Here is a 69795-nt window from a genome sequence, read left to right on the forward strand (position 1 = left end):
CCGCCGGGCGAATCGGCATCGAGCGCTCGTTTTTTTTTTCACCATTGTGTGCGTCTCCGTTCTGGGACAGATGTTCTGCATTGATTGCGCTAAGTGATGATATAATGTCGATTATTCAATCGAGCTGGGAAGGGCCACGTTTCCGGCAGGGTTCTCTATTCCCGATGCCTCGCCAGCTGAAAGCTAGGAGTGCGCCATAAACCAAGAGTTTTCCCGTTTCTGCGAGGGCGTTATAAAACCATTCCTAACGCGTCGCAAGGTATGTGTCATTCGCGCTCGCATTACCTAACGCTTTCTCCTGCACACCGGATCCTCCCAAGGCCCTGGGTTAATCCACACGCGGATCCAAACGCGTAACAGGGACCTCAGTGCACCTGCAAAAACGGGCCACCTCGGCTCATTACGGAGGGCCCAGCGAAGGGCGCGAGACAACCGCTGTCTGCGGGGTTTTGAAAAATGAGCCACAACCGGGGTCAGGCACGCCAGGGTTCGCCTCCGTCAGCGGCGTTGCGATCCACCCGGGGACGACCGGTCTTTCGGAACCGCCGGCTCCATTAACCCACAATTATATTCGCATTCATCAGAGCCAGGCCCCCGTGCAAAACGCAATTAAAGCAGCTCGAAAAACCGAACCCGACCGGTCGCGGGCGGCCTGGAAGTGGACTTTTCGGACAGGAAACTTCTTCGCGCCCGGACTGGCGTATTGTTGCGCCTCTTCTTTGGGTTTCTGTTGTGCTTTCTTCGGGGCGTTTGGCAGGCGGTTCTTGGTGAGCAGGTTTTTGCGAACGCCGCTCGTGTCATGTTGACGTTCCGGGTTTGTCAGAGACCGCGCAGGTCAGCTCACCTGTTGGGCCCGGTCTCGGGAGCGAAACTTTCCCTTCGGCGTAGGAAGATCGATCGATCGGTAGCTCCAAACGGCGTGCCGGTTCTCGCAATCAGGGCACGAAAACTGGTGGCTTTTCGCGTGTTTGTGTTGGCGAGGCGAGGAATTTAGGAAAATATGGATCTTTTTTGTGCGAATGCTCTTCGCCACGCTTCGCAAATCGAGCCATACACCGCTCCGAAAGTGCTCCCGGTACGGAGTGATCATTATTAATTGGAAAATTATGCCCAACATTCCTAGCATACCTCAGGAGCGCGTCCCGTAATGCATCCTATTGCACGCCAAACCAGAAACCAGAGACCAGGAAGAGTGCGAGAGAGAGAGCGAGAGAGCGAAAGAGGGAATGGGCAAAAAATGGCATCCGGAATGCAGGGCTTCGGGCTCATCAGCATAATTTCGGTGGCAGGTCCCACCGAGTGATGCATCACTCAAGCCAGCAAGAAAAGAAAAACCCGCCAGCATGAATTAAAGAAAGCCTCCCTGTTCGCGTCCTCCAGAAGGGCATCTCCCCCGGAATCGAAGGCATGGAATTATGCTCCTTGCGTTCGCCAAAGGCCAAATCATATGCCTGCCCCCGGAGGACGAGTGGCTCGTTCCCAACGGAGGCTCCTGAAGGCGGCCGATGCCACACGAAGAAGGAGGGTTGAAAATTCGCCACCCCAAAAAAGAGGGAGACTAGTGAGTCCGAGTGAGACGGTGTGATGGGAAAATGCACAGCCAGGCGCAGGCGACATCGCCCAAAGGAAAGAGACCGTCCCGGGTGTCGCCGGCGGGCAGAAGAGAGCGCACGGAGCGACCAAGCGCGCGAGCGAGATGGCGCGTGTATATGTATTGAGCATAATTTTGTGAGAGCATAATCGCGCGGTGGGGAGAGCGAAGGGAAGCGACAGCAAAAAAAAGGGTCGACTACGAGAAAAGGCGAGGCCAAACAAATCGTCGCTACCGATTTTATGCTCAGTTTGCGTTAGATCCCCCGGCCGTTATGATTGATTGGGACGGGTGACTCGCCGTCTGCGTCAGGATAACCGTTTTCCTTGCAATCGCGATCGCGAGTGGGTGTCGCAAGGATCCGTGCTGGTAGTGAGATTCGTGTACGTTCAGTAACTAGCCTCGGATCACTCGATCGTGTTTTTTTTTTGTTGTGCGTGAGCGATTTCGAGCGTGTTAGTGCGTTTATGCTGCGACCGTCGGTGAAACGATCGCACGTGCAGCCACTTATTGGGGTGCTTTTCAAATGCTGCAAATCCAAACCCTTCGCCAGTGACTTCGAGCGGGCCAGTGCCCTTTTGCCGTCGGTATACCGGGAGTGCACCTTAGCGTATATTATCCACTTAGTGACGAGAGAGCGAATGCGAAGTGCGCCAGGCAATGATTGGGCATAATTGAAAAATAATTAGACCCCGAGTGGACTGGGCGTGTTTTTGGCGGCAAGCCGGAAGATCGAGAGCAATTACGGAATTTAGCATACCGAGTTGGGGAAACAATTTCGGCGTCGAAGCCACAAAATATCCCGAGGATCGATCCCCATATCCCGGTCGAATCGTGTCGAAACGGTTCGTTCGAGCAGCTCTCAAGCTGGGTTTTTCTTCGACCCATCGGTAACGCGCGAGTGGCAGTTAATTGCTTTATTGCAGGCGGTAGCACCAGCGCGTTTTGACACGTTAAACGACCCGCAAAAAGGCTAATACAGATCGCCCTCGAGCCCGGCGGCTTTCTCCGGTTGAATCTCGGCAATTATTGCGCTTAGGTGTGCCGCCGGGCATCGCGGTCGCGCGGTGTGGTTGGTGAAACAAAACCAGCACGGGAACACTCACGCAGTGTGTCCTTACGCAGACCAATCACGCAAATGGAGCCGATTAATTTCATTAAACTCCAATTTGTCTAATTTCGTCTTCGAAATCCGCTCCAGCTCCGTATCTTGTGTGACAAAACGCGTTATGCAAAAAGCAGTATTTTGCATTTCCTAATCCTCGCGGCTTGCGTAACGATCGCAAGAAGGTGTAATTGACCCACCGTGGTGGCTTAAATTTGCTTCTTAAATATCACCCTCCACGTACCTTTTAGTAGACATTCCGCGTCCACGGTTCCAAAGCTTCCGATACCGACCGAAAATGGTGTAGAGTGAGCCTCGCGGCTCCGGCGGTTATCACGCGTAGCGTTAGTGTGCAACCCTTTGCGAGTGAAGTGGTTTTAAATCGTCCATTATGGTTTGCAGTGAAACCGGTCGCCAAAATTCCGGCGCGATGTTAAACGAACGAAATGCAGGCTGCTGAGCGGTGCCAAAGCTCTCACACGTCGCCCTAGCAACCGTCTGGCTAGGGCTTTTGCATGGCCGCTCGAAACCCATAAGTGTCCCCATAAACATCCCGCGGCCAAGGTTCGGTGGGACTTTTTCGGCTCCGTAATCCGTTCGCAGGGAAAGAAAAGGAGCCAGCCGACGGCGGCAGAACCGATCAAGCGATCAAACATTGTACCGCGAACCGGACGAACCGCGATCCAAGATGGCTCTGGCGTACGTGGACATGTCATCCGTTATAGAAGTGCAGGTAATGTTAGTGTGTGTGTGCGTGTGTATTCACGACCCTCCAGAGGGAGCATGAAGAGGGGGGGGGGATTGGTGCGAAAGCTTCCCCTTCTTCCATCTGGATGCATTTTTATCAGCGATAATTGTTTTAATTAAGCGCGCCCATTGCAAAGGCCCAACGTCGTCCGGCTGACCTCTTGATCGAGTTTATTGTGCCTCACGCTGGTCACACATTCCGAATTCGATCTCCGATCGGGGCAGGGATTTGGCAATATGTTTTCCTTCCATTTTTTTTTTTCGTTTGCTTTTTTTCCCCCTTTCACTGCCTCCTTTCGCGAACACTTTCGCCGGCGGTCCAGTCGGCAGGAAGCGTGCTATCGAGCCCCGTCGAGCGATCGCGGAAATGACAATCTACACGCCCGGTGGTGGTGTCGATCTTCGGCAAAACTGTCTCTGAGAGCCTCCCGAAAAGCGGCTCCGTACTCGCGCTGAGGGTGCGCAGAGGCCGAATTTGGGGAGTTTGATTGCAATTTTTATGACCTCACCACGCGGACACTTCCCGTCTCCGGCTCCGTACCACTGGGTCTGAAATCAGGAAAGTCAGAAGAAGAAGAAAAAAATAAACAGAACGCCGACCTATTGGATGCCTAGGTTTGGCCCCGGCGTCCCGCGAATGCCACATGCAGCGTGGGGGAAAGGCTTCCACGGAGGAGCGCACGGCCATAAAACGTACCAGCGTTGGCTCTAGCTTTCTCGATAGATTTGGATCAAGAAACGGGTGTAAAAATTCCCCTCCCAGCTCCGAAACGCTCCCCTCGGCTACGGTGATGCCAGATTTTGGCCCGCGAAGTGATAAAAGTGACGAGGCTCGATGACGGAGCGCCTCGAACGCGTCTCGGTCCAGAGTTCGGCGGTCAATCAAACGCCAAACGCAGCACCTCGACGCATATAAACCTTGTTCAAATAAATAAATAGCGATTTGGGTTAACAGTGGCAATAAGCTGGAGCGCTTGCTCGATCTGTTAAATTGTTTAATGGGTCCTGCCGAACCACTGCTGGGTACAAAAACCTACATTTGAATAATCTGCTCTAACGGGGAGCGTTTTAGATCGAATTTATTACTTTGTTTGAATAAAAAAAGTTCTTTTCTTAAGTACGAAAATGGGGAACCTCCATCTCTTTTCCCAAATTTTTTATACACTATGTGACAATAAAAGTAAAAGCTCAGTGAATTTAAATATTCTATTGGTTATCATTTATTCGCCGTGTGTTGGCTTAAAAATCACGCGCCATCTTTCGTTTATACTCCTAGCTTGCTTGCTTTAACACTTATTTCTCCCGTTACTAGCTGCCCTTCGGAGCTCCTTCACTAAACTCCCATTCTTCTGCTCTTTCATTCCACCCCCATCGCCACCACCCACATCAGGAGCGGCTCACTAGTCATGGAGGCATAGGGCTCTCGAGCGGAAGTCCTGCTTACTCAGCGCACACCGGCGGTCACACGGGGAGGAACGGGCCAGCAAGCGGACACAGCGGTAGCCACGGCGGATCACACGGTCCCGGCCCCACCATGCATCACCAGACGCTTCAGTCCGACTTCCAGCCGCCCTACTTCCCGCCGCCCTTCCATCACACCACCCAAAGCCCACCGCAGCAACAGGTACGTGTCTAACCCTTTCGTGGGTGGGTTCGATCCCAATGAATGCCTGTAATAAATTATCCCTTTTCGTCCTCGTCCTTGCAGAATCACGGTCTCGATTATCTGAGCACGGATCCGTACGGACAGCCGCTGTCCTCGCTGCACCATGCACCCCTGCACCACTACAATCAGCTGGCTGGGCTGAGACCATCGCAGGAGCAGCTCGGGCTGCATCGATCTCACCGTGAATCCGAACTCCAGCAGCACGTGGTAAGTGGTCCCTCGAACTGTCCGTTGACGTGGTGACACGCGCCCTCCAGGAGCCTAACTCGCCCCAAGGGCTCCGTTAAATCAAAGACCTTTCGCGCGGGATGTGGCCCACAAGCAATAAAACAAATCAACGGTGATTTCCTTCTCTCACACACATCGCGATGATCTAACGTCTCCCGTGCCCAAACCATTTCCCCCGATAGGGGGTTCTCCGAATGGCTCCGATGGATAAATGGGAAATAGAAACGAAGTCGACCAAATGAGATCACACATTTTTGTTAATTAATTTTTATAAACTGCGCTCCCGCTGCCGAACTTTGGCATCCTGGCTGGGATTTTAGAGAGAGAGAGAGAGAGACGTAGACCGCGCCCCATTGTTTCCCCTTCTCCCCTCTCACCCCATCGAGTTGGGGTGGGAAGGCCCAGCGGGGGGTTCCGGGCAAGATGATTAACTCGGTGCGGTTCGATTCGATCGGTTGGAATTGAGTCATTTCGGATCGCGAGCGAGCGGATCGTAAGGAGGCGAGTGCACGCGCGCCCCACGTGACCGGGCGGGCCACCTCTCGAGTGATGTTTTGTTTTCTTTTTATTGCTAACATCATTATTTTCCCTGCGTTTGGCTACCAACCGACCGGTAGGGGATGCATCGGGCTTCCGAACGGCCGTTTCGGGAGTTTTGAGTGGGGCCATTCTCAGGCGGCCAGGACTGTCGCTTTCTCCTAGGGCACGGACTCGGACCGTGCAAGAATTATGAAAGTCATGTTGGGCTTGTTAGGTCGAATTAATTTCTTTTCTTCTCCCGAATAACACAACTCACGAAAGGAGTAAGAGTGGGGAGAAGAAACGCGCGAAGGGAAGAAACCGTTGTCCAAAAATATGGCCTAATATCGGCCGCCTTCAGTCTCCTTGTCCAGCTCGTCGAAGGGCGGATTGTGTGAGGACAAACTGGGGAAAGAGAGAGCGAGATGGAAATAAAAACAATCCTCCGATGCCCTTGTGAACCCGTCGTCTTCATCCTTCGGCCGGCCAGAAGCCCGAACATTCCATCCGAGCCCAGAAGGAAGATAAACTTCCAGCGCAACTATTCCAGTTCCTCAAGAAAACTCACTCCCAAGCTCGAGCTTGTGTAGAAAGATCCGTTCCAGATCCTTGCCACGAGCGAGTCGGAGGAGTTTTCTACCCCGAGAGCTCTCCGCACCGATGGCACGCGCTTGGTACGGCCACCGAAAAATCTTCACTCGTTCCCGCTTTCCACGAGGTCGAGATTTTAAGGATAAATAGCTTCGTGTCCTTTTTTATCCTCCACTAGCGCCGGCAACTCCCGCTGCATACCTTTTCCAACTTTTCGCTAACTTCGGCCCGGGAAAACCCTCCCGTGAACGACCCGGTTCGGGAGGGATGTGCGCATACTTCCGCTGTCCTTCCGTCGTCCTTTCGACGTCCCTCGAATGAGGGCTGCTGCCTGCGTACCAACCGGTGCGGCGGCAGAGAGGAAGTATGTCAACAATTTCGTATCATAAACGATGAAATATTTATCAACTACATGCCCGTGTGCCGTGGCTGAGCGTTGTCCTGGGATGCAGCAACAGCAGCATCCGCCGTTCGATTTGACGCCCGACGGTCGATGCCGTTCTTGCGGCTCGGGGAACGATTTAATAAAGTCGATTAGCACGCGCACGCGAGAAGCGGTTGCGTGTTGGCTAACGCGTTGGTGTCTTTTTGCTTCTTCGGCTTGCCGTACTCCCACCACGGCAGTTGCCGGAAGGAATTTTCATAAATTTCCGATCGGTGCTTGAATCGATATCGATCGGTGTGGGGGTTGCTTGAGGTTTAAGAAGCGTGCGTTCGATAAGCTAACAAAAGGTTCGTTTCGGGGAGATTCTGTTGCTTTAGGGAGTAAAAATATGACAATTTTTTTTGTTAGAAATAGCCAAAAGGTAAACGATTACGAGTAACGAGGTACTTTAAGGTTCAGTGGTTAGATTTCACTAAGAAATCTATTTTAGGCCGTGGAAATATCAGTTTTGAATTGATAGGGATTGAATACTTTAATACTTATTCATTCATGTGATCAAAAATAGTCCCAATACACTTTAAACGAATGAAATAATCTTAGGACAACTTTAATAAATCTATGTAAAACTCATGCAAATTACATAACTTCAGGCGCTTAGCATTATATGCCAAACCATACACTGCCAGAACGGAGTAGGTGCGAGAATTTTCCCTTACATCGTTCCAGGTGAAGCCAAACACCCATTCAAAAGTTTACATTTGATCTGAGAGGTCATCTAGGATACTCCACTGGCACCCAAATTAGCAACGCCGTTCAATCCGCCTTATCAGCCGACCTCAATGAATGTGTTCGTTTAGATAGCCATCTCCGCATCTCTAAATGCCCTTTGATTCGCCCATTTCCTATCGTCTAAACACATCTTTTCTCTCTCGGTTCTCTCCCATTCGCAGACGCAACTGTCGCACGGCTTCCCGTACTCCGACCGACGGAGTGACTACAGCGGTTCGATCGGATCCGGTGCCGGTGCAACCCGGCTAGGCGCACACGAACACGACCCTCTAGCGCTGCACCAGGCCCTACAGAGCTCGGTCGATGACGGCCAGAACCCGGTGATAGACGAAAACGCAGGCTTCATGAGCGATCTGCCGCTGTTGAAGAGTAAGTACCGCGATCACTTCAAACGAGTCGGGCGCGGCGTCAAGCGACGAACCCGCGTTACTGCACCCGGTGCAGCTAATAATTAGCCACATCCATCCGTCCATTGCTCGCCCGTTAATAACGCCATTGAACACGATCCCGTCCCTCCTGGGATGCGGCACCACACGGCGTGGTGTAACGTTGCAGATGGGCTGGCCTGGTGGCAAACAAAAACATCCCCGTCGAATCCGACACCTTCGAATCCCTCGTCTCGGCGGCTCTCGATGGCTCAGTGGGAACTACGTCGGGCAGGAAACGTACCCAATACGCCGTCCCAATGTGGAGCCTCATATTACACACTCGCATAATGGTCCCTTTGGCACCGTTGCGTCTCACTTCCCATCCGTGGTTCAGGGTTGACCCTTCGCTCAATCCCGCCTTTGCAGCAATCCCGCCGCAATCGGAAACTTGTCGCTTTTCGAAGGCTTTCGGGGCGAAACATGCCACACACTGAAGCCCTCGCGTTCACCTCGTAATAACACAATTACAATAATAGATCTCACATCGCTAATGTCGGCAATGAGTGCGTTTAGGTGTTGTTTTTTTACATTTTTTTTTCGATTTTTTAGCACCGGGCTTTTGAGTCCGTGCCAAATCGACAACCACGCCGCAGGAGAATCTTCCCCATTGACCCGGCAATCGATGATGTCTAAATTAAGGTCTCGCAAGTAGAGTGCAAGTGGAGTGCCCCAAACGGTCCTTTCGCCTCTTAACGAGCCCGCTCGATGCCTGGCCCAGTTCCGGCTCCGTTCCGGGGGTAATTAATGTTCGATTCGGACTCATTCGGTCCAAGTTCAAAGCCGTGTGGCGTGTTAATGGCCCTACGAGTGCTACAAGCTGTACAACCTGGACGAAAGGTTCGTCTCTACTCGAGCTCCGTAAAACCTATGCATCATTCCGATGCGATTCAGCCGGCTAGAGCAAGCCCCATCGGTCTTATCAGACCGTGATCGGACGTGCGCGCACGTGTGTGTGTGTTTGTTTGCGGCAATATAAGAACTCTTCCATCTCCTGCGACGCGAAGGAGGAAATGTCCACCGATATCGAAGATATCGCGATCGGGAAGGCTCGATGACACCCGGTTGACAATATTAGTATGCTAATGAGTCCAGTCCTCTTCCCGTTCGGCCACAGCGCCGAGATTCCATCGAGATACGGCACCGTGCTCCCAAAACCGGAGCCATATATAATTCCTACCACCCTCAGGGTGTGTGTGTCCACTTGGGGTGGTGTCGTCCGGCCTTCAGCTAGGGTAGCATGTTCCCTGTCAACGGGCCGGCTCGTTGCACATTTTTTTCCTCCCCATTCATGATGCGCCCATGTTTGGGTGTGAAGGCAAGCATTTGTGGCGCAAGGTTTTCCTCGGGCGCATTCCTACACGGTTGGACGCAACGCGGTTTCCCGAAGGTGCAGGGCCTTCGAAGGATGAAATTTCAGAGTACCCAAAGCAGGAGCACCCAACTCCTAGGATTCCAGGGTTTACTGACCGTCGTTCGACGGAATTCCCGCCCGTGACGTACTCATTAGCATTTTCCTTCCCACTGGTGCTGGGCGATCGGGAAATTTATTGCGCCCGGTGGGTTCCCGAAATGGATCCCTGGAACCCAGCCCTCCCAAGGCTGCGATGTGCGTTTTCGGTAGTCAAGGAATGTCACAAGCTACTGTGATTCCAAGCACGAGCCAATATGTCAACCCAGTCAGCTGATTGGTTCGACCGCAAGGGATCGACAGAAAGCATTGCAAACCGCCTTCATCATAAGTTTTGGCTCAAAAGAACGAAAAGAAACATTAACAAACGCACCGCAAAGTACCACAAGTCGCTTGTCTTATCGAAGGCTAGATAGCTTGATAACTCAATTGCCAGCTAGCGCGTTCTGCCGAACGTCAGGTAATGGAGGCTCCGATTTTTTTATGGACAAATATCAGAGTGTCCTTTTTTCGGCTCTCAAACAAACCTCAAACTCGCACCCCGAGCAGCGTCAGATCCCATTCAGAAGTCGGCGATAGACGCCTTCCGAGAATGCATCAACCCTCCCGGGGCTTTCTCCGAGCGTTGCTATCGCAACGAGCATCTTGCCACCCCTCGGCAACGTTGGGGAGAGTCTGCGTGATACCATCTGGAGTCCGTGTATCTCTTCGTGGAACCGGGCCCAGGCGTGCAATGAGCAATGGGAAATACAAATTTGCGTGTATCATGGCGAAGGCTTCGAGAGCGAGGGCCGTCCGGTATGTCGCGAAATCGTATAAATGAACGCACGGCGACCAGAAACAAAGTACGTAACTTTTTACCTTTCTGGCCTAGCCGGGCCCGAAACCGATCGTGGCAGGAATTCCTCCGCTTCCAGCGCGCCCTATTCAGGCATCGTCTGAAATAATCTCGCCGAGAAGCGTTTAAATTAAAAGTGCACGATAAGATCTGTACGCTGGTGTTATTTTTTTTGCCGTTGCTTATTTCTCCTGCGGCCACAAGTCGCTTGAATTGGCTAATCGCCTGCTGCCGTCGGGGGCATTTAATGTCTTTAGCCTTCCGCCTGCGTTAGGGCATCATCTCCCGGTATGGTGGCGCGACCCGGAGTGGGCCAAATCGCAACCACCCCTAGTGGTAGAAGCCGAGGGTGGGATAGAATGGAAACAACGCACAGACAAAAAAATCGAGCCAGAAACCGCTCCGATGGCGATGGTTGGGTCTCCCTTGCCTGAGAGCTGGACCATGTGTGAAGTGAATGGTTTGCTAAACCGGACAATTGCTGCGTGGATGAGCTTGGCGGTTTGGGGAAGAGCAATCCGAAGAAGTATCCACCTAGTGGGAGCCTCCTATTCTGGTGCAAACTACAAACAGCTCGCGAGCAACGTTGTACAACAAAAAAATCCACTCTCAAGGTGATGCTTTCCAGGTCAAGTCCAGCTGCGAAATTGTCATTACGTTTCGTGAACCGAGAGCGGGGTTGGATTTGTCGTTTATTTAATCTCCTTTGACCATAGCATGCTGCGAAGATTGGCCATCTTTTTACTATCGGAATGGGTGTCGATGTTTGCTTAAATGAAGTCCGAATCTGAGCTTTTGAATCCAAGAAACATAAAGAGAAGAGAGTTTGCTTTTTTTGCCGCGCTGAAGATTACATTGTTGACCTTTCGATTGGATCGAGAGACAGTAGCTAATTTTAGCTCAGCCTTGCAGCCATCCTAGCCTGCATATTGATGAGCTAGAGACGAAAGCAACCTGCTGAGATATAAGATAAGAATTATAGCGTGTTTTAATCGCTTAAAGCTGCAGCATAAAAATGGCCTCGCGAAATTAGGTCACAAAATCCTACAAATCCCCGCGATTGTGTTGAACGGTGACCTGCGGAATGCTTTGAACGCGTCTAGCCCAGGTTCTAGAAATAACCCGAATAACTTCCCCATCCAGTTCGTCCCGAAAATGCTTTACAACCCCTTAGCATAAATCGCACCGAAAAAGGGTGAATGAATTCGCCCATTCGCCCGTGAGATGCCTCACGTTTTAGGGCAGCTAAACCTCGAGTTCAATGTCAGCGGCTGTGCTTATACCTGTTTGTGCCATTCCAGACTTTCCCATCACCGACATCAAAAAGGATAGCAGCCAAATCAACATCGGTTCGCCGAGCGACGTGTTCTGTTCAGTTCCTGGGCGACTCAGTCTTCTGTCGAGCACCTCAAAATACAAAGTAACCGTAGCGGAAGTGCAACGCCGCCTATCACCACCGGAGTGTCTGAACGCGTCCTTGCTGGGTGGTGTCCTGAGACGGTAAGTTGTTCGTGCCATTTCTGCCTCATTTGTGCGCTATTGTTGCTTGATCGAACGCTATTAATTACAACGTTGGCACGAACGAACGCTACGTCATACAGTGCTCGCGTGCCGGGACGAATGGAAAAAAATAATATGCATAATTAATCCATCGTTAATGATATCACATTCTTGTGTAACTTTAAATCGATGGGCGGCCGTTTCATTTCTCATTCTATGCCGTCGGGTTTTTGTATGTCGTGTCGTGAAATGATTTTGCTTTTCGCCATTTCCACTGAATGTGTCCTTTTTCTCGTCCTTTCTCCAGAGCGAAGAGTAAAAACGGTGGCCGCTTGCTGAGGGAGAAGTTAGAAAAGATTGGCCTCAACCTTCCGGCCGGTCGGCGTAAGGCAGCGAATGTGACTCTGCTGACGTCACTGGTCGAAGGCGAAGCAATTCATTTGGCACGTGACTTCGGGTACGTGTGCGAAACCGAGTTCCCGGCCCGCCAAGTTGCAGAGTATCTGTCCCGTCAGTACTCGGAACCACAGGAGTCGTACCGACGGAAGGAGCTGCTTCTCAACACGAAACAGGTACGTTCCGTAAGTCAAACTAGAAGTCATAGAACGCACCCTAACGAAGACTTTCCTTCACCCAACAGGTCACGAAGGAGCTGATGGACCTTCTGAACCAGGACCGGTCGCCTCTCTGCAACACCAGACCGCAGCACATCCTTGACCCGTCGATACAGCGACATCTGACGCATTTTTCGCTGATCTCACACGGCTTCGGCTCGCCGGCCATCGTTGCGGCGCTGACAGCGATTCAGGTAAGCGAGTCAGGACGAATCCATCTCCAGGGAGGCTAGTACTAAGCGTCAATCTTTTTGTTCCCCTTGTAGAACTACCTGAACGAGTCCATCAAACACCTGGACAAGATGTATCCGGGCAACGGTGGCAGCATGGTCACCTCATCGCTAGACAAGAACAAAATGGAGAGCGACAAGAAATGACAGTTATAAAATTATCTGTTCACTAAAATTGATCGATTTTAGTGCGATAAACGGGGACTTTTCTTACTCGTCAGACGACGGCACGGTGTAGGATGGAAATCCCCGGTCCATCAAGGACCGGAAGCAAGCTTACGGAAACTCTCACCCACTTTCGTCCTTCTTGCACCAGGCAGCCGGTAAATCGCACAAATCGGAAAAAGGCGCCACAGGCGCACGGTTCTCATCGTACTGTACATTACTGTCATATCAAGGGAGAAGGCTGGGCGAGCTTCGTTCATAAAGAGTGGGCCCAGAAGTAGACAACAAATGTGATGCTAGTTGGGAAGGAAGCTGCATGCCACGTGCATGAGATATCAGCGCACGACGACCACGCACACGGTAGAACGGAAATGTAAAGGAACGCGTAGCATAGCCTAGTTTAGCAACGGTAGATAACGCTAGTTTAGGTGATACACTACGAATCAGGAGCCCGAAAGCCCGCCACCGATCGGTATAAACTTAGTTGTTTTGTTTTTATTTTGTCTGGTACTAATACAAAGCTCATTTTAGCATAGACACATTACTGGACCCGGTTATGGGTTCGCGTTTAGCGGCAGGCTGCGGGCTTGACCGTGCAGTATTTTTGCGAGCGAAACGAGTATTATTTAGTTGCTTTCTACGTGTTTTTTTTTCTCACACAATCCTTGCGGGCGGTTCTTGCATTTTCTTTTTTCGTCGTTTATAGTGCGTTCTTCCTTGTGATAAAGGGTATTATTTAAATGTGTATCGGAATAGCTCAAAGTATCGCTAAACGAAAGCAGCAGCTGAAAGGACCGTTTCACTCGCGATCCCCCACATCCATCATGGCGCATGCGTGCGGAAAATTACTTTAGAAGTTACAAAGCACATCGACGACCGCCTCCAGCGTTCGTTCACAACCTACAACATCCCGTTTGTGACGGGTTGTTACTTTTACTATCGTTCTGGACCATAAGCCACAAAACGCCACGTGCCAAAATTGACGCCTCTCGAATCAAATGCGCCATACTGAACCTGACAAAATTTTTGTGCCAAATTTTTGTTTCATCCACGAGCAGGATCATTCACTATTTTCCACCGATCCACTCATCAAGCTTCCTATCTTTCTCGCGGGTCGTGAGTTAGAAGCCAACGTCGAGAAGTGCCATCGCTGTCAAGCGTTTTTTCGTTCTTTCTGCATGCCCTCCTCGCTTCGCGCCCTTTGTACTACAACGAAAGCGAACGTGAAGCTTCCGGTCGGTCACCCATTTTGCCATAAAAGCCCCACGGAGGCAGAGATCTACCACGTATGCCAAATCAGGTACCGCATATCTTCCAACTCGGTGGGACGAGATAAGGAGAGTTTTTAGATAAAGTGCGAGGCAATCATAACCGGTCGCATCGGACTCGTGCTGTACATTTCCATGTGCTATCTTTTCTGCCGCTCTCGGCCACTTACGATCGTATCAGAATCTTTATGCGCGTACCACGTCGTCGGCAATGGGTTGTTTTAAGTATTATACTCTGTACAAAAGCAAATAGAATCAAATAATTTACTAGCCCTAGCTAAATGCGCGCCCGCTGTACAGCATTGCAAAGAACGGCTTAGCATCATTCTGGCAGTCAATGGGTTCTGCTGCTCCTTCGGCCGAAGCGAGAACAGGTGGCTGGAGCCGTTGTCCGGGTATATATATATAAATATCAAATCGTACGACCACCGGAAGGAGAGACGGTTCAACGAGCAAACCAACATGCACCAATCGTTTCCAATCTCACATCATTCCATTTTACGGCATATCCTTAGTAAGATATTTAACGCGGTCAGAACGCATAAACAAACGTATTATAATGAACGTGAACAATTTGCGACCCCGTAGGAACGCCCAGCGCGGTTCAGGACGGGGGTGGCGTGTACCATTCGTTTTTCAAATGATTTATCAATTTGTAATAAGCATAGTAAAGGAACGAAATCAAACCAACACAAAAGGAGGGAAAATGAAAACCCGAGCAAAACGAGCAATCAAACTTGTCCATAAGTACACAAAATGAACGAAAATGTAATAGAAAGCAAGCATCAAAAGGCATCTCTCACACCACACAGAACTTAACTGAACTCAATGTCGCAGCACGAACAGCCAACACGTGGCCACGCACCGATCGAACCGACTAAATCTATGTTTAAGGTTTTGCATGTAAAAGCAGAAGTAAGATGATCATAGTTCTAATGCAAGTGTATAAAAAAGCAAATCGAACGAGAAACTCATAGAACAAACTGAGGACACCCTCACTCACTCTCACTCTGGGCAAGGAGCTACGAGAAATAAAAATGTTTATGAAGTACATTTCTGAACTATTGAAAATTTAAATTAAATAAAATATATATTTTAAACTCATCTCAGTGCAGTGTGTTTCTTCATTATCTGAAAACGGGCAATTTTCAAATAGATTCGCTTGAAGCACGTGTTACTCACTCGTGTTTAACTCAAACGAAGAAATAGTCGAACATTTATTCGTGTTCTCAAAATAACCCAATCCAAATTAAATTTTTGTAGTAGATTAACTTTAATGCACTTCCTTACATTCGTATCTTCCATGCATTTTCAAAATTACATCATTTGTTCGGTATATTACACCTTCCTATCCCCAGAAGAAACGAAATTACATTACAGGTTAGCTCATACAGGGCTAATTACATATCAATGTGAAAAATTGTGTCGATCGTTAAACAGTTAATATTTCTAATTTCTGATAACATGCAATTTAAACTTATTCTGATGTAAAGTAGTTTTTGGAACTTATTTGAAGTTGAATTTCTTTCGCTTTCGTACTTCGAGATAGCGACTGCAAGTTACGAGGATCTCTTTTAGTATGCAGCGCTATTAGCTGTTTTTCATCGAGCAATTGACTACATTCGTTCAAATTAAGATAAATTCATTTCATTCGATATAATTATAAAATTTTCCGTAGATCAGTGCGTCGTAAAATTTAAAAATAATTTTATTACTCTATCGAATTTGACAGATTCATATTCGAAGTCGAAGATAATGTCACGTTTGGCATTCGCAACGTCAAGGAGCATTTCTGTATGTGCGCGATTGTTTTGATCGTTCTGCTGTTAAAGATTTAGGTAATTTATTAGTTTAAGAATGGTTTTTAATGATTTCTGTGATCGCGAAGTGCAGTAATATACCAAAGAAGTGAAAGTCTTTCGTAGATGCCCATCGTAAACCCACGCGTTTCAGCAAACTAAAAGACTTAACGTTTCAAACTCGCAAAGAGAAGAAGAAGAAGATGCAGAAGAAAAAAAAGAACGCATCGCAAAGAGGAAAAAGAGTGCGTCTGTGTTCGTCATTTTAACTGGCTGGTGGTGATTGCCGTCGTTGTTACGAGAGATTTAGGAAATAGCGAACTACAAACGATACCGAGCGATTTTGTTCCGTCCACCCGTCTGGGACAACACGCTGGCGGTGGGGACCCGTATTGGGTATCGCCACGCAGTCCTGTGTGCACGGACCAAGGGCCTTGGGACGAAGTAGGCCTCGTCTACTGTTGCCTTGTGTCTACTGTGTCTGCCTATTGCCAAGTAATCCGTGAGTGGTTTGCATAGCGCCGTATCATCTCTTCCTCAACCATCGGCCATCCCGAACCCTGCGCTACTCAACCCGCACGCCTCCGTGAAGTGCCTCCGGTTCGACGTGTGGACCACCGTGGATGACGCCTGCTGACCGCTCTGGTCGCTGTTTCGGACGCAGGCTGGCTGCGATCTTTGCCAACGAACGGTCCCAGTAGAGTGCAGCGCAATGTTCAACAACTACGGCAACGCGATGGCGACGGATCCGTTCCGGAAAGTGGAGCAGTACTCGCCTAAGTCGTCGCCCCGTGCTGGAGGGGCTGGGGGGCGGTCACCCGTCGTCGCCCGCCAGGATTCCTCCGGCACGCTCAAGACCACCATCCAGCTCGGCAAAAACCCCTCGATATTGCACAGTGGACCGTTTTACTTAATGAAGGAACCACCAGGTACGTTTCTGCAAAACTTCTTCTGTTTACCTTGGGTGAGGCTTTTTTATCTTGACACGCTTCTTTGTTGTATTTTCATTTTCGATTTTACGCGTGTCGACGGATGTGCGCAGGGGAAGGCGAGCTAACTGGGGCCACGAATCTGATGGCACACTATGGCTTAGAGCATTCGTATAGTAAATTTAGTGGTAAAAAGGTTAAGGAGCAGCTATCGTCGTTTCTCCCGAATTTACCTGGCGTCATCGACGGGCCGGGCCATCTCGTAAGTATCGCGGTCTGCTGTGGTGCCACGCAGAATGAATTGATTCTCGCAATGCTAAACGTGGTTCCGTTGCTAACGCACTGGTTGCTAACAGGTTGTTAGTCGAAACTGATAAAAGTGGCATTCCTTTGTTTCGCAGGATAATAGTTCTCTTCGGAGCGTGATTGAAAAACCACCGATCGTGGGCAAAGAACTGCTTCCACTCTCCAGCGTTCAGCTGGCCGGATTCCGACTGCACCCCGGACCGGTAAGTGTTTGGAGTTGGGTGCACCGTCTCACGTCGTCCGTCGTTCCGGTATTCACGATGTATCTCCTTTCCAGCTTCCGGAGCAGTACAAACACTTAAAAACCGCACCAACTAGAAAGCATAAGAATAAGCATAAGAAACACAAACACAAGGACGGCGTGGCGCCTCCGGAGCAATCCGCGCTGGAAGCGGCTGGGCTCGATACACACGAGAAGAAGCACAAAAAGCAGAAAAGACACGAGGACGACAAGGAGCGTAAAAAGCGGAAAAAGGAGAAAAAGCGCAAAAAACAGCGCCACAGTCCGGAACACCCGGGTGGTGGAGCGACATCGGTGCCACCACCAACGCAAGTCTATTAGTCGGACAGACATCGCAACAAAATTAGCAGAAGAACGCAAAGAGAATCAAAAAACCGAACGCAAAAGAAATTTACCACACCGAGGACAGAACTCTTCGATGCCCTTTGTCACGGCGGGTGGCGTTCATACGGTACCAACACGTTTTGTATAAATATTTGCTATGGCAACAAAGCAAAGGCGAGGGCATTTTCGACGAGATTTCCTTATCCGGAAGTGGAGAGTACCGTCGGTGGAAGCTGAAGTTCGTAGGACGCAGTCCTTTTGCAGCATGTAATTGATTCACTGTTTGCAGCAACGTACGGAAGGAGAAAGCGATGAATTACGATAGCTTCCGGTGTTGGTAATGGCGAGGATGTTGATGATTGCCTTAGTTTTCTTTCTTTTATTACAAATCGCCTTCCTCCCTACGCCGCCCTCTCGTGTGCATGCGCTTATATGGGTGCGGAGTAGATAAAAGCAGAATCTTAATTGCCGACCAAAACACGATCCTCATATCGGGCGGGGCCCAGTCGAGCTCACATATTTTACGTTTTTTTTTGCAATATCTACACCAGAATCGAGAATGCAAGGACAATGAACAATGGCGGCCAATCCGTTGGCTTGTTCGATTCGATTACTAATAGTGCCACTGTATAGGGGAATAGCAAACGCGTCAGGGAAACAAAAGCATGGGAACATGTTGAGTAGGTGGGTCGAACCCTTTGGAATCAACTGTTGAATCTTAAAAAAAATCGAGAATAGGAGGGCAAGCGAATAGAAGCAATTCACTGAAGCGCAGTCCATCTTCCACTTGTCTCACATGGATGCTCAGTTTATTACTTTCTAAAGGCAAATGATCCTTTAGTTAAAGCAGTACTCTCTCGTCACAAAAATATTGTTTTGTTTTGTTGAATATGTATAAATCCCAATTTCAAGCTTCCGCTTCCTATTTCTGCTACCTCTTGCCGGGGGTGTCTGAAGTCGGGAGAATTTTCCACATCCTTGATTTCGTGCCCTTCCATTTGTGCTTTTCTAATCCACCTGCACCTTCCCTCATTCCCGCAATCTATCGACACGCTAATTTGTTTGTTCATTCTGTATGTTATTGTGTAAGAGAAACTGGTAATCCTTAATTATAGGAAAGTTTGTATTCTGTTGGGATAAAGGCGCGCAGAGAGGACCGTGGGAAGGATGAGGGATATACTTTAGAAGAAATATAAATATATTCAAATCAACAGAGCACCCTCCAAGGCACACTCACCCACATACGCTCAATTGCAAGAAATAATGCAGCTTCCGCGTTGAGACGACAGAAGCCAGAAAACGGGCTACTTGTGTGATGTTTTCGGAGTGGATTCACTGTGCAGTTGCAATATCAGGTGCCTGGACGGTCGAGCAATGTGTAAAAAAACTGGATGTTTGCAGTAGAGCGCTAAAGGAACCGGCAAACAGGGAGTACGGAACGAAGAACACAGAAAGCTAGCAGCACAGAGCCTAAGTAGGGCATCAATACCCACGAAACTGCACCCGAAGCGGATCAGAATTGGTCGGTGCGTGGTAGAATGGAAGGTCAAACGATTTACTCGACGTAGCAACGGGAGTAGAATGTAGAAACAAAATAATACCACAAACCCAATGCTACGGAAGTATGGCAATTTATTTCTAGTGAAAAGAAGCACCCAGGATTTTCCATCACTCACTCAATCGTCGATTAGCTTCCGATTAATAACGTACTGTCGTTCGTGGATTGAAAAGCTACCGTGAGAGAAGTATCGAAAGAGCATTGTGCGAAATATGCGGCGCGCACCATTTTAAATCAATGCTCTGTTGTAGCTTCAGAAAATGCTCATCTCGGCTAGAAGAAGCAAATCATCTAAGACACTGTGATTATTTATATCACCATTCGAAACACCTTCCCCATTCCGGTTCATATTTGCGTACGAAGCATAGAATAATATGATATTACACCATAAATGAAATCGTGCATATACCACAAAGAAATCATTATTCAATCTGAAATAATATCTCATAACAGCTATTATTTTCATATTTAACCCTAAAAGCTTCGAGGATATTTTTCTCTGTATTATATTTGGGTTACACACCAAACAAATGAAAGCTATTCTTTGGATGATGTGCTCGAAATTCTTCGTTCAGTATTTCATGGACAACCTACACCATACCATACTGTTCGAACACTTTTTTGATCGCAGACGAGTTAACTCGTCTTGACATACACATTACTCTTACAGATATAATGTGCCCAATCAATGAGGAAAGCTGAATGATGGTTCTGTCGGGAACGCTTCTATGTCTAAGAGGTTTCACACGTCTCACATATAAAGTGCATTGGAAAATGCACACACTTTCTCAATCTGTTTAGTTATAGAATCAAAAAACAAAGGTCATCTGATTTAAAATGTTACTTGAAACAACAATTTTCTGTGGTGAATCACGTGCATCCTCCTCAATCCCGTATCAAGCTTTTCGTTTAGCATCGTTACCAATAACCAACTGCAGATTGAGCATTCACGAAAGACAGTTCGTTGCGAATTGAAAGCACGCACGGATGTTGTGTAAAAAAGGAAAACTAACAAAGATGCAAAGGAGATGAATGAAAAAACCTACCCCTCTGTATTTATAATCGTAATGTGGAATTATTTAACTTTTATTATTTGGTATATTTTAGCAATAAACTTTAAGAAAATCTGATCATGAAGATGAAAAATACGAATGGAGAATATAGCTTTCGCAGATGTATCCGAAATTGTAAAGTGGAAAAATTCGGATAGTCAGAGTGGTTAATCGAAAAGCGCACCATTGCAGTTGTTGCAGCAAGGATTACATTTTCACTGTATGTATTTCGTTTATTTTATTTTTTCCTTCATTTTATTCCAGAGAACACTTTGTGCATCTAAAAAAGCAATTCATTAAACAAGGGCACAAAACGTAAAGAATGAATATTCCGTGGGTGTATAATATATTGTACGGGCATGTGCGTGTCGCTGAGGTGGTGTTGAGTGAAGATCGAACAACAAATTAAAAAAATATATATACTTCCTAAGGTTATTCAAGGACAGCTCAGGGAGTAAATGAAGGATTGAGAGCCTGATTTTAGATGAGAGATCTTGGGATGACGGCTTGTTCACGGATACATAAATCAGAAGCGTTATAAATTGCAGATGTTTCGCTTGCTGTTCCTGCTTACACTTTATATCGTGGCAGTAACCAACTTTCCTGTAGGTTTTTATCCTGAATACGACCTGAAGCTACTATACGCGCGTCGGGAAGGCAAATCATGGAATGCATTGCTGCTTCAGAAAACGCTCACTCCTAGTGGCACTAGCGAATGCGCCAGGGAAAGAAAATTGCCCTTTCATTTTACACGCACATACACTCGCACGCACACACCTTTGTATTGCTCTTCCGTTGCGATCATTAAAGCTTTCGCATCGCTATTTCATGTTAAAACACGGAACTTTTTTCTAGTTCCAAAATGGGAGTTCCTTCGAGAGGCCGAGCAACCCGGTGGAAACTATTATTGTTGTGAGAGTGCTTGCAATGTTTCCATACTTCGATTGCCTCTCCGTTTTTATCAAATGTGGCATGGATTTATCTGTACACTACTCAAAAAATTTTCAAAAAAGAACTAATGAACTGTAAAGGTTACATAAACACAGGGACATAAAACGGAAAAGTGTTACTTGATAATGTTTTAGACATGTTAAAATGCTTACTTGCAGTCGCAACTTGCACCTGGGATCTTTCTTAACTATTTATCGCGCATGCATGCCTGCTGTATTTTTTTAAATTCTACTTTTCTCTATTGCTAACGCCCACTGGAGTTATCTGTTGCCATACTTCATTGTTTTGCTAACGTGGTGTGATTTCTTTTTCGCTTGTCAGCTTTTTTTTCATTCTATTCTATCGACTTGAATGTATAAGTGTAGAGTTGTAGTTGGATATTGGGTTTCCTGGGGATCGCTACCGAACCTTCGCCATTTCGTTTAGCTTTTCCGTACCATGCTTATTTACCCCTTCAACAACATGGGCTGCCTAGGATCGCAAAGCAAGATCCGTGTTACATTACGATCAACAGATGATCGTCAAAAACGAATCTTGTCTACGGACTACCAGACGTTGCCTCAGAAGATAAGCTGAAGAGTCCAGAAATGCGAAAGCCGCAGTCCGATCTTTGCCACTGTCCACACTAATGTTGCTGTTGCGGTCGGTTTGAGCTCTCCAGGAAATCACGGAAAGCCAACTGCACTTCCAGATCTTCATCTGGATCGATTAGCCCATAAGCATCATCCTCATCCCTACAAACGACCGGAAAGGGGAAACAAAATGATGGTTAAAAATCATATTCAGACGACACGAAAATATCGAGAAATGTGTAACTTACTCGTAGCCATTGTAGGCGGTATGCCGTTTATCGCCAGCGAGCCCATTTTCCACGAATGAACTTTCTTCTTCCGTCAGCACCTCTCCGTCGGGACCGTAGATCACGGGACTATCGTTGCTTTCGAGGCCCAACGGAACGTGCGAGATGCTGGCCATGGACGCAATTTCCTCACTGCTGCGACCCCACGACTTTTCCCGCAGATCGAGCACCGACTGGATTATCTTCACGGTATCATTTGGAAGGGCTTCCTTCAGCACCAACTGCTCCAAATCCTGCAGTATGCAGTTCACATTTTCGCGGTAGTCCTGCTCCATCTCTAGTTTGAAACCGGACAGCTGTAACACGACAAAACGAACTATTAATCAGCACATTCGTACTAAGCATAGTACAACAAATTAGCTTACCTTCAAGCATAGGCAAACACACTTAACATTTTCCGGGCCCTCCTTCTGCAGCAACAGCTTGATCGCTCTGATAATGAAGTCCGCCATGTTAATTTCCGCTACTTGCTGTAGGAAAACGAAACCATACCAAAGGAATGACCAACATAGTTCCCCGCCAGAAGAAGTCTACTCCTTACCTGCGGGTTTTGCAGCTGCATGTACATCTCGGCAAGGAAGAGTGTTGCTCCGCGCACCTTAACTTGTTCCTGCTTCATGAACTCAGGCAGCTCATTAGCCTGCAACATAATCTTATTTTGTAGTAGCTGGCGCATCGGAGACATGGGATCCTTGTTCAAATCGTCTAGCAGATGTAACAGACGGGCGCCCATGTAACGAAAATTCGACTCCTTGATCGACTACAATCGGGAAAGAGATAGGAATAAAAACTTTATTATATAATCCAGCGTTGTACATCTTTGGCTTCACCCCACCTGTTCGAAGATCATCTCAATCGCCGAGTATAGCACGAACGTATCATCGATATAGTTTACAAACAGCTTCGAGAGCTTCTGCTGCTCATCTTCAAACATGCCGGGATTGTCGAATAGTTCGGCGGTTACTTCGGTCAGGTAATCGAGAGCATACGTTTGGTTTTCGTTCGGTTCCGTTGTAACCTAGTTTGCATCCAGTAGAGTATCCATCACGAATTACCGGGAGAAAAGTAAAAAGCAAACAGAACAAGGGATAGTTCGATTGTAAGTATAAGCAATAATTGTCACGCATTGTCCCATCGGGCTTGACTAAGTTTATCCCGTCTGGATTCGGTAGTGTAGCGAGGGGATATGAAAGATGAAACAACTGAAAAACGGAACGGGAAAACAAGCCACAATAATAGTACGAAAATGTATATTCACCAGTGGATTAATGATGACGCATTACAAACGCAAATTGATTAGTGGAAAGGAGTAAAATCAACACCAAGGATTGGTGGGGGAAAGGCATGTCAAGCATTGATTAAGGGAAGCAAAGTACGATACAACAGAAGAACCCAACAGCACCAACAATCTCACCGCAAATGAACAGAAAAACCGAACTAAAACGAACGAAACAACACGTAAATTTGCAGCAAAATAAGCGAAGAGTAAAAGCAACATGATCGAGCGGAAGTTGCTTTTTGGGTTAGGAATCCGTGTTTGAGGTGTTGGATGGCCATTTTTTTATATCTTCATCGACACCACCATGCGTCCCGATGCATTTGTTGGAGAAGGTGTGACGCGGTGTGAGGGAATGGGTTGCGCGCATGGTTTGTTTCTTCGTGCCGGAGTTTCGTCGTCTCACATCACCCTACCTGGTCGTAGACGTTGTACCCCCTGCCGCCGGCAGCGTTTGAACCGGAACTGCCTCCGTACATCGATGGCATACTGTGTGCACCGCCCGCCATCGAATGGTGATGATAGGATCCGTGTTGTTGCTGCTGATGATGATGGTGATGATGTTGCTGCTGCTGGTGCTGATGCCAAGAGCGATGCTGTTGCTGCCCTCCGTTATTGTACTTCCGGTGATCATGTTGATTCGTTTTGTTCATAACGTATGGGGCCATCATGTATTGAAACTGGCCCTGTTGGGAGTACGGTACGTGTTGCTGTTGCTGATGGTGATGGTGATGATGGTATCCGTGGTGACCCCCCTGGTGCTGCTGCTGGCCACGATGGTGGTGATGCTGCTGCATCGATTGCTGATGATGCTGATGATGCTTGAACTGTAGAGGACCGGGGAGTGGTTTGTGTGCAAGAATGTGCGGAATGTTCGCAGGTGCATACGTTAAGAGTTCCCAAATATGTACACGGAGTACGGCGCAAAACGTGCAAGGGCGTTACCGGGATTCGGTTAATGTCAGGTGACCCACGGTAGCAAAACAATTTATCGAGCGCGCCGCACATGTAATGTAAGATGGAAAACGATCGGGATATCATATCGTATTAGGTTTGAATCATTCCCGCGCATCGCGGTATTGTCCAAGATAACATCACAAAAAGACAGTGGAGTGAATTATTCGTTTTGCAGGTGAAGCATATTCAACACAACCCAAAGAAAAGGAGTTAGCAAGAGGAAGCGTGACATCCGCCGTCCAAGGATGGTTGTGTCGAATGGTAAATGGAAACGAGCAATCAAGGTGGAAAGGTGAGCGATAGAGGAAAGATTGAAAAAGAAAGAGAAAGATAGAAACATTATAGGGACACAGCATAATCACGTTTTAGACCATCGTAGAGTAGAGTATTGTTCTGTATCTAGCACAAAAGCTATAAGAAATATGAACTTACAACATATTTGTACAACAGGACGCCTTTATTTGAGGCAAAAATGATAAATGAAAAACAAATGATGATTTGTTTTCAAGGGTGGGGTTTTTTAGAAACATTTTTAATAAAAAAAAACATAGCTGAATAAAGAGAACGATTGTTTCAGCAGTTGTTCCCGCGTTAGAGTGGTCTTTTACGCAAGAACGAAAGCCAGATGCAGTACTAAAACAACGCATTCGTTGCAAACTGAATTGATTGGAACCATCATCGATCGATGGGTTCTACGGAGGAAGAATTAACCACGAATTACTCTCGAATTCGCTTGATATGCCAACTTACATCCTTGCCATTGTTATGGCCACCGTCGTCACTGCCACCGATTTGCATGTTGCTTAGCCGGTTCTGCAGGGCCGACACCTTGCCCGAATCGGTCCCGTTGGCATAGTGATGCTGATCTATCGAAGAGTAGTCGTATTCTCCGCCACTATCTCCGCCACCCGGTTCGACGACACCTTGCGCGTTTGCGAAGCGCTGGTGGATTTGCGACGGTTGGGACATAGCCATTTGTGGCTGGAAATGTGCCGTAGGTTGATGGATTGGCATCTGTTGCAACTGCGACGAGCTTTTCGGCACGAACTCCTTCGCGTTCACCGAAAATTTGAACTCCTGTCCTAGATGATAATAACACCAAGAAAAATATACGCGATTATTAGTACCGTAATAAAGTGAAAGTTTCGATAGCAACGTGACATAGGAACTGCGGACTTCCTTCCATTTTCTCTACAAGCTACGACAATGCAAGAAATTTGCTATTCCTTATAACTTGTTGCTGCCTTGTTCCCAAAAAAACACAGTTATGACTAGACAACATCATCTTCAATTGTAGATGCACATATTGAGCTCTCGATCAACTTCTACCAGCTGTGTACGCTTACCTCTTCGCACCTAAAACGTGGCTCTCCCTACAGCGTACGGCGGCAGCGGAGTATCAAAACGCTACTGAGTTCGTTTCGTGAAAAATGCGATAGTAATTTACCAACAACCATCTCCCCTTAGTGCGTGTGTTTGGGTTGCAGTTGCACATACACGGTTGATTGGCGCATTGGCAGCCTGAACCTGTGTTTGGGTGTGTTGAAGGCGGCCACTTTCCGCGTGGTACGTTCAAAACCACCCTCTCCAACCAGCACTACCCCACACACCCATTGGAAGGAAGCATGGCAATGACCGTTACCATTTTCCGACTACGGATGTGCAGTAGATCGCGAGAGCAAAAGGAAGTGAAAGAAAGTGCAATTTCATCCCCACCCTAAAAAAAGGGGTTCCATTTTTTTTGTTTGCCGAACATGCCAGTTATATTGACGTGTATCATCGGCACCGACGCACGACGTTTCGGTACGTGGAAATGGGTAGGTAAAGCGTTGGAATCGGTGTCGCAGAGCGAACGCATTCCCAAATTGAACGAATACTTTTTGGCAAACAATTCGAGCCTCGATACAAAGCCAAAATAATCGTCGCTGCGTGGCTTTCTTTCGCTACAGCCCGTTGCCAGCTGATTTGGTAAGCAAATAGTGGGAAATGGAAAGGAATAGCGCAGTGTAAACAAGGGCGAGCAGTCGTTCCTAATTACTGGTTTCTATTTTTACGAAAAGTTGACATTGGAGAGTTTACTTATATTTTTTTTTCTACTGAGACAGGAACTTAATTTCATTCATGGCCGGTGAATCATGGTGGTCGTGTTGATGTTTTGATCCGTTACTAGTACCACGTTTTGCTAATTTGCTTACTAGAGCTTTCCGCCATTGAAACTACCAATTTCGTTATTCATTGCCGGATTTTCGTACATTTAAATATCCAGATTATTCAATATTATATTAATATTATTACTATGATAATTTGTGTTAACTTCAGTAGGATTTTCCTCTAAGTTCTCACATGAGCATGCATTGCGTGAGAATTTTGCATTAATTATCTGCAAATTCTAAGACTGAATACTAAATGATACATGGTTTAAAAAAGAGCCTGTACATAGTGATCGATTGATTAGCTGTACGATTGGTATTAAAAGCATGAATTAATGGCATCTATGGTGCGTATTCGATTATGTTTTCTTATTTTTGATTTTTAGCGTAACAAAAGCCTCCATTTTCAGGTCAACCATTTTTTCTGCATCATTTTCCCTCATCCAACATCAACAGCCAAGGGAATTGCTTTGCATGCCTTTCTTACTAGTGATTTTTGTATTCATATTGACATACGCATTTGACCTTCCTTGCACTTAAGGTGTGAAAAGCAAATAAAGGGCCATGGACGAACGGTACGAAGAATAAGGGACAATTTTACGTACCTTTGGGAGAACGCAATGCTGGATAATTCCCGCCGTTCTGCTGATGCCAGCTTCCTTCGGGCTGCTTGCTTTGTTGATCCATGGCCGATCTTGCGTACGAGGGAAATTGTCGGATGGGAGAAAATTCTCTAATCGGTGAATGCGAAGATGAATTCCTTTTGTAGCGTTTATCGAATGCGAACCGTACGCTTTTCTATACCAGCACCAGGCTGTGTGGAGCGCGGGTTTTCCTCTCTGACGCGTTTGTTCTTCGGTCGAGGTCGCACACTAGGGGGTTTCTTTTGATCCTTTTTCGGCTAACGCTTAATGGTTTAACTCTTTGCTTACAAATTCAGCACTGCAATACGACAGTTCACTAAAATTCTTGCTGTTTTCTCAAGCTGTCTAAACACCTCGAGGTTTTCCCGAACGAGGTTTTCTTTAGAGAAGAAAACAACAGAATTCTGAACGAGGTATAACAGCTAGAACGGAATAAATGCGATTTTCACTATCGACGTTTCCTGTACTACTACGTCACAGCAGGAAGAAGCAGAAAAATAACACCAAGGATGAAAAGGGACACTACTTCCTCGTCGAATGAACGAGCGAATGAATCGGTGTTGGAGAGCTGGTGGTGGCTGTGCGCGTGAACTATTTATTCAGCGATAGGAAATGCACTTCCGCGAGGACACCATGAACGTATTCGCAACCAAAGGATGACAACTGTTGGGATTCGTTTTCTGTCAATCGATTCCTTCGCACAACGCACTGCGCCGTACGCTTTTGCAATTGCACAATACTCGTTTTTCCTGCCTGCGTGCTGATTTTTCTCCTTCACAATTTGACGCCGTAAAATAGCCTGTATACGCACGCACACCTTCCTCGTTTGACAGCCCAAATGACACGCGCTGCGCACATTCGCTGCAACCGAGGATATGTCAGTAGGTTCAAAACTGCAGCCAGCGGATGCGTGTGCCTTGATTAGTGCATTTTTTTCCAACGCATCCTTTATTCTTTTTTATGGTAGTACATAAATATCCATGCTTTGTATGACTACAACTGAAACGTCTCCATTTCTCTTTAATTCGGACACGAAAGAAGAAACACGTGGTTCCGTTACGACTAATAAATAATGTTGCTTTTGGGACTCATTTTATTCGCTTTTAAGCACATTTCGATAGAAAACTAATCCAATGTTTCAGATTCGCTATACTTCGCTTATATCATGTTCCGATCCTTGGCTGGCGACCGGCCACAAAAGGAATCTATGAATATTTGCACACCACTTCTCGCACGTGGAAGGGACTGTAAGGATTTCCCAACGTATGCGGGACTATTCTACCGCATTAGCTGTACCCCCTTTCGCACCTGTTCGTTTGTCGTCTTTGAGCCGGCAAACACGTTTCGATTGCTATTAAACACATCCTTGGGGCTTTAGTTTTAGTATGTGTGTTTTGTACACCGTTTCAATTTTTTACTTCGTCAGAGGGGAGGAGTGAGTTGTGGATGGTGGTAGTGATGGTATTGTACAAATTAAAAATTAATCGGTTTGCCGAAACTGGCAGCCGTATGCGCCTCCCGAAGAGCTTCTGCGCAGGTAGGGTGAGCGTGGCAAACGCGGGCAACATCCTCTGCGGATGCACCATACTCCATGGCGAGTACAGATTCGTTGATCAGTTCACCGGCAGCCTGAAACGTGCAAAGGAATAAAATTAAACCATACATACATGCTCCGTGCTGTACATCGTTCTTCTCGGGAAATATCATTTCGATGCGCGCAACTTACCGGTCCAATGATATGCACGCCTAGCACACGATCGGTCTGTTTGTCTGCCAGGACCTTCACGAATCCGTCCGTGTCATTGTTGGTCTTGGCGCGCGAATTCGCCGCGAATGGGAACTTGCCGACGTTGTATGCGACACCTTCCGCCTTCAGCTCTTCTTCGTTCTTGCCTACCCAAGCCACCTCGGGGTGCGTGTAGACTACGCTCGGCACACAGTTGTAATCGATATGTACGTGACCACCTAGCATGCCTTCAACGCACACGATACCCTCATCCTCGGCCTTATGCGCCAACATTGGTCCGTGGATGCAATCGCCGATGGCGTACACGCTAGGTACGATCGTCTGGAACTGACTGTTGACCGGCACGCGACCTCGGTCATCCTTGACGATGCCCACGTTCTCCAATCCCAGACCGTCGGTGTATGGTCGGCGACCGACACAGACAAGCAGGACGTCAAACTCCAGATTTTGCTGGGAACCGTCCTTGACGTTTTCCACGGTAACGGTGACGCCGCTTCCGCTCTTCGACGCGCTGACCACCTTCGTGCCGAGCATGAACTTCATGCCCTGCTTGGTGAGGATCTTCTGGAAGTTCTTCGAGACGTCCAGATCGATGCCGGCTCCTCCAATTGTGCTGAGGAACTCGATGGCGGTTACTTCCGCGCCAAGTCGTCCCCAGACCGATCCAAGCTCGAGCCCGATCACACCGGCACCGATCAAACCGAGCCGGCGCGGTACTTCCTTCAACTTCAACGCGCCCGTCGACGACACGATGGTCTCTTCATCGACCTCGATGCCGGCGAACGGCGTAACCTCCGAACCAGTGGCAATGAGAACGTTCTTCGTGTTGACCGTCTCCTCGCTACCGTCCGCCTTCTTCGCCACGACAGTGTTCGGGCCGGTTATCGTGCCAAAGCCATTGATGTGTGTTACCTTGTTCTTCTTGAACAGCTGCGCGATGCCTCCGGTGAGCGATTTGACCGCCTTCGACTTCTGGTCCATCAGTACGCTAAGGTCAAGCCGCACGTTATCGACCAGGATACCTCGAGCGGCCAGGTCGCCAGAGTGAGCCATGTGGTAGTAGTGCGAGTTGTTCAGCAGGGCTTTCGAGGGAATGCAACCCACGTTCAGGCAGGTTCCGCCGAGTGTGTCATTCTTCTCAATGCACACGGTCTAGTGCGACGAACAGGGAAAAAAGAGAAACCGTCACAAAACAAATACAATTATCGATCAATCGGAAATTACGTAAATATACCGACAACCCGCTCTTCTCATTTGCCTCTTTTGGAGCGTTACGTGCGTGAATAATTTAAAACAAAAAAGAAAAATAACAGCTATGGAACACAGCTGACTCGATGTCGAGAAACTGTTTAATTTTAGCTACACTATGAGCTATCATCACAGAGTAACCAGATTTTTTCAAATGGCACACATCAATCAACCAACTTGCGATGAAAAGATTCCACCGGTTAGGTATCCGTAGGATACTATTTATAACTGTCCTCAGCTAGTAATGTGGCCACTCCACTTTCACTTGTTTATCCACAGTGCGGAACTGTCCATACCGCATGGGTGCGTACGTATGACCTTGGCAGCAGCGTACGCGCGTCATAAACACAACGTTCCCAAGCCACACAGCGGTCATGCCTCCACTTTATCACATACGGAGATGATCGTTCTATCAGCGCTTCTCCTTATCAGCTATCGCCCTGCTCCAGATGGTACGTCTAATCAAAAACGCCTGGTGCACAAACACGTACACCTCGTCGACGCCTAAACCCATCACGAGATTCGCCTGGATATCCTTCCCCCTTGTGCTCTGGTTTGTCCTTGTATCCTATGAGAAATAGGATACTACTTTCAAACTTACTTTCATGCCAAGTTGGGCTGCTTTGATGGAGGCGACATATCCACCGGGACCGGATCCAATGACCACCAGATCGGCATCGTGTGTCGTCGAGTAGGCCCGGCCGTATAATGCTCCCAGGACCGCGCCATGGTTACGGAGGCTTGCGTTACCCTGTAAGAAATGGAAAGTAGCCCCCGCGATGGGAGACGTACGCAATGACGTGTTTGATTAGTACGACACCGGAACACTGCGGAATGAAACAAAGCTGAAGTGCTGTATGGCGTTTTGGATGGACATTTTCGATACATTGCCAACATATCACATCACGGCACGGTTTATGCATCGTGCGGCAGAACGCTGCAAATCGCGTCTAACAAATAATGCCAAGGGTGTCATTATTCAACCACGGTACGGTGGATTGGCGAAGATTGCATAATCGATCCCTTTTCTTCTGCCATTTAGCAAGTGGGTTTGTGAATTAAAAAAACATCCATCCGTCCGTCTCACCGCACCTTCACCACTCCGCACGTACTAACCTTGACGGCAACGTTCACCAAATATCGAATGTTGGACTGCATGGTGCAATGCGCTGTTGGCAGCTAGCGGGTTAATCCTTCCGTTCCCACACGGGCACGCACAGGTTGGAGGAATGCGTTTGGTCGGTTGGTCGCTCGAAACTCCGGTTCCCTCTTGACGTCGGGATTTTCGTGCCGCAAAAAATACTGCGCTCGCAACAGAACGGCAAAACTTTTTCGCAAATGGTCACGAACGTCAAACTGACGTTTCATCGATGACGGCTGCGTTGCGATGAACAGGGTGCCTCTGTATTATTTTTTAGGGCACGTTGCTCTTACTCGATACATTCATTAATAACGTAATACATATTTTCAAGCGACCATGTGATGTTGATTTTCTTTGAAATGAACCAAAAGATGATTAATATTTTGTAAAAAGTTGGAACTGAATGTAATATCAACATTGAAACACTTTGTACGGAAACACGTGTTCGTGGAACACGTGGTACGCAAACACGTGCTAGACAATCACGTGCAAGAAAAAAGCACATGGTCATACTAGTACTTGAGTACCTTCATCAAACAATCTTCCTTTTTCTTTGAAAATATGAGAATAGCTATAGTTCTGGTGCTCTTATTAACCTCTGAAGCATCTTATTGCTCAAAGATACTTATTTTTACGAGTTAAATGGTTGTACAGTAAATTAGACTTGCCAGGCTCTGGTTAGTTTTATTTGTCATTATAAATGAATTCAGCATGCAGAGTATCTACCTACAAGCGCAAGCGTGTTAGGTCCTACTTTATATGGTAACGTGGGTGAGTATACTAAAGGGGCCAAAAATGGTAAATAACAGACAACGACGACGACGAACGGATCGGGTTTCTTCTGCAGTGGACCAAAGCCCCTAAACGGTTATAACGACAGATAAGCAAGTAATTTAGTGTGTAATTTTTGTTTAGATTCGGACATGTGAATACGAAAAAATGCAAGCATACGAACGGTGCTTTAATCTTTATTTTTACATGATTTTCTTCGCTCAATTTAGGGAATTCTATGCATTTATTCCACGTCTTGGGATTGGCTTGGCTGGACTGTGGAGGCTGGATTAGAAGTGGATAGACGTACGTGGGCTGTGAAAACTACATGCTAGGGATGAGTACAATGGAATCGCGCTAGCGATCGGAACCTTGTTGATGCTGTAACTATGATTTCGTTGCTTATTTGCTAGAGGAAAACAAAAAACTACTAAATTTAAAAAAAAACATACGGCGATATCGAGTTTTACGAATTTGAAACAACCGGTCTCGTTTGCTTCACTTCTGCCAAAATAATAAAAGAAAGAGAAGTAAAAAACAATCCTTCGTACTGTACAGAACACATCGGACAGTTTCGATGTAGTGTTGAGCGATCACTACATGCGCGGGTTAATTAAATAAAAATAGCGGTTGAAAACATTACATTAAATTAGCTAATAAATGAACAATAGAACGGATCATACAGCTCCCAATAGAAAGAAGATAGAGTAGGAGAGATAGAGAGAAGATTTAACAAGATGTCTACAAAAAGGGCATGTTTCGTAGGTCCGAAGAGAAGGGGCTTTATGAGTATTATGCATTTTATCGTGAGTTGGAACTGCGTCCCTGCTGTCTTGCACTCTGCTTTACACGGATCAATATTTACAAGCGCGAACACGCCATTGCATTATTTCGGATAGATCTATCAAGGCTCGACTACATAAACCGAGGAACGAGCAGGATGAAACGCTTCCGGCGCGATCGCGATCCGTCTCCTGCCAGAGCACGCCTGGTTCTGGAACGTTGACGCGGCACGTCCAGATAAAACGGATCGCTCAGTACATCGCTCTCTTTGTACTCGTCGTAGCCCCTGACTGCGGCGGCATTGGCGACCGTGGCGCTCGGTGGTGACACCTTAGACCGCGCCGTTGTACTACCGGGCGAAGCGGTGCTCGAGATCGAACCTCCGCCATTGCTGGTGATCGAGTAGTTGATCGTGCGACCGTAGTTGTCCCGGATGGAGGTGCTCGTCGTGACGATCACCTTGGGCAGACCGGGCGGCACCGGCGAGACACCGACACGGGCCGAGGGTTGCACCCTCGGTGGCGCACTGCTGCCATGGCTCTTGTGGTGCTCGTTGTTAATGATAAACCTACTAGTGTTGCTGGTGCTGCCGCTGTTCCCACTGCTGCTGGAAAGTTTCTTAGAGCTACGATCGTTACTGCTACTTAAGCTACCGCTATGGTTACCACTATTACTGCTACTGCTGCTGCTGGTGGTGATACTACTTCTAATATTGCTAGAACTATTTGCGCTAGGATTAGTGCTAGTTTTTCCTGGATCACTTCTGGGCACACCGGCGTGTGCGTCCTTTGGCAGGCGATCGTCGCCCACCTTGCCAGGCGATGCGTTCTTGGCGATGACAAATTCACTATTGGTGTTAGACTTAACGCTATCTAGGCTAGGATTGCCCGACTCCGAATCATCCCCTTCGGAGCTGTAGTCCTCGTCGTACTCGTACTCCACCACCGGATCCTGCTCCTGCTCACTCCCGCTCGCCTGCTGTTGGCCCCCGTTGTCGACCTTCCGATCGCTTACTGCCGTTCCGACAGCTGCTGGCTCGGATTTAGGCCCTACCGAGCCTTTGCCCTGGTGATGAAACGGCGGATCCGACCGCTTAAGCTCCTTGTGCTGCGGAATCTGCGTCAGATCCTCGACCTCCGGGTCGAACTGCAGCGAGATGTCCTTCTGGTTGCGCAACTGCTGCTCGAAGGGTAGGTGCAGCGGTACCTGAAAACGAACCGGATACTGTCCGGGGTCAGAAACGGGACGTCAAGTCTGAAGGTGCATGGTGTGGGTGTGTGTGTATCGGTGCCGTGCGAGTCTCTCGCTACTCACCTGAGGCGGTGGTTGTCTTCGATAGCCTTCGAAGCGATCCTCTTGCGGATGGTGATGATGCTGTTGCTGCTGGCGCAGTATGTCCTGCCGTTGTTGGGGAGACATTTGAGGGGCCACCGACGGCGGTAGCTTGAAGCCCTGAGCCCTCAATCGGAACGGTGTCAACGGGGAGACAGGTGAAGGCAATGCTAGAGGTGACGACGAAGCCAGCAGCGGAATTCTCTTTGGTGCTTGTGTTTGCTGCTGCTGTTGCTGACTTGGCCCGAATCCGCTTGCTCCGGCGCCCGTCGTAAACGGGACCCGTTGTGTGGCCAATGGAGCAGCAGGCGATGAAGGGACATTGGGTTGCTTCTGTTGCTGCTGCCGGTTGATCTTCTGCGTGTGCAGCAGCAACAGCGCCTGGTGATTCTTGATCTCCGCTTCGTGCTGTTGCACCTGCTTCTGCTGCTGCTGGAGCGCCTTCTGCTGCTGTTTGACGGCAGCCTCTTGCTGGCGTTTCTGTAGTTCCTCGTGCTGCTTAGTGATGGCTTGCTGTTGGAGCAGTTGCTCCTGCTGCTGGCGCCGCTGATGCTCCAGCTGTTGCTTCTGCTTGTGCGTCAGTGGTGGCTGAGAGGGTTGCGCCTTCGTCTTTGTGCCACTGACCGGTGGTGTTGCAACGGTACCACCGTTTGAGACGTTTGTATTGCCCGTGGTGTGCGTAGTGACAGTGACATGCGAGTTGGTCACTGCCAGAGTACCACCATTTTGGAAGTGCTGCTGCTGGAAGGATACTGCTGGTTTGACACCTCCTTCCGCCTTGGTTGGGGGTTCCGTTTTTGGACGGCTGCCCTGCTGCTGTTGCTGAAGTGTGAACTGCTGCGGTGAGAAGCTGCCATCCTCTTCCAGAGCCGGTACTACTACCGAATCCTGATCAGCCGGTTTGTCGTCGGCGTACTCCTCGTCGTCATATTCGTAGTCGTCCTCGTCGGAGGGAGGTTTGACTGATGTGCTCGAGAATGCGTGCATCGGAGTGGCGATCGTCGAGGACGAAATGGGCTGGGTGAAGCCCTTATTTCCATTGTTGAAGACGAATCTCCTCGAGGGAGTCGTTGTCGTGGGTGGTTTCGGCGTCGTAGTAGTCGTCGTGGTAGTGCTTGTCGTCGTACTGGTGGTTGTGGATGATGAGTCCCTTCCGTCATTACCATCTTCCTCCGAGCTGCCATCTGTAAGAAGAACCGAATCCAATTCGAATGAGCCATCTAAATGGAGCCCCATTTCGCAAAATAGCACCTACCCTCAGGCGATGGAATGATCGTGTTTCCGTACAGCTCCAGATTCAGATAGTAGAATTTTTCTGATTTGGAACAATCGACCTCGTCGACGCGCTCACACACGCGTGTTTCCTGATCGAACACCGTCCCATTGAGGCAGAGAAACTTGATGTCCATCGGTTCGTCGCCCTGGCCGATGGTGCAGACGTGGAACATCTGACAGGACGCCTCCAGATCGGCATAGTAGCCCCCAATCACCTTGCCAGCACAGGTAAAGTTCGTCTCCGGAAGATTGTCAAAGTCCAGGTACTGGGTACATGGAAAGAAAATTAAAAAATCAATTTGGTGCATGGAAATCCGCTACACCACGTCTTTCAGAGCACATACCCCCGGTTCACCCATACAATCCACGCCGAAGAACAGCAACAAGAACGCGATGAACGTCCCTATGGAAGAGAAAACGATTGTCAGATGCCAGAACTGCAACTGGGCTCCGCATCAACGTACCTTGCGAAAAGGACTGCAGTATCTTTAGAACCTTCATTCTCGATCGTCGCCGCATCTGCAAGATGAAGAAGAAGTAGAACAAGGTTAGAGCAGGCAAGAGAGAAATAGAATTCCACCTTAATCAACATGAAGTGTGTCTTATGGGGAATTCGATCGATCGCTTAAGAAATCAATCGTCAGCAGCCGTGAATGGAGCACGTAAAAAAACCGCTGGAATTCCATCGCGTTCTATCGCGTATCACGGACCGAATCGAATCTTGTTAGCTTCCCGCCTGTAAGAGTATTGCACCTGCTTGAAGTAGCCTCTTCTGCTCCTCTTCAAGTGCCTCCATGTCCAGTTTGCAAGCGACCAGGCCCTTGTTATTTAATTGAATCCCAGCCCGGAATGATACACTCATGGATGCAATTGGCTGCGGTCGATGAGTTTGGTTCGGCTCGCTTTTTTTTGTTTCTTCCCACCGTCCCCTTTTTCCAACCAAACACCCGCGAACGAACATAACCCCCAGATGCTTGCCATTCTCGACAGACCAGACACTGGGAAATAGGGCCAAATTTACCGCCCCACAACCGGGCCATTCGATTCCAACCGAAGTCCCAATGCATCGGCTGGCTTCCTGTTCTGCGGTGGGGTTTCTCCCGAGCGGCTTTTTCCCACTGTGGTCAAAAGGGCGCATCAATTGCCGCACGGCTCTCGGATTGCGGACGCCACCGGTCGGTGAATGGAGTAAGTTGTCACTTGCACACCGTGGCATTGGAAATGCTGTCCCATTCCCCAGGGGTGCGAAGGTGTTCGACGGAAACAGTCGTCGTCGTCATCGATCGCTTCTGCCATTCATAATCGATTGGATTCTGCGGTCTGTCGACAGGGCCGACGCACCGGTTCCTATGATCCGCTAAAGATCCAGCAGATGTGCTGCCCTGTGCCGTCGGTTCGTTCCTCCGTTTCCGATTTGGAGTGTCTGTATTTTTTGTGTGCTTCTTTCGTTGTTTTATTCCCTCCCTCATTTCTCGCCGGTTGGTAAGCTTCTCCACTGTCCTCGCCCTTAGGACCGTAGCCAACGAGCGAACAGGTGACGCTAACCTACCGTAACTTCCTGCTGGTTTGCTAAGGAAGAGCGACATGAAGCTCGCGCACTTGTACGGCAGAAAACGCAACAAGTGACAGAGCCAGAGCCGCCTGTGACTGGGAAAGGTTTTATTTTGCTTAGCGGAAAACCGCGAAAAACCCTACCACGGTCATGTGCAATCGATACCCTCGCGCACCCGAGTCCTTTTCGTGGTGTTTCTTCGGTTTCCTCTTTGGGTGTGCCTTCCGTTCAGCAGCTCGTTCAGTGTGCCCCATAGGCAGAGATTGCACACGATCGCTCAAAGTTATGAATGAATCGCCGCCACCAGCTTTTTTCTCTTTACCTTCATCCCAACGGGTCCGGTGTAACAGATGATCATGCGGACGGTAGGCGCACGATCGGGCTTTAAATGTAGAACGCACGAGCTGCCGTACGGTCGATTTTCCGAGCTTGTGCGGGTGATGTTCTAGAAGGCGCCATTGTTTCTCTGATACCACAAAGCGCACCGAAAACGGAGGTTAACATTATGCGCACGTGGCATTCGATTTCGAGCGGTCGGATTGGAGAAATGCAAAGCTCATGCTTATTGTGCTCACCCGGTGGACCAAACGACGAAATGATATACGATCGCCTCGTTGGCTGCGCGGGGACATTGTTGTACCGATGGGCTCGAGTGCCGAAGGACAACCACGCGTGGATGCACGTGCCGCAAGGAGGCGCCTTTCGCAAACGCCTTTCGCCGCGCTTGCACCGTACACAATTTATGAACCGCATGTAACTGATCATAGTGCTGCAGGTTCCTGAGCACGGTCGCGTGGTATCACTCTATTGCGATTAGCGGATGCGCAGGGCATTCTACGGTGCAAGGGAAACGGATGCCGAATGCACCGCACCTGTCGGCTCGTGCAGGACTATATAATTTGTAAACAATCGAACACTGACTCCAGGGGTGCGACGGCTCAATGATTGCTCTAGCCGATCGGGATGGTTTCTTTTGGATCTAAATTTGTTTTAGATCGTCCAAAGAACTCATATGCATGAGCTTCAGTGGAATATTTTAAAAAAGTGTATGCATTTTAAAAATGCTCAAATGATACATACATCAAACATCATTCAACTCAAGAAAAGCGTTATCTTTCAGTCGCTCTCATTATGTTAATTTCCTTTCCACTAGCATTAATGCAGTCCCGACCAACGTATGGTTACAATTTTTATTTCCCTATTTTTATGCCGTCGGTCAGCGATCGAGGAAAAACCGATCAACAAGGACGATAGCACGAGCGGCAACCGCGCCATACGGAAAAGGACCCTGCAAGGATATTCCGAAAGGGGTCCCGTAATGACGTAGAGTTTTTAATCGTCTTTTCCCTTTGACTCGTGTAGCAAGGGGTGAAAAAGTACAAAAACTAGTGGCGACGATAGCAACAATTCGGAGGGAACTTGCGCGACCCTTCGGTCGCAGTTCGCTATACTTTCTCTGGCACTTGCCGTTGAGCTGGGGGATGTATTTTTTTCCAACAACGGCAGGTTCTTATGTGCAACCGACATGCCCGGGCATTCTACTTGCTCACGGTGGGGGAGAGATGAGTAAATAACACGCAACAGACTCGGTGTCGCGCTCGGACAACAATGAAAATGGATCGCGTGTCTCCTGTTTCCTCTGTCCTTGCCGGTCTTTTTTTGGTCTTCTCGCTCGGTTGCTCTCGGCTCGGGGCCGGGGCCAGCCAACCGTTGCGCCAACGGCCGATCCCGGCCGTAAGTTCATGTTTGTGGTGGGGAAACGGCTGGTTAGCTAACGCTACGGCAGCACGTCGCCAAACTATACATCAGGTACCGACAGAGGCTCGTTCTCATTGCAATAGACAAAATGTAAGATCATTCCTTTCGAGTTCGATCGTTCCTTTCGGTACGATCGAATAGAAACCGGAACAAAAATTACATATATATTTTTTAGAAACCTTTCCCAACAGTGAATTAAATTTCCTCGGCGAAAGGGTACAACTAAACAAAAACATTTGAAAGAAATTATTCTAAGAAATTATATCATCATCAGTGTGTAGTGGTGGATTGACAGAGCAAAAGTGTTATAGAATGTTTCTTTGATCAATGAAACTTTTCCATAGTTGCTTGGGAATTGTGTTACATATACATTGTTACAAGAAACGGGTTTTATATTCTTCAAAATAATCAGCACATAGTGTTTCTAATAAGAGTTAAGTTATATGAGTGGCTTCTAACAGAAATTAGTTGATACAGAAATTTTTTTAGCTACCATTTGTATATTGATTGTAAAAAAGTGTTTTTAAGTTTCATACAAAGTTCAATTCAAAGTTTCAATTTATTTGAAATATAGAAATAATATTTAAATTTTCAATTCATTTCATTTCCAAATTTTTGAAACGGTGATTCTTTTCAACTGATTTTAAATTAAAATGTTAAAAATAATGCTGTACTTTTTTGTTCGAGCCACTATTGTTATGTTTTCTGTAAGCTCGTAATAACTATAGCTTTTCTTTGTTTAAAACGAAGTTTTAAGAGAATTGTGGGAGATTTTGGAAAATCATTTACATTTTATTCACATTCTCAGAGCACTAGCCTCTTCCCTCCTCAGGAAACAGTCGAAATGAACGGCATTGGCCTTCATGGTTGGCTGGTTTTGCGTTGATAGCGGACGTCGGTGGGAAAAACGCTTTTCAATTGTTCGCCAAAATTGTCGTGCGATGACGAATTGTTTAGTAGAGGAAGATAAATACACGCCCTTCTATACTATTCGCGATCACCAAGCTATACTCAAAACCAAGCAAACACTCTAACTGACTTTGAATTACATCGAATGTATCGAACCGAAACCTAGATCAGTCGTTAGGCTGGGGCTCTGTTTGAGTCAAGCACATTTGAAACACGTAAGCAATCGATGGAACTCCCCTGTCTACGATACGGTTCTGTGATCCTCGTCGTGCTGCAATTTGGCTGCTAACAGAACGGACTTTGAGTTTCCGTTGCTGTATATAGCGCGCAGCCACGCGTGGCTCAGTTTGGCGCGTGGAATTCAAATCAGTTCACGATGAGCAACGATCGGGACCAACATTTGTAGGGTTCCTTACGATCGTACAGAAATGTGGGCACAGACGTGCTCGTGGGATGGAATGGAAAGCAAAAGACAGAGAGTTTTTCCAACCGCAAGGGCGGTCTTTAGAGGGAGTGTGAAATTGAAAACGGAGACCGAACCGATCTACCTAGAGGGCTTTTTTTGTTTTAGAATCTGACCCAATCTTTTTCTAACAATATTCTAATTTGTTTTTTATTTGTGATAACTCTAAATTAGTAAGCTTATTTTTTAGTAAGTTTTTGTTCACAATATTTGCCTCACTCATAAGTGAGGCAAATTACAATATTTTTCTTTTCCCTGAATTCCTGTAATTTTTCACCAATAGCTACGGGCTGTGGCCAAACAGGTCCTTTTCGTCCCAGTCCCTTTATTGTGACCTCGCTGCAGCAGGTCATCGCCGCGGTGGCTCCGCGGTAGCAGCAGGTGAAAGGACGGCAATAGTCCTGGCGAAAGCATCGGACTCCGCTTCCTTTTGGGGGAATCCTTTTGCGTTGTTTAATTGACACCGGTTCCAGGAGTCCGGGGAAGATCGGCTAATCTAGGAGCTGCTAGTTCGTCCCGATACAGAAAAAAGGACATGCTACACACGATTCGACAATCATAATTATCGCCACGCTGTCATTGTCCTTTACGATAGCGGTCATATGTTTGTGCGTGTTCGAGTATCGTGTCTTCAGCTCAGCATATATTATGCTGTACTCCTACCTTGACTTACATCGTTAGGGTTGAATGAACAGCTGCTGCGACGACCGTAGTTGATGACGACATGGATGTGTGGCTATTCGCTTCCGGACTCAGAAAGGAAGTTCTTTATACGCGCACAACGATTATAGTGACGTTGTCTAGTCGGGGGAGGGCTGTAAATGCAACATACGCATGCGCATCAAGAGCATACGTTGGTGAGAATTGGGCTCACGAGTACAACCACGTCATATGTTGCGCCTGGTCAGCACTTGATCCATTATCCTTACGACTTTACGTTTTCCCTTATAACATTCTTTTTCCCTTCTTTATTTTCTCTTTCTTTTCTGGTCCAGACTGCATAAATTACAACCGTTTATGATCAACGGTATTTAACGTCATTGTATGTTCCATCTCTTAGTTTTCGTCGGTCTCAGAAGCATTCCATTCTGTTTGCCCCTTTTTGGTGTCAGCCGTTTTAGGATGGTTTTGTCTCGCGTGCCAGTGCATTTCACCTGTTGCACTTGCCTGCCAACCAGTCGCTCGAATCGTAAGGGTCGATTTAATGTACGATAACCAACGACCTGTTCTATGCAACGAAGTGCGGTGCTTGTCCGCCAAAGGGCACTACGTCCAGCAGCATTTCTGGGTATGATCTTGCCAACCGAAATTTCCCCATTTATATTGAGGAGTTATCCTGGATTGCTTTAGGTGCCAGTGACCCTTTAATGGATGCTGAGCTTAAGTTTTTTTAAACTAAGTTTCAACAAATATTGCCAAGCCATTATAGAGCTATCTTTTGATGTTGCTGTGTTTGTTTTGTGTTTGATTTCTACTTTCAATCACAATTTTTCATTCATGTAACTGTTTAAAAATGAATTTATAATCAATATGAAGAATTAATACACCAAATAATGTATAAAACGTGCGCTTGACTGAGCGAGTTTAATCGATGAACAATTGTTTCGTCATATGGTATGCATATTGCATACTTCACGGGGCAAACAGAAAGACGCTTCAAGAACTTTGAAACGCTTGATATCCTACATGTTCATCGATCAGAGGAGCTTTTCAAGTTGATTTATTAATAAAGACCATTTATCAAAACAATGTAATGAATTTTTATTAATTTTAATAGAAAATTTTTGATTTTAACTGCTTAACTACATAGCATTCAGTTTTCAAAATTTATTCCATTACAGAATACTAAATGTTATTGATTTTCTCTCTCTCTCGCTCTCTCACTGTGATGTGATTTAAATCACGTGCTTTACTCCTTGGATCATTTAATTTCCCTTAGTATCCTACATCGCCGGATTTATTAAATCATCCAACACGATAGCTACGGTTGCTGCATGCTGCTAAGCTCGTAAGTATTGTGCTACGGGGCCACCGGGTGAGCCAAACAACATCAAAGCTCATCAACTTAATGAGTTAATTCGTTGCCACTGATCGTTACCCTGCAATCAACGGGTAAGCATCGCATTCGCTACCGCTGGAATGCTGCAGAAGATTAGCAGGCCATTACAGCCTTTATCGGGCCGTTGCAGTGCACGTTCGTTCGTCTGCGGGAGTGTTAATGGTGGTTGGAGCAAGTTAAATCATCAGCACAAGGAAAAAACCCATTGGAACACCTGACGACGTGTGGTTTAAGGCGCAAAAACAGCACAGAAAGCTCTACTCAAACACAAAAATTTTCCTAAATAAGCTGTAGAACGAATAACATAAAACTAACACTGTAGATGTATCTACGATGCTACCTGAGCAAAGGATGCAGTTGCTCAAGAGTATGTGAGCGGTCACGAGTTGCGTAAGGACTCGCGGTTGGTACCTCGGTGGCCACTTAGTGTAATGGGCGAAATTTACGGACCCCAATCAGCTGATCCAGTTAAAACGGGCTGATACCGGAGCGTACACTCGGTACACTCGGTGGTGCTATCGAGGCTGCATTCTCCGTGGCGCACGCGTTTTTCAACGACCCCGTTAAGGAACTTCCCCATATCGGCTTATCATTCCCTCACCGGTCCACTGGGCAACTTTCGAACCGCCTGGATCCTTTTTAGGTAACGAGATCACCACAACTATCCGGTCGATGCACAATTAATCCGCATCGGATCCTTGGTGGGCCATTGTTTATTGGGCCGGTCGGTGAATAGAAGGACACCGGGTAAGCTCGATCGCTCGCGATTTTGATCGACGCTTTCATACCTGCACTCGTTTAAGGAAGTTTTGATATTTCTGCCTCTCATTTACGAGCGCGTGATGATCGTTAAGAGCACAAATTATTACACTGGAATTCCGGCTGGTAAAAGATCAACTTCTCTAAAAGCTTAGCGGCGAATGAATGAATGCACGGATAGCGTTCCAGAATAAATGTCGCGAACGGGAAGGCCGTAAATAACTCCACGGCACCTCAGTAGGTCGTTGTTGTGGAACGCAGAATCTTTAAATTGCTCTTTCCCGGCACATGCGGCCCGGCGAAGGAGCCCCATCGAGGGATCGCTATCAACATAATTGGCCGGAGTCCATTAGACTCCAGAGGACGATGCTGCTTCTCCGAACCTAGCAGCGCAATGTGCCGCGAACGAAAATTTCCCAATTGCCATCGAACTCCAACACGCTCGGTCACGCTGTAATCCAAGCCGCAGAACTGGCCAGACATCTTCGTACGAACGGCTCAGGTTAGTACCGCTGTGACGCTGTCGGCGGCATCCTAACCTAGTGGCGAAGGGTTCGCAGTATGGCTAACGGTACGCCGGCTCGTTTACACCGAAAACGGAGCCCCCCGGTATTTCTGTAATGAATGCTAATGACACTGCTGTTCCGTTGTACTGAATCGTTCCGCCGCACACCAGCGACATTGCTCCGAGGTGTGTGCATTTTTGTGTTTAATTTCATGTCGTTGTTTCGCTCAGATCGGTTGGTCGTCGATAGGCTGATGGCCTGCTTTTGGCTACGATCATGCTTTTGGACGATGTTAGGGAAGAGATTTATGTGGGAAGCTCGCGAATGACGCCGGTTATCTAAGCCTGGGGTGAATAATTGCGACAGTACCACCCGTACGGACCGGGAATGGGCATTAGGACCTACGACTCACCACCTACGACCACGAGTGCAGGATATGGTCATAATGAGATATTCATTGGGTGCCATGGTATTTAGCGTTCTAGCACCGGGTGGTATAAGACGACCCTTGCCCTTCCACGCCAAGGTTCGTTAGTTTCATCAGTCATAATCAACGCTCGACTCCGCACTCATCGCTGTCCGGCGTTAAATGTCAGCTGACCCACGTTGTACGATCCGTGCACACGAACGACTCCGATCGACGCCAATTAGGATCCCCAATCAGGATGCGAGGGTCGGAATCGAGATTTAGGAGACGTCTCGTTAGACCGTACCGAATGAATTTACGGTATGGACGTGGTCTTATCAATGGTTAAGGGGTCGAAAGATACCCTACGTAACCATCCTAAACGATCCCACGCTCATTGGCGGCTCATCCATTGGTTGATCCATTACATCAAAAATCTAGATGAAAGATTTCTCCTGAGCAGCATCATCATTCATCCCCACTATTCTGGGAAGCATTCAATTAATGTGGTGTTTCACAGTCACATCGAAGCGAGTGCAACAATGATGCACAAGGGTAGTTTGACCTTTAGCAGTGAGGCCTCTACGAAAGGTATAAGGCTTGAGAGGTCATACACCGATGCCGATACGATCCTTTGTGCAAGATTAGTAATAACTCTGTAGACCTTCATCAGGAAACACATTGCAAGAACACCTAACCAAAAATCTGGAGCAAACACCTTAGAACGTCGATGTGTCACACCCGGACACATATTTCCGAGACGTCTGCCTCGCAAGAAGAACAAAAGAATGCGAAATTTAATACCATTCGTCATCGGCTCGTACTTCGGTGATCCCCATTATCAGTAGCGCTCGATCATCTCCGTGATAACGTATCGCATCTCCTGAACAAGGAAGCGAATCCGCCTCCAAACCAGCTGTCGATGATTCACGAAACACGATCATTATCAAAACGATCGCCCTAGGGGAGTTCCATTACCGAAAGCGAACTTTTTTATCGTTTTTCGATGGAAACGGTGATTTACCCACATGCTAAAACGTGTACATCGGTACACCGGCACAAGTGTGATGGCAAATATGCGCAGACAAATAACATGTTCACTTGACAGTGTCACTTTTTCGTTCGCTTGCTCAAGAGAGATGAATCGCGTCAACTCAAACACCGCGTGGGTTGAGAAATATCTCCAAATAGTACGTAAAAAAAAAACAAGTATCGAGAAAAACGAGCTCGTAACAGGGCCACAGGTGAAAATCGTAATGGTTGTGTTTTTTTGCCTCTCACCTCTCGAGAGAGACGCGCCAATAGATAAGATAAGCGAATGTTGCATATAAACAGTACTACCCGTGTTCTTCTAGCAGTAGTGTGCTCAGCGAATCCAGCCCAGCGAAAGGTCTCCAATAGTGTTCTAAGTGTGTCTAAGCTTTCCCAAAAACAAACAAAAATCATGAAGATCGCCACCGCGTTCGTTGTGCTCACAGCGGTCCTTGGCTGTTGCTGTCTGGTCACGGCCCAGTCCCACAACTACTTCTTCGGAGCTCGCGTTCCATATGACACGCTCGCCAACCAGACTACTGTCATTCGATCGGGATCGTTCTTGCGCGTACGAACGCACAACCTGGACTACCCGCTGAAGGGTCAACGTGGTCGCAACATCACCGCCATCTACGTGTACGATCGTCTCGGCGGTGGACGTGGAGGATTTGCCAGCATCACCAGCGGTGGTATCGGTCAGAACTACACCCGTATCCATCTGAAGTCGCAGCGTGGCAACGGAATCAACTTCCAGGTGGAAATTTACGGCCGATAAGGCGATCGTGCTAACGTGCACCCATACGATGTTCGGAAAAGGAGAGTGAGAAAAAAATGCAGAGAAAATAGATCACTTCCGCTGATATATATTCTTGTACATCAAAGCAATCACGTGTGTTTGAGTTTATCAGGTGGGAACGATCCTCGCGAGATCTGATGACAGCGTGTTATCAGGGGTATCGTTTGATTAGTAGGTGTTTTTCCGCTGTTTGATAACTGAGCTGCTCGTGAAGAAAAACATAAGAGACGAAATGAGAGAGAAGAAGAGCACAAAAAAGGCCACGTTGGCGATGATTTATATCGGTTTGTTTTCCGTCAACGAACTCGCTCGAACCACAAAGACCGTGACCGTCAGCAGGAAGTAGCTGATAAACTGTAGCCATGCCCATTAGGAAGTTTGCACAAATGGTGCCGCCGTAATGCCGATGAATAAACATCAGCGCGTAAATACGCCGTTTGGTTGGGGCGTTTTGAGGCGATCTTGTGGGGCGTCACTGATGTGATTTGTGCGATGAATTCGTATTCCTCGGTGGTGATCCCTTCCTTGAAGGAGGTCAAACGGAACGGACCAAGATTTGTCTGCTCAACCACCTCGACCGTCGTTCATCGCTCTGCAGATCTTGCCACCATCGTCTTAGAGCCCCAGCCTGCGTCCTCTTCGCGCAGCAAGGGGAAGCGCAAAGGTCGCTCTGCGCAGCGGCATTAATTGCTTTTATGGAAATCTCGAATCGCTTCTTGGAAACCTTTCGCGCTCCGGTGAGGATGCAATCAAATGTCAGATCGGTTGCCTTGCCACCCTGCGCAAAACGAACTGGAGCAGGAGCTGCTGGCTTAGGGGTGTAGACTTCACCGGAGAGGCCGTCTTCCCGGTGAGCTGATTAGGATCTCGCGCCAAAAGAAGGCAGCAGCTCCGATCGCACCGATCGTTGCAACACCGACAGTGTAATTGTAACGTGTCGGTAGCTTTACCTGTCTGGTGGTGTGCAAGCTGTCTCGATCTATTTTTATTCCTCTTTTATGGGACTCGGACACCAACAGGGCGGCTCGGGGATCTCAAACGCTGGAAGCTAATTAGAGGTGTTTCGGAGTACACAAATTTGCTTCCGAACGTATCTTTTAGGGGTTTCCAGTAGTTCCCCATTGCGTCACCTAGTAGCGCTACAATGTTTAGCCGAGGAGAGTGTTTTTTAAACCATCTTCTTATGGCCAATTCCACCTAGCAAATAGGCGCACCACTACCGACTGCTGGTGCGATACGGTACGTCGATCAAGCTAAAGATCAGCCAGTAGCGGTTGGGTCGAGGAATCAGATTAATTATCCACCTGTCCGCACCGTTTGTTGACCTGACCGGTGTGGTGTGAACATGAAATGCTACCACGGAAGCGCCAACTGCTGGTAGTTGGGTCGCTTTTAAAGTGTAGTTAGTTTCCCCTGGCGTAATTGAGACGTTGCATGAGTTAACGTCGACGTACGCCGCTTTGCTTCGCCTCATTTTCAGGCGGTTTCTTTGCCTCTTCGACGCACCAACCTCGACGTGTCTGCGTGCTTCTGGTACCGGAGGGCAACAGCTCACCTTTGTCGCTGTGAAGGGACCGAAAGTTTGATTGCCTGGCCAAAAATCGTAAAGCACGCGAGCTCGTTCGCTGACATTAAAGGTCGCGTTAGTGGCAACCGGCTCGCTTACACGTGTTTCGAGTCAGTTTTTGCTTGCTCTCTGCGAGTTGTTGTGGCAACGTTTATTAGAATCGTATCCTTTTTTGTGCCCCTAACCGGGCGAGTGTTGGTAGACGTCATTTTCCTTTCGCTACACCCTCCGGAGGTCGAGCTCGATGGGGCAACCTCCTAATGGTTGGTACATAAATTTGCATGCAGAGCTTTTTTGGTACCTCGAATGGATTATTTCTCTGCTTAAACCATGCGCAACAATCATATGGAAGAGGTTACAAAAAGCAAAGCATTGGGCGATTTTCACCTGCACCTTGGCGGAAGAATTCAAAAAATGCCAATGCTCCATTCTCAGCCGACGCTTGGAAGTTGGAAAATATGAGCGTTTGGCCCTTTGCTCGAGGAGCCATATCGGCTAACGAGTGCCAACGGCCAAGGCTCACCTGCCGTTTGGTGGGTAATTATCATTCGTAACGCTCATTAGACACTGGGCGGCGATCGAAATTGAAAAAGCCCGCCTTTCGCAGCAATTTTCAATTATGCGCTTAGCACCTCCGAGCGGGTGCCGAGCCCCCCCCCACAAGGGCTACTCCACCTGACCACCGAGTGCTACAGCAAACATACACAACATAACATAAATCATCGCTCATGACGGAAACGGTGGGTCTCGGATTGAGCGTGCACATCACCGCTTGGATCGTGGCCCGGTTTGATCGAGCGAAGGACTCTCGGACTTGGCATCCCTCGCCGATGCCTTCCTTCGTGCATTCGTTCAATCAATCATCGTTAGACGCTGCACACTTGATTTGGCGAAGAATGCTTCACACACAAAGTAGTGGATTATTGTCATTATGCAGTTGCATCACCAGCCCGGTCGTCATCTGGTTCAATCGAAGGGAGTCGGTGTTCGAACGAAAATCGCCCATAAATATGCACGCCTCACAAAGCAATCCGGTTCGTTTAACAACCCGCAATTTAAGGTTTGCAATCGTAAATTAAATTCCTCCCATCAATCGAATCGGACCCGCCAGCGTTAAGCCGTCGCGTGGAAAGCAGTCTTACTCGAAAAAAAGGAGGTCTTAGCAGAATCCTACCACGAAGGCCACCCTGAACCTGACCCAGTATCAGACGGGTGTGCATGTGTGTCTGTTTTTTTTTTCTCATCTCCGTCATATCTGTGCGTGTTTTAAGCCTTTATGTTGTTTATAAGATCCATTCCAGCCTCAAATTGGATCGGTTTCGGGGTGTTTTGTTTGTTTTCGGTGATGTTTGTTTACGCCACCATAAGGCCGCCTGATACTAAACCGCACCAGGGAAGGCCCAAGGTCGCACCCTGATCAATGCTGGCGCGGAAGATCGGGAAAGAAAGAAAAACAAACTATGCCACTCAATACATCCCCCTAGCCGCATCTTTCGGGTGATCTGTCGGGCGGTCACCAAATCTGCCGATGATGCAAACTTACTCCACCAGGTTCAGTACTACTTTTCGCTCTCTTTCTCTCTCTCTCCTGCTGGTGCGATCGTACACTTTCACGATCGCGCGCAGGGAAAATCCCCCAACCTAAGTGGGGAATCAGAGGGTGGTTTTTGTGTAAGTGTGTGTTAAATATCTCACCCCTGCGGTCCACCCGATCATTCCACCTCCTCCAGCTAAGCAGCCGCATGTCTAGCTGGGCTTCATCATTATGTAAAAGTTGATCGAGAAACAGAAAGCTACTTGTCGGGTTAATCACGCGCGCTCACCGCCATCCATCCGTGGCGTAGCGACGCGGTCACGAAGGGCCCAGTGGGTGGGTTTGGGGTGGCGTCCTGGTGGCCAGACCCGCAGACCGCAGAAATCCGTTTGTCAACTCGTTTGCTCCCTCTCTCTCTCGCTCGATCATTCGATCTATTGGGCTTTTTTTTTCTCTCACTTTCATGAGTGCTTTCGCCGCGCGGTAGCGGCTGCTTAGCGGCTGCGGTTGTGTTTCTCAATTGAAATTACCAATCATTGAGCACCGGCTTCGGTGGCTGTGGTGCCCAACAGCCGTATTCGGTGCCATGTGCCACCCCGCCCACCCACCACCAGCCCTTCAACCTCTCTCTAAGACACGGTGTCAACACGGGAACGAACGCGAACCGGTTGAAGCGTCGAATCGCGGCGTGTAAACACACCGGTACGCATGCAGTCCGATTGGAAAACCCGTCGTGGCCCACGGGCAATGGTTTCTTTTGGCGGGTGCTGCGTGAGCCCAAACGCCGCTAGGCGCTTGGCATTGGGCAAAAAAAGTGAAAAAGCAGAAGGAAAACCCTCCTCAAGCAGCCAATCAACCTTGCCGGTGCGTGTAAATCGTTGCATAAAAGGCGGGGTAATTAAATTGCGCTTAATCATCGGGCGCTCAATGATCGCGTGGGTGGAACAATCGGATTGTTTTCGGCCGGCGATGGTTTCGGTGTCCAGGCGTATTGGGCCTTTTTTGAACCCCACCTGCCAGCCCATTTTTGGAAAAACGCGAGCAGATTTCGATCGCCAGCCCGGATGATCGATTGTCAACGAATTTTATCAAAACCGCGCGAGCCGATTAAATAAGTGTTGCTAATGCGATCACCAGCAGACACCTGGACCTGGAGAAGGAGGAGGAGGTTGTAAATGCGGCTCAAGCAGAGAGCAAAAATCAATCTCGTACAAATTGTGCTACTCCGGGCATTCGTTATGCAAGCGCACAAATGGGCTGTGCCGTGAGGCGTTTCAATTTGTAAATAAAATTATAGCACATTTTTAATGACCCGCGGTTGGATCAGGTCCAACCACTTCACACGTTTCGCTCTGTTCTATTCCTCGCACAAGGTGGGAAATTCGCAAAACCAACCGAGGTGTCGTACGTTACGAGTTCAGGCACCGGCTGGTGTGAGCATCGAGCGAACCTTTCGACCTTAATTGTCGGCGTGCACATCGCCGCGGCGTGTCACTTGTGGCACGATTAATTTACGTGACCTCGATCGAGCCACTTAGAGGTGCGACAGGCATCACACAGGGTGACCCTCGGCCGTGATCTAGCGATCGCGATTGTTTGATCGGCGAAACGTCAAGGAACGCTCGAACCAAGGCGGCGATCCCGATCGCTGGTGTCGTTTGCGGGCCATCGGTTTGATCGACCTTCCGTATCGGTTGTGCCGTTTTTGCAATCCACTAGGACTTTTGAACCTGAGAGTTTGATGCATCTGCCCGATTGGAGATACTGTCACAGTTATTAGAGCAAACGAGAAGTCCTGAGTTATGAGTCGTCCCAGAAGCCCGTAAATTATTTGCCTGATAAATCTCAAATTTGGTCCTTCTAGCATGAATCACAACAGTGCTGTCGATCTCACTTCGATCACTGTAGTCGACCCATCAAATTAAATGCAATTTCTTGAAAAGGTTATAAGGCGTAAAGACGAAACACTCCTCCCTACGAGGGTCGACGATCATGCTGCTACTCCGTGCAGCCCACGTGTTCGATCGGGGTATAAACGAGCCGAACTCCTGCGCTCGATCGACCGGCTTCACCAAGCCGGTCTGCATTGCCGATGCTAATGCTAATGCAGCCCATTCATCTTCATCACGGGCACGCGCACGATTGTGTCATATTTTACCACCGATCGGTTGAAGGTGTTCAGGTGCAGCCCGGCCATCAGAGGCCACCGGTGACGGTTCGGGTGGCGGGAAAGCTAGTCGAAAGAGGCACGCAAACGGAAACATTCACCCCCGGAAAGATGCAAACAGGCGTTTCGCAGCGGGGTGACAATTTCACAATTTGCTCCGAGCACGACGCGCGTTGCATCGCTGCAATGGACGAGGCTGGCTCTAATGGTGCGAAGCGTATGCATCATCGGCCTTGGTCCTGCACCCGACCACCCGCTTCTTCATTGCGTGCTGTCACGAAACGGAAGTAGAGCCGCAACACGGCCTGCTGCTACACAGCGTGATGCTCACTGGGTGCAGGGAAAAAAAGGGGTCGAGGACGAGCGGGCTGGCAAATATGCCACTTTCGCGGCGTGAAGAATTTATCGCCCGCTCGACGACTTTCCTGCGAGGAAAAACACCTCCATGCCCGAGGGGGTTAATTGGGCATACAACCGAGCCGGAGGGCGCTTTATGAATATGCCTCATTTGGCCCCCACACGCGGAAGAGAAAAGCGATGTGGCTTCGGGAAACGGTGCGAACTCAAACGGGTGCTCGATTTATGGTGATCGGTTGATTTGAATGTGTTACAGTGGCACTCGTTTACGCATTCAAACGTATCCTTCCGCCGGAAAGTAGGATGGATCTCGCTCCATGAGGCACGATCGCGGATGTTTCGCGCTTTCTAAAACCCACCTTACAAAGAGAACATGAGCATTTGTCAGGCTTACGGTGTTGGGGAGTTTTTTCTCATTTCGAGTTCGCTGGCTGAAAATGGGTCAGGATCAAGCGTCATCAATCCTCGTTAATAGTTACCTGCAACGATTGTGGAGCAAACAAAAAACGTCAACATTAGCATGAAATCGGTATCAATTAGCTCGTTCTTATTCGCCGGATTCGCTCGATTATCATCGATCGTAAAGAGCGAACCGACACGGTCGCTATTTAATAATATACTACGAAATATTAATATCGATGCAAATCGAGTGAGATTAAACGAAGCAACCGTCAACGACGATGTCAGCCATCGGAATCCTTAATGAACCGTCGTCCCTTTTGCCCTTTCGAGCAATTAATTAATAATTAAGCGAAGAATTAATTTCTGCATTTAAAATAACCCGGCCGGTGAGTAACGTGAGTTTTTTTCACATCTTTTTTTGGAGGGTCTGTTTCGATACCACGTTACAATATTGCACGAAAAACCGGCGACCTTCCACCACACGGGCCCTGGGCTTGTGAGGACGGGTCGCCCTGTTGCATAATGTGGTATTTCACACGAGCTCCGTCCTGCGGCGGGTCCTGCCCGCAGTCTTTGGCGCCATCGAGGGCATCGGCCAGGGGAGAAGCATAAATTTGCCACCATCTTGCTCGTTGATAGGAGAAATGGAACACAACTCGACGGCACCAAAACGACCTGAACCTCTCGACTGCCCACCCGGACGATACCGGGCGTCGTAAAAATGTTAATTCCAGCAATGCCAAGTCGCCCGAGAAGGAAAGAAAAATGTGGAACCAAAAAGGTGGAACGCTTATCCCTGCTGTCCTCAGGTCGCCGATGGAAAGGAGCTAAGTTTGGGGGGAGTTTTACTCGCCCGACTGGAGCAGGGTACTTCGATCGCACTCGGTGGTCACGGCCTGAGAGATGCATGCAGACACCGGAAAGGTCGAGGTTAGGGTATGCATGGCCCGGTGACCTTTTTGGCGGCCTGCTGTGCCGCTTTTTTGCCTCAGTTTCATACGTTCACTTGCAAGTCTAGGGAAACCTTTGCTAAGGAACACGGTAAGGACGTATGCTCCAAAACTTGGGTAATAATACTGACTAGCAAAAGGCTCACGGTTCGATAGGATCGCGCTCAGAGGACAGAAAGGCACTCAAAGAGGTCTTAGTGGGAGTTATAGGTACAAAAAGCAGTTAAAAATACGTTTTTTTTCTTGGAAGCTTCTTGAGACTTATGTGAACAAATTTTCTTTAAGTAACGAACCCCTACAAAACGCAGGTTCATTGCTGAGACGTAGGAACCTTTGTAAGGCCGTTTGTTTCCCGCAAACCGGAGGATGTCACATTTTTACGATCGAGAATTGCGAACCGCGGCCTTCTATTTGGCGAACGCGCGTGCATCGTGCGGCACCCAGGGCAAACGAGAACAAAGCACCCTGCGCCAAGGCCAAGGGGAGGCTTCGGCGAGCGTGAAAACTCCTTTCGCATCCGTCCGGTCCGGCCGGTCGGTGGCAGCCCAAGGTGAAATTCCTGCCACCAATTTCCAGCGCCCGATCGATCGGTTCATCGGAGTGTGATTCAACCAGCCCTTTGTGGGGCCGACGCGACCGTGCAGGCGTTGCGATTGAATACAATGCTCCACTGCGTATGTGCGCCTTCTACTGACGGAGCTCCGTATTCGGCGAGAACGGAACCGCACACGGTCCGCGAAAAGCAAACATTCACCACAGCCACCATCACGGACCAGAGCAGCACGCGTGCCACCCTTAAGGAGGGTTGTTATTTATTTTATTTCCACCGACCATCGGACCACCGCGAGGGAGTGGTAACGCGGAATTGGAATGGCAACGAAACGCATGGTGTTTCGATTTGAGGGCTCACCTTCGCGTCACGTACCGATCTCGCACCATCATTAACCGTCGTGGCCATCGAAGGCAAAACAAACCGTTTCATAATTAAAGTACCACGGGGCTGCGGGTCTAATTGAATCATAACAGTAGATTATTGGCTCAGCAGGCGAACCTACGATGAGGCCAGAGCTGCAGAACGACGAGTTCGACCCAGAGCGAATGAGTTTCGTTCTGCTCGATCACGCCACCGTGCGATCGGCGAGATGGGAACAAGGATGCTGTTTGTTCAGCACGCCATCGCCAGTGGCAAAACGGATCGATCACCGGCACGTGGAGGTGAATTAAATTACCATCCACCTGTCCGCGTCACACTGACTAATGGGAAAGGGGAAAATTTGTAAATCGTCGCACACTTTGATCCTGTTTACGGTGCGCTATGATCGTCGGCTTCCTTTTTCTCTCACTCCGCGCTAGTGACCGCTAGGTGGCGCTAATTTAGGCGGGTTTCGTAACTGTCCCGTTTGTCGAGTGCGCGTGCGTAAAAGCCTCTTATTTGAATGACCACATAAAGATGCAGATAATCCCCGTGCAAACCCACCTTCCCTGAGAGGCTTTCGATTTATTTTTTAATACCCGGCTTACTTTCCGCCTGCCCATATCGAATGGCAATGTGCCACACCCCCACAGCGAGTGGCGAATGCCAAAAGGAATGCTATCCTCGAGGACATCGTGGGCTCGCGGGTGAATTATCGTAACCCCGCAAATGATTGTGGCTGAGTGTATGGTGTGGCCTATGTTTGGCTATCTGGCTTCGCAGGAAACCCGCGACCGGCCCAGTTCGAAATTCCCCACCAGATCGAGTGTGGTCAGTGGGTCATTGGCGGGCTGCCCATTTGCGGTGACCTTCAGGCGTAGGTGGTCTCGCATCTAACGTGTCCGGATCGGGGATCGGTACAGATTTTATCTTCCCACTAAACGGGAGGTGTTTACGAGCGTGAGCTTTATGGGCGCTTTATTGTGCGCTTTTATTCTGAGCCCATAATTTGTCAGTTTGTCGTCGTGCCCAAACTCCTGCGTTAAGTGCATCGATGCTGACCACACAAGAAGGTGTTCGAACGTGAGTCCTCTTTCACGCTATTCGTGCTTGCGCCGAATGTCAAGATCTCACCGATCGCGAACTGAATCCGTGACCGGTGATGGTCCGATGGCACCGGCCACTGCCCTCGAGGTGCTCTAGAGAAGGCAGACGAGCGAATCCACCCGTTTGCGCGTGCCCAGCAATAAGGAAGCGCCCTCGTGGCATCAATGTCGCGGACGCACGCGCTTGCGATCGGTCGGATGCCGTGAACCGAAACCACCCCGAAAACCAGTCCGGTCACCACTCTGTTACCTTGACATCAGACCCCGAGTGCGAGGAGGAGCCAACGGACGGGCCAATTTTCCCTCGCGAGTCTTTTAATTGCGCAAGATGCAGTACCCCCTACGCACCCTACGCATCCTTGATGGCGGCCGCGTGATCGTTTAGCGAGTGCCAGGGCAGGTTGGTTTTCGAGTGCGTGGCCAGAGGTAAATTGTACCGTTCATTACAACTGCCCACCTTCTGCCTCATGGTTGCGGCCAGCCTCAGGCGGTCGGTGTCGATGCGGAATTCCGTAATTGAGCTCCAACGATTGGCGAGCGGTTGAGTGGTGGTTGTGCAGGTCGTTTCGAGATGCGATTCCGAGCACATCCTGGTACGGTTTGAAACGGAACAGCGAATAGTTGGCATAAAACGCGATGTTTAATCGAACACGATAAGGTTGGAAAACATGATTTCTGTCTACCGTTATTATAGCAAGTTTAAAATAATTCAGCATTTTCGATAAATTGAAATATAGTGGGATTGGGATTCAAAATATATTAATTATTGGGCACATCTTTTCCTATGACGTCCTATGGCGTCCTTTCGACACCACCAGTCACCGATCGATTGGGCACCGGGAGGCCCTCCTTCGGCATTACGCAAACGCATTCCACCCAAGCTAAATGAATCAGCCGCCGCAAGGTTAAGCCACACATGCACACCGACTATTAGTCTCCATTACGCGTCGAACCCGCCGCTCGGCCTCGTTCGCTTTTCTAATTAATATTCTACGCGGGTTTGTCGCGACCCGGCCCCAGAACGGGGCCGCACGGGGAACAGGTTCTGCCCCAACGCAAACCGAACCGGCGTGGCACAAGCTTTTACCGTCAATTTCCGCCTCCAATATTCGGCCGGTGTGGATCCGCCCGCGGTTAAGGGCCAACAGTGAAGTGCGCCAGAACGCCGAACCCGTCACCGGAAAGCGGGTGCGTTCCATGATTAATTACCAGCGTTACGTAGCCCGGCGTGGGTGCCTAATGCATCGTTGCCTACCGTTGCCGGGGTGCGTTTGGTTGTGGCTTGTGTTTCCTTTCCCAATTTCCGATGCAAAAGTGCACCGCTGGGGCTCGGTGCCATGCTTCTGCTGTAGTGGTGGTGCACTCGAATTTCCGGCAGCTCTTATGAACCCATCAAACCCGTTCGGTGGGACGAACGAAACATGCGAACTGGCCTGTGCTCTAACATGCATGTTTTCGCCGGGAAAGCGGGAAAGTAATGCCCCCGGATCGGTGCCGAACGCTGGTAATTCGGGCGGGCGAACAAGCGAGATTACCGATACGGATGTAGCGTGGGCAAGTTTCGCGATTTTCCATACCAGACAACGCAAGGCGCGTGAAAGTGATGACTGAGAGAAGGCATAATTTATCTTCGAGCTTTTTGATACCATTCGTTCAACGCAATCTTCTTCGCGATCGATGAAGCCGTCTTCACACGATCGCTGGAAGTAGCTGTCATGTCAACTGTCGGCAGGATCTCAAAACACTCCCGATGCACATTTACTCACCCGCAGAATGTTCGATGTAGCGCGGAAAATAATTAAAAAAAAACGTCACTTGGCACCAGACATTCGCTCGTCGAGGGAGTGATTCATACATCACCAACACCGTACACCGTCACTTGCAGTCAGGCACGTCGCGAGGTCGACCTCTCGTTCACCGAAGCGTCACATAAATAACGCACGCTTGCAGAAGTAGTAAAACGCCCCGGCAAGAATGCTAATCGCTGCCACGCAATCGCGGCCACAGGGCTTACACGCGAACATCCCGCTACAAGGCATCCCATTCGCCACCGGCTCTTACCTACCGTGGTTTACTGTTACTGTTACGCGCCCGGTTCGTTCGATTAGAATTCCGCTCAGCGAGTCAACCAGCGCTCGATCCGGTCCGCGCACCGACCGAAGCTAAACTCACGCAATCGCAACCACCATCAGGACCGGGACCCCGCGAGCGACCGAACAGCTGATGCACAAGTGAGCCCAACCGCGCCCAACAAAGCTCCGCGTGTGTCCTGACGGAAAGTTCCGCCGCCAGGCAACGGCTTGAAGTGAATGGCGAACGGGCGCGTTCCGAGGGGTGGGAGAGTGCCAAGATCGCGCGAGCGCAAACCAACACCCCAGACGGCTACGTCCGATCGCGAAAGGATACGATCGCACGGCGGTGGGTTACAAATTTCCCTGCTAATTTGTTGAGCTTTCGTGAAGGGAGTATTCTACTTTTTCGCTAATTCCCTCCAACCAGACCGTTTAAGGCTGCCCGCGTGGATTGCCCAGCTGATGATCGGTTGTTCTCGCATCAACACGAACGGTCTTGGCCCGCCCCGAGGGCTAGTGCGGTTAATTGAATCATGCTCCCGTCGGTGGAACGGCATGAATCGGTTCCTTGGTTGCTTTAACGCGAGCAGGAGAGCAGTAGGTGCGAATTAGTGCAAAAACCCCGACCCGAACAAGGTTGTCCGTGATCTCGTGGACCGATTCGTGAAAGAGGAGGTGAAATAAGAAGAGAAAAAAATCTATCATGACCGTGGCATACCGATCGATTGGACGGTTAAAGTAGGTTGCCTGTTTGACTGCTCAATGTGAGTGGCTCAATTTTTGGCATCCTTAGTCAAAGTGCCCCTTCTCAGGCGTTCTAAACGCATCTATCAAAGGCTTTGCACTTGCCGAGCAACAGGGGCGCTCGTTTCATCGAGAAGGTGATTATGTTGTGGACCACTTCGGTAAAGAAACCAACGCCAAAACGCTAGTGAGTCATGCATGCGGTCCCACTCGTCCGTTTCGGGTTCGTCGCTTGTGTCCTCGCGAAGGTATGCAGTCTTTCGATCGGTACGACCACTCCCGCGTCGAGCGTCGAAAGGTGGAAATTAGTTATTTCTATACGCCAGCCCGCCCCAAGTTTCGTGTCGTGAATTATGTTACGAAATGAAACTATCCATCTTGACGCGGGGCACACGCTAGAATATCCTTGAAGAACGCGGGCGTTAGATTCCTTCGGTGGGCTATACCACTCACCATCGCACCACACTGGCGAGTGTCCATTTCAGGGTTTCCCGGTGAACATGCCTGAAATAGCCCTCGGTGTTGCCCTCGCCGCTTAGACAAATAGTGTCCACTCACCCACCGATCGAGGCCTAGCGCCAAGTGCCGAGGTTTCAGCGCTTGTTCGAAAGGCAAACGGACATGATCGACCATCGATCACTGAGCCAAAAGTTAGCCAACTCGTCTCGCCAGCTGGTGGTTAACAAGACAAATAATAAACTGACATTTTACATCTCAATTCCTGCAGCGGGGTGCTTCAAGCTCGCTTCAAGCCTCGCCACCGGTGCGTGCGGGACCGATCGTGCGTGAGCTATGTGCGTGCGTTGATCGATCGGTTGATTGAACGGTGGCAATCGGTGTGAGATATCGTTCCCTTCTCGCGTTGGTGAGTGGCTCGTGTGACCTGAAGTGGAATATATTTTTCATTCTCGTCCTTTCGTCAGCTGATCGTGGTTTGTTGGGTGGTTGCGATAAGGGCTGTGCTACTTGTTCGGCCATAAATCCTTGACCCGCACTCCAGCGGCGTGCGTTGACAGAACAATTTGGGAAGGTGGTTTTGGCAGCAGGAAAACAAACGAGCTCAAGCATGTCTCTATTTCAACGAGATGTAATCGCGCGGTGCGGGTGTAATCGGTTCGTAAAAGAATGCATAAAATTTTATAGGATCGGCTCAGGTCTAAGGGGGCTATTTAGTTATCCCACGATCCGGGGGGGTCGCGCTTAATCGCAAACCACAATGGATCGGGAAATGATACCCAGTGTCGATGTCGAAAGAAGTTTATAATAAAAAAAACCGCTTTGGAGAGGGCTCGGGACGTCGCGAGGACTCGCGCTTGCGATTATGAGCTAAACGACGGTAATTCCGGCTATTGCACATGCACCTAATTGCACGGGGCGCCGCTGCATTATGCACCCACGCGTCGAGAACGCTTTCCCGGTGCAAGCCACAAAGCGACCACCACAAGCCCTCCCATGAGCGGGTGACCTCATTTAAACCATTGGCAAATGGTTCGACCCCGGACGGCCCATGCTTCTCGCTTCACGATGCAGCGAAAACCGACAATTTCCTCCACAACAACGGATCGAACGAACTAACGGAAAAAAATCGCCTGACATTTTGCAATCAACATTAGGACATTAACGTGGTGCGGCTGCGTTTTGCAAGCCCCGAACTTCCTTTTTGCATACCGACTGGATCTGATGGAGGGTGGCGCTTTTCGACCGACCCCGAGCAACAATAATAGGGCTTTTTTTATTTTCGACTCTCCACACACCCCTTGGATCACACACACACACACATCGCACCGACCCATAACCTCGCGAGCCGGGAGCGAAATCATCGACATTATCGATTCGATTTGCATGCTTTAGAACCACCGTGAGTCCGCCAGTAGTCGCGGTATCGCAGGCGGAAGGAGAACCCTGTGCAAGGCGCCGGGTTAATTTGAGGTGTCTATTTAGGCAACGCCGACGAGGGGTTGATCGGAAACCGGGCAAATGATAGCCCGAGAGCATGGATTGCCCCATCTGGCTTCGAGCTGTTCTTGGTGTGGTTTGGAATAATGGGACAACGAATTTCGCAATCGCTAGTTGGAGGATACGCTTTTATTCGCGGCAACCGGGCAAACCGAATGGGGTTGCGGTTAACTCGATATGATTAAGTGGCCGGGCAGGAAGTGTGTTGGCTAATGCGAAGTGTGCTGAAATGGTTACTGGGGTCAGCTGGAAAGGGAAGAAAAATAATACGGCAAGTGCTTCCCTCCGGTCGCAGGCTTCCGTTGAATGGAAACTTATTTAAGATAAATGATATAGCACCAAATTAATGGGACATAAAAATGGCTCCCAAGGCTACCCAGAACGACATTGGAGATCAATTTCGAAGTTGGCTGAAGAATGTGACGTACAGAAGCATTTGATTCATATCCAAGTAGTCATGCCAAGTAGTCTCCAAAAGCTCCTCTGAAAGCGGAGACAAATATCGTAACGGACAGGTTTCTTTATCAAATCGTTCGCTACTATGTCAACCACTCGGCACCCGGTCGTGGGCTTGCTACTCGCATCTAGCGCATTCATAACGCTAAACGATTGCTCCCGGCCCTTGGGACCACCGGCATCGAACTCTGGCACCACCCTTGCGGCAGTTCTTTGCGCTGCGATCCGATCTCAATGCACTTTTCCCATCATTTCGCGGTGCTCGCGCTCGATCGAGCGATCGTCGCCCGGGGAAGGATTATAATAAAAATGAAACACATGTATCGTAATAGCATATTTATGTAATGAGCTCCTTCTGCCCTCTCATTGCCTTATCGTTTCTCGCGGGTACCTTGCGAGCTACAATTTAAACGACTTTTTTTGTCTCTCTGTAGCCCGTTCGAAAGTGAATGAAGTCTGAGTGAAAATATAAATAATATAAAACGTGATTATACGTATCGATTGTGTGTTCCTGGTGGCTCAGCTGAGCTGGCCGTTTGTCGTGCTTGTCTCGCGACTCCTCGGCGTCGTCCTCGTCTTACCTACCAGCCCTTTTGAGGTGGGCGGGTTGGCTCATGTAAGGGACGATGTTTTCCTGCGGTTCTCACCTTCCCGAACCATTCATTTCGCATTTCCATCGGCCAGTGCGCGACCGTACGGGGGCGCGTACAAGCTTGCCATTTTCTTTATCCATTACGGCCTGCGCACTTGGTGGGTTTGCGTTTTTTCTTATTCTTCTTCTTCTTCTTCTTGTTTTGAAAGAGGGTGGCGCCACGCCGGTGGCGAGCGATTGAGGGTTGAACGGTATGTTGGTTTTTTCGGTTTCCTCCATCAGCTGATTGGCAGTGGCGTGGGGAACTCGGGTTGTGCACTGGGAAGGTGTACTGTGAGCACACACACATGAGCCTCTCAGTACCCCCTCTTCAGACCCTCCAGCAGCTCCTACATCGTGAACGTGACAAACGGGGCCACACGACGCGGCCATATCGTATCGGTTGTGGCCAGTGTTCGATCGCGCACGATATTTGCAATCGGACTAGTTTCGACGCTCACCGTCGGTGTCCTGCTTTCGATTCTTTTCCACGCGTCAGCCAACCATGGCCAACCTCAATACGGCCAGTCTTTGCCGACCGAAGCCCTCGCCAGTGGTCTGGCTCCTTCCCGGGGGCGTCGTGAATGGTTCGCTGGCGGATAATAGCCCAAACAGACTGGGAAAACTAATAAATCTGATCGCATTGTTTGGGGAGAAATTACTTCCCCGTTCTTTATGCCTCGTAAAACGCGCTTTTATGCGTGTTTTAAGGAAAGCAAATGAGTGGAAAATTGAATCATCTGAAGGGATTGCATATGCGAAAGAGCATAGATGGCTATACATATTATGAACACACCTCGAAAGAACGTAATATGGGTTTTGTGTTCCAAACAAAAGTTTAAAGATTCAGGAGCTTCCAGAAGGAGTTTTACCAAATTTTGCTTCGATTGAACCAATAGAAATCGCTTGAGAAGCTTTAAACCCGTAACCTAACGCGGGAAAAAGACGTTTCGTGTAAAACACAGGCGCCCTGGTAATAAGATGCTAATGCCATCGCAAATTAGCTTGATCATGGACACACTTTTGTGGCACAATTCTTGCATGAATCTGTAAATCACCCACGGTAACTGTCCCAGAACTCGATAAAGATCTGAAACACCACGCTTAAGCCGAAGGACATCAGCTCTTGCGTCCAGTTGCCTCCATCGCAGAGGCAACCCTGAACGGCTCCAAGACAGAAGACAAGCCGAAGAGACAACCGAAAGCGATAAAGTGAAAATGAGCCATCAAATAAATGGCGCAAATAAAATGGCAAATTTTATAGCGCCACTTTGAGACGGCGGCTAAGGTTATGGCACGTTTTGAGGCGTTTGCGGGCGATTTGAGTATCCGTTCTTGATCCGGGAGAAGCATTCGGCAGAACCGGACCGTGTCGGAGCGTTGGCGACAGAATAAGGAAGAGGCAAAAGTGAACGAAATAATATTCCACTCGAATGGTTTTCCAAATGTCATCTCAAATTACGATCCTTTCGCTTTCGAGTGTTCAAGAAAAGCTGCGCTTCAGAATGTTGTAGCTCTGGTGATAGTATCTTGAGCATCGCTCTGGGCTTGTGCGGATTGACCCATGTTGAGCGCCACGAAAGCACACATTTTGCACACTTTCACATTCGAATGCATCCCCGCCGTGCGGCAGAAATCGATCGTAAAGTGAAATGAAAACCCCCCGATTACAACCTATTACGATCGTGGATCATTCAAGTGCTTGTAACCTTCACGGTGATGAATTGAATTTTGCCACCATACCCACCATTCTTCTCCCTGGGCCAGAAAACTGAGTAACACTTCCCGCCGGCGAGACGAGTACCGTCCTCACTAATCAAACAAACGGTTACCCAAAATTTGGCATCCATGCCTCGATTCCCCAAGGCTGGAAAAGGGTACAATTTTGTACATTTTTTATGGTTTCTCGCTTTGTTTCTTTCTCTCCGGCTGGTTGATCTCTGATGAGCGATTGTTATTATTAAATGATGATTTGCCTGCTCATTGCACCGTTGTTCGCAGAGCGTGGAGAAAGTGAAAGTGATCCCATTCGAATTTTGCAGAAAAAGAGAACAAATGGCTCAAATGGCACCAGGATGCATCGGTTCAATATGATAACTTTTGAGCACGGATTCGAAGTTATGTTTCAATTCAATTATACAATTTTTCTTTAGGGTTTGTTCCAACTAAATCCAAATAGACTAAAAGGCTCACTCATTCGTTATTCGAGATGGATGTGATTCGTGAATGCCCCGAATGTCCATTCTTTTTCGATTTGCCTATAAATCGATCGTCACGATCGGAAGTAAATTTTGCAACTGCTTTCACTTATCCACCGCTTTGAGACAGTTTTCCCTGGTCCAGCTAAGCAAATGCTTCAACATCCAAACTAAAGCGGGAGCACATTCGCAACAGCTTAAACGTTTCCCACGAAAGCAATGTTAGAGCCGTTGCTCCAGGTTAAAGGGACAATATTTATGACATTAGCAGTGTGGCTTTGGGCTATCTGCAGCCCTTTCAAAATGTTGGAAGGAGTTACATTTTCCTATTTATAATGCCAAATGGGAAGGATAGAGATTATGAATCAATGTTTATTTGCAATAAATAAGCTCAAAATTATCAGCTGCCGTGCAAATTTTATAAATACATTTTTTGCTGGCAGCAGAAAACCTGTCAGTAATATTTACTATCTGCTGAATACACAATCCATCTAAGGGAAGGTTGATTCTTTTTTCCTACACCCAGCATTACATAATATTGCCGTACCGTACGGACCGGCTTTAGTGGACACGACCAGATAAGAATCAACAATCCAACATAAGCCCCGGAAGGGTAAGAGAAGGATTGTAACACACACGCTCCGTAAGCAAATAAATATCATATCAGCAACAATGATTGTGGCCCTAGAATCGGCTCCGGAACATTCATCTCGGCCGCTCAATTATGCTCCACCAAAGGGGTATAGTTTTACCCAGCCCTACAGCCACCTTGGGCTGCCCTTTTTGACGCGTCGATACTCCCGGGATGTAATTTTACTGGCGAAACAGCGGCGACCGAGTCGATAGATCACTCACTTCTTACCAGGGCCGCCCGTACTGGAACCCATCGATCATGCCCTAGCGATCGGTGAGGGCTCCTTGGGCAATAGAAGAAAACAAAAAAACCATACACACAAACACACAATGACTCTAATCGTGGCCAATAAATCTTGTCCCGACTGATACATAGATTGAAATATATTGCTAATTGAATTGTACAATGTTTTGCGGCAATTTTTCAGCCCAGCCGCGACTTGATGATATAATAATGTGTACGAACACAGATACCGTAACCGTCGTGACGCGTTCCACGCTGACCGGTCGGTGGCATTTTGGGAGTCTGTTTCAGCTAGAGCTGCATTCTGGCTAGCCCTGGCGAAGGGTGCAAAAAAAAGCCATACTCCCTTTTGCTGCAAAGCTCGATAGTGAGAGGACGAAAGAAAAAAAATCCGTGCGCACACACGCCCGATGGCGAGGTTTCGTACTCAAATTCAGCGGTGTAATTATCGTATCATGGCACAGCGCCGTTTAGCCGATTGGAAACCTTCTAATTGGGCGCTGACCAGGCCGTCGCCCAAACGGGGAACGCGCCCCAAACACGAACCTGTGCCTGTCAAACGGGGGTGAACGTGAGCCTAGTGAAAGTTTCTTCGCTGGTGCTGCCACAAATTCGTGGCTTATGTGCAAAACGCCCGTTTAAATTAGCCCACGGCCACTGGACCGCTCAAGGAAGTGGTCCTTAGGTAGAGGTTAAAATGACCTTCTTGTTGAGGGTGGTGAGTGTCAATTAGTGCACTGGTGGTGTCCACGTGTGCCTGTGTAGTTTTGAACCTCCCAATTACGCCCATTTGAAGTAGCCGCTCGACACGACAAAGAACACGGCTCATATCGAGCGTTAAGGACTTTGCTAAAATTTTCGCAGCTTCCCAACACGCCACGGTCTACGCTGGACCGGGTCACACCTTGCGGCATTCAAATGAGCTTATGCAATAGCAGTCGATTCTAAAATCGAATCCAATTGACCACACGTTTTCCACACTACACGCTGTAACTAAGGGGAGATTTTTTTGCCTTCTTCTAGCCACCACGAGCCCTTTTCTGACGATGGAGGTGTGCGAGCCCGCGAGGAATTGTTTCCCCGTCGATCGAGACCCTATCGAGGGCTTGAAAATTGGATTAATTTTGTACCGGACCGAGCGTCGGGTCGGTGCGGGAAGTCACGCCATACCACTTCAGCTCACCAGCTTGGCGCCGGTCAGATGGCATAAGACCCCGGCGAATCCGGTAGTCAATTACGTACACGAGCGCCAAGTGGGTAATTAAACGGATGGAGCACATGTTTGACGTCTTGATTCTCGTTTCAAGATCGCGTTTTGTTTCAGCAGCCTCACTGCCCGAGCGCGATTGATTGCTGCCACCGACGACACGGTCAGTAGGACTCCGTGGCATTAGGTCAGCTGGTCTCTGTTCGGCCGGGTGGGTTGGCAGGACATGGAAGGTAAATACAGGCCCCACCTCACCCACGCCCAAGCCTACGTGTTACGGCCTACGAGTCAGCCGCTAGGTCAAAGGTGGAGCTGCGAGGTGTCCTCCAGTAAGCCACCTCGCGGGATGCAACGGTCAGTTGAACGGTGATTGCGCCAAACCCAAAATCTCTGGCAAACGTTCGCGAAAGGAAATTAAACCATTTAAAGGCGGACGCCTGGCTGACACGCCGAGGTACGCAATTAAGGGAGGTGTTGATGTGATTGTGCGAAACCGAAAGAGAGAAGGGCGTCTGAGCCGACGTAGCAAATAATAAAAGACAGTGCGTTACGCGGCAAAACTGAAGGCGTTTAAAGTTCTTTCGCATAATTGAGCTTCCGCTGCGTGTGGTAAAGGCTTGGAGGGTTTTTTGGTAAATTAACGCTGGTTGGGGTAATTTGAGGTATTTTTGTTTGCTAAAGGCAACACAACTAGAATTTAATACTGGTTTTTAAGTCCCAGACATTCTAAAGAAATAATCAAACCATGCGATGCAATATTTTCTTACGTTTTGAACGTAAATTTAGCTCGCCTTATGCTTATGGGCGTAATAAAAATGAATAATAATTCAGATTTATAGGCAAACAATATCGTGTGCAATAAATAGCAAATAAAAAATGTACATATTTCACAATCCGTTAGCCAAACATTGTAGGGGGTTAAAAGGGCTCACTCAGTCCCGTTAGCATGGTGAACTGTTGAACGGATCATATTGCACCGAAGCAGCTTCGAACAAGGGGGTTTCGTTCGAAGGGTGCATTCAAGCTTACCCCGTCTTACACGCGAACCCATGCCTTCACTCACGACCCGGACCGCCCTTAAAGTGCCCTGACCATACGGCAACACCGTACCCACTTCCTCATAAAATCGTGCGACCGACACCGGCATCCTCGACCGCAGGGAGCAACTGGGGCAAAGGGTCGGCCTTGGATGCTGGTTCGGTTGAACAGCGCCCAACCACCGCCCAATACCACACCACGCAAAACCGTTCCCAGGCCAGAGGGAAGCAAAACGATGGCAGAGCAGCAGCAGCTGAGGATGAAAAAAAAAGAACGATCGCCTTGAACCGCTCTGCTGCTCCATTGGAGGGATAATTCCTGTTCTTAATCCCAACCAGGAGGCCCGTCTCTAGTGCGCTCGACGCCGAGGTTAACCGCGCATGAGGTGGCAAAAAAAGTAAATCTAAAAGTAATTCACTCGCCGCCCTGTACTGTGTCGCCAACGGAACCGAGGGCGGCTCCAGGTCCGGCTTGACCGTCTGAAGTACGCGGGCACGCGAGCCCCACCCTGGTAAGCCTCGTGAGATCGCGAAATCCACCGCCACCGGGTGCCGGATCTGTTCGAGAATCTTTGAAATTCGGTGAAGGGAATTGAACCGAGTCGGACAGAATGTTCGAACGCGGGCGATTCGTGGGCTGCGTCGGGCTTCCGCACCGAAGGACACGCTAACTACATTCTGCTGACATTGACTGGCAGAAGGAGGAAGTTAATGGGTTTGATTTGATTTTAATACAAAAGCTTTTGCAGGTTTGTTGTTTCGTTGCTGCAGGTTTTGCTCATTAAGGATCGTCCGCAACGGGTGGGCCAATGATTAAATAACTGCACGCGAAGGTAGGTCGAATTCACACCGAATCATTCCTAATACAGGAAGTTAATCAGATGGTGCTTTGCTGGAGGTGAGCAAAAAATAAACCCCCAGACATTAAAGGAACAAAAACGCAACCACCAATGTCTTCACACCGCCCGATGTTTAATGGTGCCATAAAAAAGTGGGCATTGAGAGACGAAATAAAACCCCTGCACGAACACCCGAACCCGATTGTGGGGGGGCATTATTCCGACGCGCGGCCAACGAAATGAATTCCAAACGGGAGCCAATTTTAATGATGCAAAACTAAGCGGCTCCAACTCCCCATGTCTCTCTCTCTCTCTCTGGCTCAACCGCCAGCTCATCGCTCCTATGCAAACAATGCGATACAAAAATGGAAAGTAATTTCACTTCTGCACTTGAGCATAACACGCGCCTCACCGGGGGTGGGTGTTCGCAGGTGATCGCTGGTCTGCGGACGGCAACGAGACGATCCGTTTTGAAAACGATCCGGTGCGGGGCAAAAAAGGCCATATCGAAAACCAGAAAAGTGTGCTCGTGTGTACGTGTGCGTGAGTGTATGTGCGTACGTACGGTCAGGGAAACATATAAATATATTCCTCACGCCACCGTCCGCCACACGCCGGAAAGCACACAAAACAACTTGTTTTCGGCCCGGGCGGCATGTCGTTTCACGGTTCAATGGTGAAATTCGCTACGCGAAATACTAATAATAACGAGCGTGCGCCCTGGCCGGCCAATAAGCCCGGGATGTCCCTCTGCCTCACAACCTGCCTCACCGGGAGCAAGCTCTATTTGCACGCAGTTTAACATTATTGACGCACTTTGCTTCGTTCGCGTACGTGCGGTTTCGCGAGTCACCGCGAGGTTCGTCGCTTTGAGTCTTTCGTAGTAGCGCACGGCGCGTAGCTTATGGAAATTTCGCAAACAACCCCTCCGGGAGCGGTATGTAAATGAGCTGGCGCCAAAATCAGTTTGTGCCCGGTCGTTCCGATAAGCGAACCCATCTATCAGCCTCTCGAGCTGCCGATTATCGGCGCGCAAGCGGACGAGCACGCACGGGAAAGGTAAAATGCACATTCGTTACGTTTGACTTTTACACCTCGAATATAATTCACTTTGACTCTAGCGCCGCATGCTAAAACGTCGGTCGATTCGTGCAACTACCCTTCAAGAGTGACGGACGGGAAACAATATTCGAGCCGTGGTTCGTGTTTCGTTACGGGGCAGGAAATTGTTAACGCCTAGTTGTTTCGTTTTCCCGTCTGCCATAAAGCGGTTAGGAGAGTGATTTAGCAGCCTACGGATCTCCTAACAGTGCGAAGCACAGAAGAAGCAAGACAAAAAAGAATAAGTACTTGCTCTGGCTGTGGATTCGATTGAAAACAACATCAGACGGTGGCGGTAAAAAAAAACTTCACCATCTAAACAAGAACGGCTCATGATCGGTACACGATCGACCGTTCGATCGAAGCAATCGAGTGCATGTTTTCCTTATTGTCGATCGAACATGCGCAGGTGCAAGGATTTACCCAAGAGAGACGACCAAACGCAAAGGCGAGAACATATTTCACTTTCAACGCCCAGTGGCAAAGGTGAGCCGTTACAGCCCGTGTTTTGTGCCGCATTGGGACGCTTTTACTCCGGCAATCGGGTAACTATATATAAACAGCAAATTTATGTTTCCCACTTTTTTTATACGAGTTGTTAGGATCAACCCGGAGCTATACGGCTTAGCCTAAAGCCCTTTCCATTGAATGCCCCCTGACGGGATACACGGATTACTTGGTTCGGCACTCAGTGAACCGATTTTAATTGATGTTTTTAATCGAACCACCAGTTGCACGAACGATTCCGCCCGATGATGTACGGAATATGATATGAAGAGGCGTTACGACTTCACGCCATTTTGCAACAGGAAATCTAGGAACTTCGAGCGAACGTTTGCGATCGTGGAAATCGAACAGTTGCTGATTTTTTTTTCTGTCATCTGCAAGAGTCTTGGTATAAGCGGAGCCAGCTAGCACGTAATCGCTGGCCAGCCCTCAGCACCGATGATTGGAAGGAAATGAGATTCAATTAGCTGATTCGAGAGAACCGCCTTTAAATGTCCCACCGTTTACGTGTGGCTGGATTGGATAAATTCAACGCGTACACGAGAACTAGCGCATTGTGGATCATATATTCAAAATGCGCGGACTAAACTTGGCTACTGCTTATGGAGAAGCGTGAGGCGTCTAAAATGTTTAATCGTCTTATGATGTTTAAAGGATCAGGTTTGACAGCTTTAACGAAAGCCATAAACAACCGTACGTCTGCTCGTTTTCGTTGAATGTAAGAACCATACATAATAAAATGCAAAAGGTCATTCTACTCTTTGAGTTTATTCATCTGGAGTACGATTGGATGTATTGAAGCGGCCCATCTATTTCTGATACACAATTTCCAACATTCCTGAGCTTGCTTTAATTCAAGCAGCAAACCTCTTGTGCAAACACTTGAATTACCTTGCCGGAAACAAGTACCTCTCTTTACACATGCACACACACACACACGTTCACTTATTCTGCCACTGAGAACGGCGTTCGGCACACGCAACGTCAGAACAACGAATATTCTTAACCTCAGCAACGAGAACCAACAAGCCACCCACAGGACTCTGAGGGCATGAGTTTGCACGCAAGAGGGAGACACACTGTGGGGACGAGAGGGAACAAGAGTCGCCATTTTCGCGTTTCTTCCGAGGCCACAGCCCAAGCCAAGCCGACGACCTTCTTCCCCATCCGCGTGTCCTCACCGTTCCCCACCAAGAACGGACTTCCTCCCCGGGTTCTAGCATCTCAAATGTCAACCACATTTTTTTTTTCGTTCTTTAGCTCGCCCTCGCGCCTTGTTTTCGCTCTACCAGCGATCGATCCCTCGGGACGGGTTCTGTAATCCTGGACACATGGTCGGCGTGGTGATCGCGAAGTGAAAGGCTTCTTAGCCTTTTTTTCGCTCCATCCCGGCCACCAGACGCCACCAGAATGACGCGGCATGAACCATCGCGCAGCTTACGCAAGAAATAGAGCCACACGCGGGCACCGAGCGTCGAAATTCCACCCGAAAGATGCGCATCTAGCCACGTCCCTGTGC

At 48.5% G+C, this 69795-nt stretch overlaps 6 protein-coding genes across 6 annotated transcripts; 3 read left to right on the plus strand and 3 right to left on the minus strand.

The window, feature by feature from the left end:
* The first annotated feature begins 3384 nt into the window (after window positions 1-3384).
* LOC128730875 (transcription factor AP-2-epsilon) lies at window positions 3385-12786 on the plus strand. Its single transcript, XM_053823962.1, has 8 exons — window positions 3385-3429; window positions 4834-5067; window positions 5152-5316; window positions 7783-8021; window positions 11631-11795; window positions 12103-12367; window positions 12436-12603; window positions 12676-12786. Exons 1-8 carry the CDS (start codon window positions 3385-3387, stop codon window positions 12784-12786), a joined length of 1392 nt encoding a protein of 463 aa, XP_053679937.1.
* A 3797-nt stretch (window positions 12787-16583) lies between these two features.
* LOC128720250 (mediator of RNA polymerase II transcription subunit 19) lies at window positions 16584-17903 on the plus strand. Its single transcript, XM_053813910.1, has 4 exons — window positions 16584-16800; window positions 16914-17062; window positions 17202-17309; window positions 17384-17903. Exons 1-4 carry the CDS (start codon window positions 16584-16586, stop codon window positions 17666-17668), a joined length of 759 nt encoding a protein of 252 aa, XP_053669885.1. The 3' UTR covers window positions 17669-17903.
* A 2606-nt stretch (window positions 17904-20509) lies between these two features.
* On the minus strand, window positions 20510-27364 carry LOC128722140 (polyadenylate-binding protein-interacting protein 1-like). The gene is made up of 8 exons (XM_053815977.1): window positions 27080-27364; window positions 25075-25406; window positions 23784-24194; window positions 22927-23109; window positions 22633-22851; window positions 22457-22561; window positions 22053-22387; window positions 20510-21966 (listed from the first exon to the last, which is right to left on the minus strand). The coding sequence occupies exons 1-8, from the start codon at window positions 27159-27161 to the stop codon at window positions 21858-21860; spliced, it is 1776 nt and encodes a 591-aa protein (XP_053671952.1). The 5' UTR covers window positions 27162-27364; the 3' UTR covers window positions 20510-21857.
* An 811-nt stretch (window positions 27365-28175) lies between these two features.
* On the minus strand, window positions 28176-31440 carry LOC128720241 (dihydrolipoyl dehydrogenase, mitochondrial). Its single transcript, XM_053813899.1, has 4 exons — window positions 31230-31440; window positions 30715-30864; window positions 28845-30017; window positions 28176-28747 (listed from the first exon to the last, which is right to left on the minus strand). Exons 1-4 carry the CDS (start codon window positions 31269-31271, stop codon window positions 28592-28594), a joined length of 1521 nt encoding a protein of 506 aa, XP_053669874.1. The 5' UTR covers window positions 31272-31440; the 3' UTR covers window positions 28176-28591.
* Window positions 31441-32211: 771 nt separating this feature from the next.
* On the minus strand, window positions 32212-37295 carry LOC128730170 (putative mediator of RNA polymerase II transcription subunit 26). Its single transcript, XM_053823202.1, has 6 exons — window positions 37290-37295; window positions 35880-35934; window positions 35760-35818; window positions 35396-35681; window positions 34123-35324; window positions 32212-34032 (listed from the first exon to the last, which is right to left on the minus strand). The coding sequence occupies exons 1-6, from the start codon at window positions 37293-37295 to the stop codon at window positions 32941-32943; spliced, it is 2700 nt and encodes an 899-aa protein (XP_053679177.1). The 3' UTR covers window positions 32212-32940.
* A 7897-nt stretch (window positions 37296-45192) lies between these two features.
* Window positions 45193-45744, plus strand: LOC128722006 (probable salivary secreted peptide). Its single transcript, XM_053815816.1, has one exon. The coding sequence runs from the start codon at window positions 45272-45274 to the stop codon at window positions 45632-45634; it is 363 nt and encodes a 120-aa protein (XP_053671791.1). The 5' UTR covers window positions 45193-45271; the 3' UTR covers window positions 45635-45744.
* The last annotated feature ends 24051 nt before the right edge of the window (window positions 45745-69795 follow it).

Source organism: Anopheles nili, chromosome 2 (assembly GCF_943737925.1).
Source record: "Anopheles nili chromosome 2, idAnoNiliSN_F5_01, whole genome shotgun sequence".
In the NCBI taxonomy this organism is placed as follows: domain Eukaryota; kingdom Metazoa; phylum Arthropoda; class Insecta; order Diptera; family Culicidae; genus Anopheles; species Anopheles nili.

Bases quoted from the DNA above. Each gene is read 5' to 3' on its own strand.
- LOC128722140 (XM_053815977.1), bottom strand. From the start codon at position 27,161: ATGGATCAACAAAGCAAGCAGCCCGAAGGAAGCTGGCATCAGCAGAAC. The intron at 25,407-27,079 runs GTACGTAAAATT...ATTATCATCTAG, and splicing joins AGCATTGCGTTCTCCCAAAG to GACAGGAGTTCAAATTTTCG. The intron at 21,967-22,052 runs GTAAGTTACACA...GGTCGTTTGTAG, and splicing joins ACCGCCTACAATGGCTACGA to GGATGAGGATGATGCTTATG.
- LOC128722006 (XM_053815816.1), top strand. From the start codon at position 45,272: ATGAAGATCGCCACCGCGTTCGTTGTGCTCACAGCGGTCCTTGGCTGT.
- LOC128730170 (XM_053823202.1), bottom strand. The intron at 35,819-35,879 runs GTACGTTGATGC...TCTCTTCCATAG, and splicing joins ACTGCAGTCCTTTTCGCAAG to GGACGTTCATCGCGTTCTTG. The intron at 34,033-34,122 runs GTGAGTAGCGAG...GACCCCGGACAG, and splicing joins GAAGACAACCACCGCCTCAG to TATCCGGTTCGTTTTCAGGT.
- LOC128720241 (XM_053813899.1), bottom strand. From the start codon at position 31,271: ATGCAGTCCAACATTCGATATTTGGTGAACGTTGCCGTCAAG. The intron at 30,865-31,229 runs GTTAGTACGTGC...CATTTCTTACAG, and splicing joins TGGTGAACGTTGCCGTCAAG to GGTAACGCAAGCCTCCGTAA. The intron at 30,018-30,714 runs GTAAGTTTGAAA...TCGTCGCACTAG, and splicing joins CAGCCCAACTTGGCATGAAA to ACCGTGTGCATTGAGAAGAA.
- LOC128730875 (XM_053823962.1), top strand. From the start codon at position 3,385: ATGGCTCTGGCGTACGTGGACATGTCATCCGTTATAGAAGTGCAG. The intron at 5,068-5,151 runs GTACGTGTCTAA...TCGTCCTTGCAG, and splicing joins AAAGCCCACCGCAGCAACAG to AATCACGGTCTCGATTATCT. The intron at 12,604-12,675 runs GTAAGCGAGTCA...TTCCCCTTGTAG, and splicing joins CGGCGCTGACAGCGATTCAG to AACTACCTGAACGAGTCCAT.
- LOC128720250 (XM_053813910.1), top strand. From the start codon at position 16,584: ATGTTCAACAACTACGGCAACGCGATGGCGACGGATCCGTTCCGGAAA. The intron at 16,801-16,913 runs GTACGTTTCTGC...GGATGTGCGCAG, and splicing joins CTTAATGAAGGAACCACCAG to GGGAAGGCGAGCTAACTGGG. The intron at 17,310-17,383 runs GTAAGTGTTTGG...TCTCCTTTCCAG, and splicing joins TCCGACTGCACCCCGGACCG to CTTCCGGAGCAGTACAAACA.